Source organism: Magnolia sinica, chromosome 18, assembly GCF_029962835.1.
Source record: "Magnolia sinica isolate HGM2019 chromosome 18, MsV1, whole genome shotgun sequence".
Lineage (NCBI taxonomy): Eukaryota > Viridiplantae > Streptophyta > Magnoliopsida > Magnoliales > Magnoliaceae > Magnolia > Magnolia sinica.
The window spans coordinates 19,391,603-19,463,691 of record NC_080590.1 but is presented as its reverse complement, the minus strand read 5'-3'; the positions used below and the strand labels follow the sequence as shown (position 1 = coordinate 19,463,691).

At 40.3% G+C, this 72,089-nt stretch overlaps 2 protein-coding genes across 2 annotated transcripts; both read left to right on the top strand.

Moving 5' to 3' along the window:
- Positions 1-19,115: 19,115 nt before the first annotated feature.
- Positions 19,116-20,655, top strand: LOC131233231 (E3 ubiquitin-protein ligase PUB23-like). Its single transcript, XM_058229875.1, has one exon. It carries the CDS (start codon positions 19,382-19,384, stop codon positions 20,591-20,593), a length of 1,212 nt encoding a protein of 403 aa, XP_058085858.1. The 5' UTR covers positions 19,116-19,381; the 3' UTR covers positions 20,594-20,655.
- Positions 20,656-43,887: 23,232 nt separating this feature from the next.
- On the top strand, positions 43,888-45,553 carry LOC131232779 (myb-related protein 308-like). The gene is made up of 2 exons (XM_058229255.1): positions 43,888-44,034; positions 44,719-45,553. The coding sequence occupies exons 1-2, from the start codon at positions 43,902-43,904 to the stop codon at positions 45,408-45,410; spliced, it is 825 nt and encodes a 274-aa protein (XP_058085238.1). The 5' UTR covers positions 43,888-43,901; the 3' UTR covers positions 45,411-45,553.
- The last annotated feature ends 26,536 nt before the right edge of the window (positions 45,554-72,089 follow it).

Genomic DNA, 72,089 nt, shown 5'->3' with positions numbered 1-72,089 from the left:
TATTGCACAAATGATCCCCTACGATTTTTTTTTTATCCAATAGTCTGTGTTAGATAAGGATTAGTTAAGGTTTTATGTCATCTAACTCACTAAGGTCGTTTGAGATTTTGCAAGGGCCCACAGGCATGGACCTGGGTCCAAATCAAGGTGATTATGCCCATCTTCTTTGGTCCAACAAAGTGGCTTGGATTTGGGCCTGAAATTTGCCCCCACCTAAAGGCCAAACTAGGCCTTATCTTAGCCCAGATGTCAGGCCTAATACAAGTCCAAAGAAGGCTTGGATTGAGCTTGGCCATTTCTTGGCCCACAATGGATGGCCCAGCGTGCATACATGGACTGGGCAGCCCATTGCTGGCTCCACCTCAAGCCCATACACATGGCCCCATGCAAACCGTTGAGCTGGGCTCTATCCTGGCCCAACAACCAAACGCACCAGCCCATGAGTTGGGTTGGTTGTCTCGGCCCATCGCCGCCCTAAGGCAGCGCCTGTTGGCAGCCAAAGCGGGCCGGGCTGGGTCGTTCTGGTCCAGCTAAATGTCAGGAAAACAGGGCTGTTGTTGGCCCAGATTGATCTGTATGTGTGGCCCACTGATATCCAATCTCATGTGCGACCTGTCATATACATGGTGTGGCCCACTGAGATCCAAATCTCATGTGTGGCCAGCTAATGTTAACGTGTGGTCCACCTGCTTATATGGTGCAGTCCATTGAGAGTTTTCTCAGGTGTGGCCCACCATCTGGATATGTTGTAGCCCAGGTACACCGTGCAGGGCCCGAACTTGCACAAGCTCTCAGCTTTTTTGTTGTGGGTGGCCCACCTGCTCTATAGGGTGCTTTCAATCCACACTTCTGGGCTGATTTCAGTCCACAATGTGGGCTGATTTCGGCCCGCTGCTCGTGGTTGAGACCTTAGCAATGAGGTGGGTTCCACGGTCCAGCTAAATGTACCAGCAGGGGCTGGTTTCACGGCCTGCTGGGGGATTGATTTCAGCTCACATTTCATCTGTTACACAGCCTGATTCTGATGTAGTTCATGGCCCATTGAAGGTCCATTTTCTTAGCCTTTCTGAAGGTCGCTTTCAGCCCGACTGATGGACACGTTCAGCTCAGGTTTGGAGGCCAAGTTAAGGCTTGATTTGGGCTTGATTTAAGGCTTAACTGAGGCTCGTTGCAGTCCCCTGCTTATGGCTCATTAAAGACCGTTTCGATCTAGATTGAGGACTGGTTTCCAACCGTTTACAGGTCGTAAATCCCAGCCGTTTTCGAACTGACTTTTAGCTGTTTTTATGCAATAGCTGAATGCTGTTTTTCCCTAGCCCACTGAAGCTTGGTTTTGGTTTCAGGCGGGGCCCAAAAATGACATGATTTTAGGCCTGATCCTAGTCCGGTTTGGAGGCCTAAGTCATGGCTGAGCCTCCCATAGAAATATACTGTTTGGAGAAAAAAAGGAGGAAGGGAAGTTGTTACCTGTCGGCTCTGCAAGAGGCCCACGCCTCCACTCTCTCCCTCTCTTGTCTTTCTCTCTTTCCTCTCCCTCTCTCTTTTCCTTTCTCCTCTCCTTTCTTTCCTCTCTTTCTGGTGTGATCCCTCGGGCAATGGTGCCCCTATTTTTAGGCAGGGGAGAGGGGCTACCAACAGCTGAGATCGCTCCACGCGACCTCCGTAGGTGTCAGCTTCTCCATTCCCGAAAGGAAAAACTCCCCTTTTTGCTCTTTTCGTTTTGCCCGACCATTTTTTGTTGTGAGAGGACTCTCCCTTAGCTGGCGAGTGGACGACAATGACCCCTTGGACAAACCGACGCTGGTTCATACGGCAGTCCCCCCGATGGCTCCTTATCTGAAAATCCTAACCGTTTGTGAATATTGAACGACTCCAACCTAACTTTTTCGTTTCTTTGCAGGAGTCTGTATCCCTATATGGTTCTATTCGGATGGACCCCACGAACAGAATGGACGGTTTGGATCGTCCGAAAAGTGGCCAGGGTGGCCCACTTTGGATTTTGAAATCTCTTGGTTTCAAATTTTCAAAATGACGGGAGAAACTTCTCTGTTTTCGCAAATAGCTCAGTCAAAGGCCATTTGACCGTTTGGCTTGGTTCGATTTACATCACGTGTAGTGGACTATCGTGCACCTGCGTCATACATGGGGTCCACCGCGATAAATGTCTCAATCCCTTCTGTCCAAATGCCTTGGGGGACCCATTCGGACGTCCTGGCCCATTTCGGGCTGATGATGTAGTCCAGGTGGGCTGTCACACACCTTTTTGGGCCATATTTGGCCCATATGTCGCAATCCGATGGTCAGATGGATTTGACATTTGTTTTCAACGGTCAAGTATGGATTTAAAGCGTAGAGGTACTCCGTTGGCTACCCACTGACCCTCATAGATTGCTACTATAACTAGTTGACTTAGAAATTGTTCTAGCTTAAGATGTTCGATTGGGATTACCTTTTTAACGAGTGTGGAATGCAAATCGAGTTCCTATGGGTCATGGTGGATGGCCTCAACGTTGACAGAAGGTCCCATCCTGCACGTGATAAATTCAAGTTATCTAGCTAATCGATCCCGGTTTTCTTTAATGTCGTTTTAAGAGGTAACACTTATGTACCAGAGGTACAGGGTGTTGCAGTTTGTGACCAAAACTCAAATAGATTCTTGTGTAGGACTTATGATCTTGTGTATGGACGAATTCACCGTATATGAGTATGTACGTATTAGTCTCCGTGGGAGCATCTAGTGGGAGTGTACGTAGGGCTTTGGATTAAGACCACATTTACTGGACACGGGTGCATCCGTGTTAGTCTCCATATGGAACCCTTGACAGGAGTATACGTAGGGCCTTGGATTAAGACCTAGGCTCTTGTGTATGACCAAATTCACTGGACATGGGTATGTACGTGTTAGTCTCCATGGGAGCCTCTGGCGCGAGTGTACGTAGGGTCTTGGATTAGGACCGCATTCACTGGACACTGGTGCATCCGTGTTAGTCTTCATATGGAACCTTTGGCAGAAGTGTACGTAGGGCCTTAGATTAGGACTTAGTCTCTTGTTTATGGCCAAATTCACCAGACATGGGTATGTACGTGTTAGTCTCCATGGGAGCCTCTGGCGGGAGTATATATAGGGCCTTGGATTAGGACTACATTCACTGGACATGCGTGCATCCGTGTTAGTCTCCATATATAACCTCCGACAGGAGTATACGTAGGGCCTTGGATTAGGATTGCATTCATTGGACACAGGTGCGTTCGTGTTAGTCTCCATATGGAACCTCCGGATTAAGACCGCTAGTGGTTATTAGTTAGTTGATAGAAAACCAACTAAAGTTTCTTGTAAGAGCCACGGACACGGGTGGAAACGTGTTCCTTCAATACGAGAGTGTACGTGTAGGTTAGTGGTTAGCTTAGGAAAAACCATCGTAAATGTTAGATGTGAACCAGATTTAAAACATTCGATAGTGAAATCTCATTACATTTGAGAAGAGTACATCCGCCGGGAGTGGAGTAGGCAAGTAGCCGAACCACCATATATGCTTGTGTTTATGATTGTCATTTAAGCACATTTTTATTCATACTTATAAGTTTAATTGATTGAATTATATTAATGCTTGAATAGATTGATTATTAGGCATCTAATTGATCACATCTCACACGGAAGATCATTATCTCTTTTATAGACTAGTTGCTTACAATGTTACGTCTTTTTTATTTTTTGTGATTGGACCCACTTTGTCTTGGAAGCTTAAGTGTTAATTTCCTTATTAGTTTAAATGGATAAATTGATTTGATTAGACAATTAATTTTTAATTATTATTATTTTTTTAAAATGGTTCTATTCACCCCCCTCTAGAACTTAGCAGTAATTTTAAGTTCCACCAAGCTTCTACACGTGTCGTGGTAGACAATCCACACAATTTAAGTTACAAGGTGTTGAAGGCTTCTATAGGAATTAATATGGCAGGTATACTGAGATTTAAACATTTCATCTAGAAATATTTCTTGTTAATGTTGTATGTACCTAGATGAATGGTTTTAGTGGACGCAAATTCAGTGAATCAATGACTATGGGGATCACTATGATATATGTGTTTTATATCCACATCATCCATTTGTTTTTCCACCTAAATTTAGGGCATGAACCCAAAACTGAAGTTGGTCCAAACCTCAGGTGGACCATACCATAAGAAACAATGGTGATTGAATGCGCACCATTAAAAGCTTTGTTGGGCCATAAGTTTTGGATCAAGGTGGTGTTTGTATTTTCCTCTCATCTCATCCAAGTTGGTGTGAGCTTATCAATAGGTTGGATGCCAAATAAACATTATGGTAGGCTCTATGTGTTTTTAACGGTGGGCATTCAATCATCAATATTTTGTGTGACGCGGTTTTTCTAAGATTTAGATCGGTTGAGAATTCATTGTGGTAAAATTAGATAACATGTTTGAAAATCAAAAAAAATAATAATAATAAATTAAAATTTGAATTTCAAATGAAAATATCATTTTCCCCACACTTTTTGAAAGTTATGAAAATATAGATTTTTCTTTGTCTCCACATGGCTTAGAGATGGGAAATCTTTGGAGTTTATGAACTCCCTTGTGCATATCTCAGAAAAGAAAGAGATATTTTGGGATTGCGTTCCACATTGGAATGCAAGAACGTGCGCACACTCATACTGGCATTTGCAGGCAATGTGGCTATAGAGGTACTCGTGGCGTACTTTGCACGTGTGCATCGCAGATTTAGTGATCCAAATGGCCAAATCATTCATCCAACGCTCTAAAACATTTGGTTTAATGATCCAACGGTCTGAAACGTTTGGATTAATAAGCCAATGGTTAGAAATGTTTTTTGCAATACTCTGATCATTGATAGCCTAATATGCAATGATCTATTCACCCATCCATATAAACCAGACCTCTCAGGTCCAAATCATTAGCCGAGTGTTTACGGTAGTCACTTCGTAATTGTTGCATGTAAGATCAAATAAGGCTTGTCTTATCCTGTAAGCAATTCGCTAGCAACCCATCAGTCATTTCTAATTTGAGAGGAGAGGAGGCAAATTACACATATTGATACATGTTTCAACCTAATCTAAAACAAATTTTCAGCATTCAAATTCTTTATTTAGAAATATTTTACAAAACAAAACATGTTTCATTTTGTCACCATTAATGAGCTGGTAAAGGAGCCTGAGATGTGGGTGAGACCTTGACACTAGGGCCCACCTTGATGTATTCATTGTATATCCACAGCATCCATCTCTTTTTTTTTTTTTTTTTTTTTAAAGATTATTTTAGGACATGGTCCCAAAATTAAGGTAGATGTGAATTTCAAGTGGACCACACTACAGGAAACAATGTTCATTGAACACTCACCAATCACCATTAACAGCATCCTAGCATCCACCACAATGTTTATTGATCATCCAACTCGTTGATAAGGTCACACGGACCTGGATGAAATGGAATAAATAGAAGCTTTATCCAAAACTTTGTGGCCCACAAAGGTTTTTAATAGTTAATAACCATGGTTTAATGGAGTTTGTATCTACTTCAGTTTCAGGTAAGTTGGAAAAACAAATGAACAGTGTGATATAAAATGCATCCATCGAGGTGGGCCCCTCCGGTCATGGTCTCACCCACGTTGTTGGGCCGATGGGTTGGAGTCGAGTCACGCTCATAAAATGGATGGATCGGCCTCGGTATAAAACACATACATCTTGGTAGCCCCATAGTCACGGATCCACCTACCGGTGGTTTCCCAGATCCACCCAATCCACGGCCAGTTCAGATGGGTGCTATTAAATGTAAGTCCCATCTAGCTATAGTGACGTTTCTTGCCATTGAAGCAAAGTATTTTTGGACGATGGTCAGGAACTAACGCTGCCTATCCCAGCTGTTAAAGCAAACTGGTTCTACGGGCCCACCGTAATGTATGGATTTATCAACACTATCCATTCATTTTTTTCATATCGTTTTAGGCTATGAGCCCAAAAATGAGACATATTCAAAGTTCAAATAGCCTACACGGTGGGGATTAAACTCTCCTCATAAAAAACTTCTTATGAGTCACAAAAGTTTTGGATCAAGCTTATGCTTGTGTTTTGCCTTCATTTATGTCTATTTGATCTTACGAATGGGTTGGATGGCAAATAAACATCATGGTAGGCCATAGGAAGGTTTCAATGGTGGACATTGTTATCCCACTGTTTTTTGTGTTGTGATCCACTTTAGCTTTCAATATGCTTTAATTTTGGATTCACTCCCTGAAATGAGCTGAAAAAAATAGATAAACATTATGTAAACAAGACATACATCATAGTAAACCCCACAAGGCTTACTCGTTAGCTCAAATCACAATCCACTTCCATGTGCAGGAGCTAATAAATGGAAGCAGATTGGGTGCATGGTGACCCCAACCAGCTAGGTGTACCATGTCGTATAGGGTTTATTATTCATAATGTCCATCCATTTTGCCAACTCATTTTTGGGCATGAGTTTAAAAGTTCAAGTGAGCCACATCACATGAAACAACAGCGATTGAAAACATTTGGGGGGCCACTACACTGTTTATTTTCCATCCACCTCATTCGTAGAGTCACGGTAGGATAAATGAAAAACATAAATATTAGCTTGATCTAAGCCTTTATTGCCATAAGAAGTTTTCAACAATAGACGTTCAATCCCCAATTTCCTGTGGTGAGGTCTGCTTGACCTTTAAATTTATCTCATTTTTTGGCTCATGCCGTAAAATGGGATGACAAAATGGATGGATAATATATAGGGAAGAGCATATATTTCATGGTATGCACTACAAAGCTTTTCCACTGCCTAGCTAGGTGGTGTTGGGTGCTAAACTGAGACCCGGATGGAAGCCTGAACACAGCATGGCAGTAACTCAAATAAAATTGAGCAAGTTATGTGTCCCAATGTAGGAACATAAAGATCGGAAATTTTAAGGGGAAGGTCTCAAGTCCAATTGGTGGTCTATCCGTTAACTTCTTTTTGATAATGTATATGATGAAATCCAACCCTTCCAATAGGTTAAGCCAACCAGTAGGATCATTTTACGCAAAATAAAATAAAAAAATAAATAAAATCAGCCCTATCCACTCATCAGGTGGATCATACCATAGAAAACAATTATTTACTGTTGATAAATAACAAAATACAAGTGTGGTTCACGCAATAAGTGGACAAGGCTGATTTTCATGCAAGTTGATCCTCATGGTCAGCACAATCTATTGGAAAGGTTGGAAGTCCTGCCCACACGATAAAATAAAAGTTATTTATTGGATAGATTATAAATTGTAGTCCCACTGGTTGAATTTGAGACCTACCCTTATTTAAGATGCTGCTTCCTCAAGTACTTGTGCAAAATTGCAAGTGGGTCCCACCATGTTGTGTGCAACAAATCTAATCTGTCCATTATGTGCGCCCCATCATTTTCTCCGTAGAGCTTATGATCAAAGCAATTCAAAATTCATGTGAGTTACACCATTTAAAATCATGCCTAGAACTTTTACAACCATGCCTGATTTTTTTGGGTGCCCACTCATCCGGGTTGGAGAGCATCTATGTCACTCCACCTTTAAATAAATAAAAAAAAGAGTTGGCATGGTTTTAAGATACAGGGGAACATGTAGAGGTACTCATCCTTGGAGTAGATTTGAGGTCTACATCATAATTGGGCCCACACACATACTTGTAAGCTTGTTCTAGTATAGCTGCTGTCAATCTGGCCTCACGATTTAATGTCTAAACTGGCAGATGGACGGACATTATTTGGACAGTTGATATGAAAAGTAGTTGATTATCCCCAATTCAACAAGCAATCGGGTCCATCACCTTACTTTGTCGATGGTTCATGTTTGAAAAATTAATGCCTATCACCATCGGGCACTCTTATCCATGAATTTCTTTCAGTTCCCCAACTGAATATTTAATGCAAACTAATTTTCTTTTTCACCCATGCTTTGAGGTTTACCATCACTTTTCTTCACTCTCCACTTTGAGGATCCCCAATTAGATGTGTAGGATCCTCCTATCCATGTATAGTTTAAACTAAATTAATGGTGTCTAATGGTAAATCAAACTTACCAGGATAGTAAAAATATTGTCCATGTATCAATGGTGAATGATACAATACTTGATCAAGTTTGACGTGATGCGTTACCTAACTCATCGTCCACCGTCATATCTTCAAGGTATCACCAAAAACTCATGAGAACTTATTAAGAACTCATCTCCGGTGATATGAGCTCAAAATCTGAACTGTCCACGTGATGCAGCACCCCATGAAACCTCCATAACTTAACTCTTACCAACTTTAGTGGGCCATGAAAAAAGATAGAGGTAAATCAAGGGGGGAAACTGTTTCATTTTTCCATGGTCCACTGAAGCTTTGGATCAGGGTAAAAGTTAGGTCCGGGGGGCTTCATCACATGGACAATTCAGATTTTGAAGTCATATCTCAAGTGATGAGTTCTCAAAACTAGTGCCATTTACCGGGGATGTTAGTAACTGTTGTGCAATACATATATACCTAATTTTGGACGATACTTTAAGCCTTGTGCCTGATACATGCCAGTTTTGGACGATACCAACAATGGCCTCATCCTGAAGGAGCATGACTCAGCTAGCCTAACTAAGCTTCTTAAGTGGGTTTGAGCGATAATCAATGGGTCACGGGTAAGGAGGTGCATGGGATGCTCTCCTAGTGACTATGGTTGGTCGACTCGGTGGTCAGCTGGGTTTACTGGTCTGACCCACTTCTTAGATGGGTTTGAGCCAACTCAATGAGTCCTGGAACAGGTTCTGGCTAGACAATGCGGTTAACTCCAACCTCAGCCACTTCAACCACTCATAAGATGCTTATAGATAATTATAATAGAAAGCTTTAATCAACCAACTCTTAAATAGAAGTGGGCCTAAAAAGGGTGGCCCACACATAAGGCTTGGGCTCAATACTTTTGTATGAGCTGGACCCTGGGCTTTAATTCTAAACTTGATAAGTAGATGAATCAGGCTCAAGTTGCAGTTTGAATACTTGGCACATTAAATAAATGGGTTGGATTCAGGTTTGACTGGTTGGCCCATTAGTAAACCCTTTTACCATCTTAATCAGCTCTTTGCCTGTTGAACTTGGACCACTGACTATTTCTCTTTCGCCATTAATAGATTGGTAGTCCACTGACTATTTCTCTTTTCACCATGAATAAATCGGTGGCCCACCTATTGATGGCTTTGGAGAAATAATCAAAGCTCTGGTCAAAGATGAAGATAAAATAGAACAACATTGAAGGGTAATGTCCTCATTGTGGGAGATTTTTGAGGCATTCCTTATCAAAGTGGGGTTCATTGTATCAACCGTCCGATCAATTAAAGTTCCAACAACAGTAATGATCACAAATTCAAAGGCTGTGATGAATGAGTAGATGGTTGTCCAGTCATTCACGATCACAAATTCACGTACAGCCATTTGGAGGAAAGTTTTATGTGGTTAATGGTGCATCCAGATGATTTTGTGTCATGTACTCCTGCTAATATATATATATATATATTGTGTGCCATGATCATTGGAAGATTTTGACATCTCTAGCCTACACCTGGCATGTATCTCAAACCCAAACCTTCCAAATAGTGGGACCCACTGCCCATAACATTGATCATGCAGTCAAAATCAGATTCACCAGACAAATCATATGCCCCTGCTTGATGGAATCTTGTTTGTGAAATTTAAGACTACTACTTCACATATTTACAGTCGATGAAGTGTCTACCATTGAACCGGTTACATTCATACTTTAAAAATAAGTTTTCATTGGTAATCCATGTACATCAAGCCCCACCATTTGAATGGTTTGGATTTGAGATACATTACATGTGTCTACAGTAGAGGAGCCTCACTTGTATTATAGCTGCAATGCTTTGTGGTCCACTATATCAAAATATTTTTTCTCAACTTGCTATTAAAACATTTTGAGACTAGAAGCTGTTAATTTTCCCAACCTGGCAGCTTTTAGTAAATTGATTTGGGTAGAAGGTCCAATCGTTGGTCTTGGTCATGGATCTCTCACCCACATGTTAAGTCAATCAAAGTCAATTCAATGCTATTTTATAAAACCTGTGATCTGACTTTATTTCCCTTGTAAGTCTGTTGTGACTAACCAAATACTACTCTACAAATGATTCAGGAGCCTTCTACAAATTTATTAATTTAATAAAATACTTTATTAAAAACCAATCTCATGATGCTCATTCCATGCTTCAATATTAAGTTGCATTTCTATATAGTCGCATATTAAATTATTTCTGTCTTAATATTTGCCTCTTTTTTTTTCTTTTTTCTTTTTTTTCTTTTCTTGGTCAGTGATTCTCAAAAGCATGATTAGCATACCATATTGGTATGGATGGACGTGTCTAACTATCACCCATAAGAAAGAAACTGTTTTGATGGGACATGGCAGACCAGTATCACAAACGTAGGGGGTGGGTTTACGCCCTCCAGCTGTATATTAGATCATTAGGACCTTGCAGAAGCTATGGTCTTTTAATTGCTTCACTGATTAATGATCCTGGCCTTTTACTCTTAGATTTGGATGTGAGTGGTTAAATATTAAATTTTTTAATATTCTAAATTCTTTTTTGTGTGTAATAACGTCGAGTTGAGGTGGGCCAAGCTTGACTTGACTCATTGGAGCTCTACTCGAGTTCGAGCTCAACATTGGAGCTTGGCTTGTTTGCCAAGGCTTTCGAGTCATGATCGAGTCGAGCTAGTGGATCGACTCGAGTCAAGCTTACCTCGAGTTGAGTTGAGTTTATTCCCAACCCGACTCAACCCGATGCCCAACCCGACCCCACTTAACGCCCAATCTAACCCAGGACCCAACCCAATTCAAATAGAAAATTAAACGTTAATTGATATAAAAAAAATTAAATAAATCATTCATGATAGAGGAAGGTAACCTACCTTTATGATGAGAGAGAGAGAGAGAGAGAGAGAGAGAGAGAGAGAGAGAGATTACTCGGGCAGGCACGGGCAGCGGTGGGTTGGGTTAGGGAAAGGAAGGAAATGAGATAGAAAAGGAAAAAGGGAAAGGGGAGGCCAAATGAGTTGGATAGGGTTTTGTTTTAAAATATTAAAATTTTCAATATATATATATATATATATATATATATATATATATATATATATATATATATATATATATATATATATATATATATATATGAGTCGAGTCGAATTGAGTTGCACTATGTTCGAATTCGGTTTGTTTTCAAATTGAGCTAGGTTGTATGGAGTATGACTCACCCCGAGTTGTCTTTCAAGCTAAGTCAATCCGAGCTAACTCGAGTTGAGTCGAGTGAGCTTTTTGATCTAGCTTGACTCATGTACAACCCTAGTAATAATTCATTTAGAGCCTGTTTTGCTGATTGGATTAAACAATCCAGAATTGTATTAGATGGAATTAACACCGTTATTACATAATAATTGCCTGTCTGAAAATATCATGATACTTAGGCCATCCAATTCTAATATGTTTGGGATAATATTATTGCCATTGGGAAAAATGCTAGATTAAGCAAATTATGTTTGGTGGACCATAAAATGAAAATCAGCGAACTAAATTCACAATGGATGTTGGTCACCTGTATGTATATATAATTAGAATGCCTAAAGGGCCATATATAATAGATAGTAGGGATCAAATACATGTATCAATATGGGACCTACACGATCGGTAGATTTCAATATTCATACAAAATTCCACATATACCAAATACAATTTCATCTTACTTAATCCGATCTAAAGCTCATGTACTAAACGAGCCATTGGAAGACTTTTCTAATGATGACCCCTGTAGCATAGCATAGAATCTACTACCCGACCATGCCAGATGTTGAAGCCGCCCCGTGCGGTGGTTGTCACAGGAGGCGCCGTATGTAGTAAAAAAACCTTTTTGAAAAAATAGCCTATAACTACGGTCTATTGCAGTCAACTTAAACTGTTGAATGGAAGCCTGATCTCTGGCTAAGTCGTCTTCGGAACAGTTAAGGGCCCGTTTGGCCGGTCGGATTGGAAGGGATTGGATGGTATTGGAAGGGATTGGAAGTCAAATCCTGGGATTGGCCTGGCGTGCCAAACAGAGTCGGTGATCTGATCCCAATCCCAGGTATCTCAAGACAATCAGCTGACATCACCATCATTACATTTAAATCCCATCAAATCCACCCTAATCCTTCAACTGTGCCTGGGACGTGTTTGGTTCGAGGGATTAGAAGGGATGAGAAAGTTTAAAACCGGGATTGGCCGGGCGCGCCAAACAGACTGGATATAGCAATCCAGGGATATATCAATCCCATGGATCTCCAGACAATCCACTGACAACACCATTATTACCTAGAAATCCATGCCATCCACCCTAATACCATTCAAACCCTTCCAATCCACCCGGCCAAACGGGCCCTAAACGCATTAAGGGGAAAAGGCTGGGGTGTGTGCCTGTCACAAATCACTAAACGGTGTCAGCTCATCATCCTGCATTGGACTGCGATGTATGTATCTTATCCACTCGGTGCATCCTTTCGGCCAGGATATTTTTGGGCATGAGCTCAAAAATGAGGCAGATCTGAAGCTCAAGGGTGACCACACCATAGGAAGTGGTCAGAATTGAATGCCTAACATTGAAAACTTTTGGCGACAAGAAGTTTCAGATCAAGCTGATATTTATATATACCCTTCATACACGACCGTGTGATCGTTTGAACAGGTTGGATGATAGATACACATCCCTATGGGTCCTAAGAAAGCTTTCAATTTTGAACGGTGAAGTCATTACCTCCCTTTTTTCCTGTGGTGTGATCCATGCAACATTTTTTCGGCTCGTGTCTTCAATTGATATGATAAAACATATGAATGGTGTGGATCACATGCATACATCACTGTGAGACTTAGGAATTTTAACCGTGCCTAATTCCTTTTCATTTTTGTTTTTGTTTTTGTTTTTGGACGCTGTTTTTAGGTATAATTACTTCGTTATTTTCCTCTCAAGCAAACGCTCTTTTAAAAGTTATAATTAGCCATTTACATGCCCCTAAATGGCGTCATCTCATCATCCTACATTGGCTTAAAGGCAATCCACTTCGGACCGTACAAATCATGGACCATTTTTTATGTAATGTACACAGCAATAAAGTTTATGAATGATATTACGCATTGAACCATTAAATGGACAGAGATCAAGGGCTCTACTATGGAGTTCAGTCAGTCCAAATATAATGGGTGAAACAGTGTCGAGATCATCTGGCCAGTGCATCTTTTGGGCTATGTTCAATCTACAGTAGGACACCTGATTTGGATGGTCTGGATTGGCATGCACGATGCCACACGAAATGTTGCACGAGATGCCACAATTTAGCCAGTTAGGACAAACAAACACTGTTTCTTTTCATGGGATAATGGTAAACACCATCCTTTTCTCCTTTATGAAAATTGTAAACACCTCCCCTCTCCCTTGTACTGTTTCGGTGGAGATTCCACGCTGTACGTTGGCACCGTTATCTTTGACCGAATGACCTTTCTACCTCTGTCTCATATGCAACTACTTGTATAGTTGTAGATGCGTGTATCTCATGTTCAGTGGGTCAATCCACGAAAATAAGACTGCAAAAATCAAGCTGACCCAACCATGTGAAGTCAGTGTTTCATGGATGGTTCTCCATTGTTTTCTATGGGGTGGCCCACACTACGATTGAATGTGCCTAATTTTTGAGGATCCAATATTTGGACGCGGATTGGCTATACTGACAGGTTGAGTAGCAGACTCACTACTGAAGTGACGTAACCAAGTTCTGTGTGCCCCACCATGATATATGTTTTGTATCCACACCGTTCATCCATTTGGAGAGATCATATTAGGGCATGATCCAAAGAATGAGTCAGATCCAAAGCTCGAGTGGACCCCACCACAGAAAACAGTGGGGAGAGTGACGCCCACCATTAAAAAGTTTTAAGGGCCACAAAAGTTTTCGATCAACCTGATATTTGTGTTTTCCCTTCTTTCATGTCTGTATTAACATATGAACAATTTATATCTCAAATAAACATCATAGTGGACCTTAGGAAGGTTTCAACGGTGGGCGTCACTCTCCCCTCTATTTTCTGTGGTGGGGTCCACTCCAGCCTTGGATCTGCCTCATTCTTTGGATCATGCACTAAAATGATCTCTCCAAATGTATGAACGATGCGGATACAACACATACATTATACTGGGCTCCACAGAACTTGGCGACCTCACTTCAGTAGCGAGTCTCGCTGCTCAACCTGGGCACTTGCAATAATCTAAATAGAAGGGTCGGCTTTTAAAATTGTCAAAGTAGGGGGTGTTTACAATTATCCCCTTTACGACGAACACTAACTAGGAAACAGCTCTCGTTAGAATATGAGACTGCTGTCGTTTATATTGTTGGCTCGTAATTTTGACCATTCACCTGGTGTGCCATTGTTGAATGCCTAGAGCCCTGAAAAGTTACCGGTTCGCTGTAAGAGGCTTGAAATGGATGTTCAGAACAAGTTGAGTAAGGATACATACGGCAATAAGCAACTGTCCTTCTCCTTAGGGCATGTTTGGCTGGGCGCTGAATATGAGATAAAGATGTTTTACGCAGGTTATACTGTTTACATCCCATCCCCTTTTCTGTTTGGGACGGCGGAATAAAAACCATTCCACCACACCCTCGTAAACAGTGCTTGGATTCCACCAATCCCAAGATATAAGTTTTCACCACTGTAGGGTCTACCAAGATATCAATGAGATATCTACTTCCTCCATCATTTTCACCTACCTACATTTAGCCATGAAGTTATTTTGAAGTAGTTATAAAGCAGTGAGTGAGGCACACCATGAGAAGCAGTGGAGATGCAAACCCATCCATTTGTGATCATCCAAACAACCCTGCTGGATATCCCATGGGCTATCCCAAACCCATGGGATCAACAGACAAACATTGACACCACCATCATTACCTTAAAAACCATTCCATCCCATCTTAATGGTTAGGATGGGCCACTAAGAACCCACCATGAACTACTGGCTAACCTGACGTCATTTGATTAAAAAAAGATCTATTTAATAATAAACTAATAATTTTAAGTCATCGGTAATGATGAATTGTTTATGTATGAACTGATGTTTATACACACACACACACAATTCCATCCAACCAGTCCACTTCTCATTGATTTGAACCATACGGTACCTCTAAATGATTATGACCCTCCAATCAATGGTTTTTTTTTTTTTCTTACTGTTTGTACCAAGCATTTGCTAACTATCTGAATTACCTCGACTAATTGGATGGTTTGTAACATTATATTGGTGCAACTTGTCAGCTATGGCCCATCCAAGAGATGGTTTATAGATTGGATGGTCTGGATTAATGGATCTATGCATTAATTAGATGGCTGAAATCCAATGTCTGGTGTATGAAAGATGAGATCTTGGAATATCTCTGGTGTATGGCCCATCAGTTGTATCGGTCCCATTTCAGCCTGAAACTGTCCAATACAGGGTGACACGATCAAATACCAAACTAGCATCCATGGTGAACAATACATCACGTAGCACACCATTTCAAATCTTAGCACGCAAGGTGTGTGCTGATCCCAACTAATCATTTTGGGCCACCAACAAAAATTTCATTAATCAAAATATCCTAACCATCCAATAAATGGACTATTTCTCACCAAGTGCAACTCATTGGTGACTTTTATCCTCGAGCTGCAAAACTCAATAAAACTCAGAGCTGACTCAGTTCTACATGAGAAGCTGATACCAGTTTTCAAGAAAACTCGTCCAGAGTTTCTGAGTCAGCTCGACTCGACTGGGTTTTAAGTCGAGTCAAGCTTTAGTGTTTTTTAAACAATGAGTAGGATTATACAAAACATGAGATCTTGGAATATGGTATACGGCTAATATTTGACCAATCAAATGAACCCGTTTTTTGGGTAAGCTATCAAACGGACGCTTTTGATCTAGTCCAAGTATGCCTGTGGTAAGCAACGACATGGATGCATAGTATCTCTCATGCCTCCGGACGCACTGGATCCAGTCATGTTATGAGATATGTAATAGAAAGTTCGTCTCAAGAAAGAGAAGACTAGGGAATGGTCAACAAGTTCTCATGCATGTGTCACGTTCAGTTGTATTAAATCCAAACCGTCGCTTTTATGCCATGGTCACAGTGAACGTTTTGCCTAAGTCTCTGCTAAACCCGACCAGCATACATCACCCCGTTGGATCTACGTTCTTTGAAATTTGGATGATCAGAACCGTCCATTTTCTGTGTGATGTTGTAGTTGCTTTGTTATCCAACAATATTTCTGAATGGATAAACTTACCATTGATTTGTGAAGTTGAACATGAAATGTTAATAATTTTTTATTCGACCATTGGCTTCAGAATTATCAATTCAGCATGAATATTATGGGCCATCCAAAAGAGATCCAGAATTTGGACGGTTTTGATAATGTCCTTCTCTGCATGCATGAGGCATGAGGTGACACGCACTGGATCATGTGCCTGTGTCGTGACGTAGGCAAAACTAATTCAAATTCCATTCGCAGAAATAAGGTCAAAAGACACAACCTGGTAAGCGGTTAGACAAATCCAAAAGCGGGCCAGAGAATTTGAACAGTAGCCTCCGGTTGTAATACGTAGAAGTGGGGGTCATGCTTCCTGATCCAATCCGTTGATTTGATGGACCTCACTCTGGATGGGCTATGCACCAAAAGTTTCCAAGACTGGTAGATCCAAACAAGAGAAGATTCGAAGCGGATTGCGTGGTGTGGATCACCACCGATATCCTTGCTGACCGGACTTTCTAGGGCCCACCGAGATTATGTGTTTATCCACGCCATCCATCTGTTTAACCAGCTCATTTTAGGGCACGATCCTAAATTAAAGCTCATCTGAAGCTCGAGTGGACTATGTCACACCATTGAATCTTCCTAGGGCCCAATCGTGATGTTTATTTGCCATCCAACCTGTTCATAAGGTCAAATAGACCTGGATGAAAGGAAAACACAAATTTCAGCTAATCCAAAGCTTCTGTGGCCCCCCGAAGAAGATTTCAACCGTAGGCATTCATTCCCCACTATTTCCTATTTCCTACGGTGTGGTCCACTTAAAATCTGGATAAGTTTCGATTTTAGCTTTATAACCAAAAGTGATCTTGAAAAACAGATAGACGGCATGGATAGAAAACATACATCACGGTGGGCTCCACAGAGTCCGGTCATCAGGGATATGGGTGGTCTTGGTGTCAGCACCCAATACGCTTACCAGTATTTGTCCTTGTTTGGGTCAACGGTCAATCTTTACCCTAATTTTCTTTTATTATTTGTCTATTGGGCCGAACAATGAAAGTATAGAAACTTTCCACTAATTAGAGAATTTCATTATTTATTTATTTATTTTTTGAATGGGCCATCACATGGTGGCTAATAATTTCAACTGTTCTGATTACCGAACCATGGCCCCACTTGCACAGACTGAAATCACAACTGTCCAGCACAATCTTTTCCCCGAGAATTGTCTGCCATCACTTGTAAAAATAGGGCAAGAGAGGCCAGGGTCCAGTGATCAAACAGTTGATATCACGAGCTCTTTGGATGGCCTGCTCACCCAAAAAGTCCCTGGGCCTGTTTGGCCGGCTGGATTAGATGGGCTCAGGTGGGATGGAATTGCATCGGGTCCTGTGCCAATTCCACTCCATGTTTGGGAAGAGGAAAAGCTTGGAAGTGGGCTGGATGGAATCGTATCACGTCCGTGCTAATATCACTCAATGTTAGCAAGTTGTGTAGGTCCCACCATGATGTGTGGGCTATATCCACACCGTCCACCTATTTTTTGAAATCATTTTAGAGCATGGACCAAAAAAGCAAGTAGATAAAAAGCTCAAGTGGATCCCACCATAGAAAGCAATGGGGATTGAATACTTACCGTTGAAAACTTCTTTGGGGCCACATAAGTTTTGGATCTGCCTCATTTTTAAGCCCATGCCATAAAATGAGGTTACAAAACAAATGAACGGTTTAGATATAACATATATATGTTATTGTCAATAGTTTCAAATAATGGTGGGTATATCCTTTCAATGTACCACCGTATTACAAACAAAAAAGGGAATTAAGCTTATCCCATGGTATGAGGGAACGGTCCCTGCCATGGGTAATAAGGATGTTTTTTGAATCCCATCCCACCTAATACCGTGGGATCGGTCCGGCCAAACAGGCCCTAAGAATGGAAGAATCCTAACCGTTCAATAGTTGGCCAACAAACTAACAGTTAAGAAAGCAAGCACACAACCGGTTCACCCTCAACCAAAACAAGAGCATTAATATTTTTAGGGTAAGATTTTCAAAATTGGAGGGTTTTTTTTTTTTTTTTTTTGTACATGAGCCATTTTTCAATCAATGTCGTATCAACGGTTTAGATCAATGATCCTTGGGGCCCACTTGTACAAACTTAAATCCCAAAAATAATACTATTGTACAACATTTGGACCCAGCATTGTATAATACTTCAAACATAAAGCCAACGATTGCATGACAGTGTTGGGATTTAAAAGACGACGACAGCCAATCTTTTTAGATTTTGACCGGACCCGTCTTGAATCCATCCCCTACAACAGGTGATAGTTTGCAGATACAGCAACTGAGCTCTTTGGGGCCCATCATTTTGATTGTGTGGCATCCACTCCGTCCATCAGGTGTGCCCATTAATGTTAGACAATAAGGACGAAAAATGAACTCGATCCACTAAGGTGGGTTACAACAAAGTAGCAATGGGATGGGAACACAAACCATGCAAACTTTCCAGATGCTGCTTGGTTCCTGCCATAGAGTTAATGTCCCATCCAACCCATTCATCAGGTGCTTCTCACCAGGATGAAGGTCCAACCCAAATATGATCCTTGTACAGAAGTCAGGTGGGCCACGCGGAGAATATAGAGATTTTAGGCATGAATTTACATTTTTGCCCATGGTATGGCCCTGGTTTATTTTGAATCCTGTTGATTTCTACGATTTATCATGAAAATGAGGGTGCCCCACTTGATGGACGTTGTGAATTTACAAATCTAACACAGTGGTCCCCACATAGCGCAGTTCTTTTTGACCCGCCAAAACAAAAGCTCTCATCACAAATTTCATCTACTCTCTTCTTTTATATAAGGAGTTACTCGAGCTCTCCCATTATTTTGGCTTCACAATTTGAATATCTTTTCTCTATCAATCTTCTACCAACACCCTCTCTTTTATCATCAGAAGGGAAAGGCAGAGAGGAAGGAGAAAAAAAAAATTAAAAAAAAAAAAATGGATATTCCTGAAATCCCTCCCTTCTTCATCTGCCCCATCTCTCTTCAGATCATGAAAGATCCAGTCACCCTCTCGACGGGCGTGACATATGATCGTGAGAGCATCTATCGTTGGGTCTTCTCTTATAATCACAATACATGCCCCGTCACGAAACAGCCCCTTACTGATCACAATCTCACCCCGAACACTACTCTCCTTCGCCTGATCCAATCATGGAGCCGTGGGAATTCCTCAAACGTCGCCATACAGGTAGATTCATCAAAGCGAGTTCCTGACTTCTCGGCCTTTGGGAAGATCATTGCTGAGGTAAGAGTACCCCGATCACAGATCAAGTCTCTCAGAAAGATCAAATCTATAATCCAAGAGAGCGATTACAACAGAAGATGCATGGAAGAAGGTGGCGTTGCTTCGCTCATAGTATCTCTAATAACTGAGACAGACCCAAGAAGGTTTTCAGATCCTAATGACGACTCAGTGGCTACTGAAGAAGCCATTAAGGTGCTGTATGTTCTCAAGCCATCGCCAGAAACCCTAAAGAAACTTGCCGAAGATAAAAACGGCAAGCTTATAGCATCTTTATCGTTGATGATGCAAGATGGAAGCTACCAAAGTAGAATTCACGCAACCCTTTTGTTAAAATCGGTCTTTAAGCTGGTAGATGACATCTACAAGACAGAATTGCGAGCCGAGCTCTTCGACAGCATCGTCGAGATAATAAAAGATCAGAATTCAAATCAGGCAACTAAGGCCGCTCTATCAATTCTAACTGAAGTTACACCATTTGGGTGTAATAGCATCAAGGCGGTCGGGGTGGGACTTGTCACTGTTCTTGTGGAGTTGCTAGCAGAAAGCAATGAAAGGCGGAGCTGCGAGGTTATGTTGGGAGTGTTGGAGGTGTTGTGTGGGAAGGCTGAAGGGCGGGCGGCATTCATAGCCCACCCGGCGAGTATGGCAGCAGTGTCGTCAAAGATCTTGAAGGTTTCACAAGCTGCAAATGAGAGATCTTTGAAGGTGCTGTTGCTGGTGTGTAGGTTTTGCGAGCGTAGTGTTGTGCTGGAGATGATGGAGGTGGGTGTTGTGGGAAAGGTGTTCATGGTGGTGCAGGCAGAGTGCAGTAGAAAGGCAAAGGAGAGGGCTAAGGAGATTCTAGGGTTGCATATGCAGACGTGGAGCAAGTCACCTTGCTTCTCTTCAAACATGTGGCTTTGAAGGCAAGTTGGATTGGTTAGGTGTTTGATTCTCTTTCTTCTTATTTGGATTTTTAATTTGTGATCTTTGGCTTTGAATATGTCGATTGTTCTTTTACAATTCATCAATTGAAGGTTAAGATGATCTCTATAGTAAAGTTTTGGGTCATGGTTATGTTATTATTATTCTTAAGGTGGGCCACACGTATCATCCATCTCATGGAAGTGGGTTTGAACGGTTTGAATCATTGTGATCAGGAAAACCCAACAATATAATAAATCCCAGAGTACTATAATCATACCCAAATAAAAATTAAGTTGGACAAAAAAAATTTCCTCTTCCTTAAAGAGATGCGCAGACACGAGGATATACATATATATATATATATATATATATATATATATATATATATATATATATTTATATATATATATATATACATATATATATATATATATATATCTCTTTGTGACAACGCTCTCTATCCCAAAGTCACTATATACAGATCCTATTAAGGTGTGTCTGAGTAAAACACGAGGCCAGATATGGCTCATCACCAAAATTCCTCTTTATCAAAGCTTTCGGATCTGGTATGTATGCTCTGCCTTTTCTTTCAGATGATGGAGGTCTCATAGACCATGACAGGTGCATATTCTTGAGACTCATCGGATATATCAATACGATTTGGATCAACTTGTATAACTGGACTTGAGCATACTTGATTTAGGACCTGCCTTTTATGCATTCTTTGCTCGGCTAAATAAAAGAAGCCCAAATGAAAACAGAAGTAATCACTCAGATCCAAGCCCAATCCTACGTAGGGCATGGTGTAATTAAGCTCTAGGTACATCCAATTTGAAGAAATTCATTTTGAAAAGTGAAAATTCGAAGCGTGGATCATAAATCAGTTATAACTTTTGATTTGGTCAATACCATTGATTATGAGACACAACCCTTTGACCCTCTGATATTTATGTAACGATGGTTTTGGGGTCAACCAACTTGCATAGAAAGTCAGGCGCCTTCGTTTCATAAGAAAACATATGCTTTCAGTTTAAAATTGTGATTTTACAAAGAAAAAAAAAGGTACTATTTTTAGTAATTTTTATTTTTATGATATCTCCTTATTTTTAGATTTTTATGATTTCTATCTTTCTTAAAAATTACTCCTAATAATGCTAGGAATGCTTTAGTAAGGTTAATCTGAACATTTCTATTTTTGAAAAATTAAGCTTTAGAAGAATTTTTATTTTAAGTAACTTTTAGACGAATTAGAAAATTAGGCGTTAGAAGAGTTATGTTATTTTAGGTAATTTTGAATTAATGTATGGGTTTTCATGATTAGTGGTGTAATCGAGAAATCATACACATTATTTAATAAAATACTCTAATTTTTTCTCTTATTCTCTTGTGGACTCAAGAACATGAATTCTTGTGGATTCAATATTTTAATCGCTTGAGGAAGATGACGATCCTCTTCATTGTTATTCCATGCTCTTCCCAGCATTAGTTGGTATTAGATCAATGCTTTTTCTTGAATCAATGAAATCTAACAATGGTTCAAGCAACAATCTTATGGATGATCCTCCGAGGAACAATCATATGATATCGGCGACATTATTTGAAGTTTTCCAATAGGAGAATATAGGAGCCATATGCAAGGACTATAAGTAACAATTGACCGTTTAACGGGAGTTTTAAAACAAATTTGTGTTCGTAATAATGAGAAACATGAAAATTGATGATAATGCTCGCGGTCATCTTGTTCGTGGTGAGATACTGGTGATAAATTGTAGACCACCACCTAATAATGGTGAATCGCAGACTACCAACCAATAATGATGAATCGCAAGCCACCACTCTAATTGTGAGGAAGTTGTACAGGTCGAATGAGGAAATAAATGCGCAATGGAACAACATCATTCAAATGAAGTGCATTGAGAACCCAAAAATTTGTGATATGATCATAGGTGTCGAAAACTGTGAGAATATCATGCCGAATACTAGGTTGAAAAGTTGTACATAAAGATAGAAAATCACCTCTCTCCGGATACAATTGGATTGATCAAGAAAGTCAAAGAAATAAATGTAATTGAACGATATCATATTCCCTTCTCCATTAGTAAATATTATAAGGACATAGTAATGTGCGATGTGGTTGATATAGAGGCTTGTCACATGCTACTTGGTTGATTATGGTAGTACAATGTTAATGTCATGGATAAAGATTGTGATATATTTGTTTTTGTTAAAGATTATCCTCACCCCTATGAGAATGGAGAATCAACCAAATACCTTTAAAGTAGATGGACGATCTCTTGTAACCGTACATGATTTCGTTAAAGAATCTAAGGAGACAGGGGATTAATGCATTAGTTATAAAGGGAAAATAAGTAAAACCCACAAATATTATAGAGAAATTAAAATCAGTGTTATAGGAGTTCAAGGGGATTATGCCCAATGAACTTACTGATGAGTTATCCCTTATATGGAATATTTGCACCACAATAATGATAATATCTTAGTGGCAAGTCTACATAATCATCTACATTATCGAATGAGTTCGAAAGAGTGTGAGATCTTGCAGGGACAAGTGGAGGAACTGATTCTTAATAGTCTGGTGAGGGAGGGTATAAGTTCGTATGTTGTGCTATAGCCCTGTTGACACCTAAGAAGTGATATGAGTTTGATGCCATGTATAAGGAAGAAGCTTATAAACATTAGCGGCATAAAGCATTTAAAGTGGGGATAGCATGCTAATTCACTTGTGTAAGGAATGGTTTCCGAGTATGAAATATAACAAGCTGAGCCATAAGAAGATAGGATCATGTTTCGATACTTAGGAAAATCAATGATAATGCCTTTATTGTTGTTCTTCTCAAGGACATGAACATCTTATATATGGATTTTTAATGACACGGACCTGTATGAGTATCATGAGTTGAGTTCGTTGAATAATTCAAAGATGAATTTTTTCCAAGTTGAGGGAATTGGTGTAAGACTTGCCATAGATGCATTCTTTGCACCGTTTAGACTAAAAAAAAAAAAAAACCCAAACAAAAGTGGATCTGTCAAATCCGAGCCCAGTCCAAAGTAGGGCATGATGTAACTGGGTTCATGATTGTCCAATTCAAAAAATTTCATTTCGAATAGGGGAAAATTGTCATTCAATTTGTAGATCATAAATCAACTATAACTTTTGATATAAGCATCATCACGAAATGCACGACTTATCGATCTTTATGTAAGATGGCTTCGGGGTCAACCAACTTCCATAGCAGGCCGCATACCTCATTTCATAAAAAAAATGCATGCTTTCGATTCAAAATTGCTACTTTAGAAAATTTTACTATTTTTTTTTAGTAATTTTTACTTTTGTCATCTCCTTATTTTTAAAGTTTTAATATTTCCATCTTTTTAGAAATTGCTCCTATTAATGCTAGGAATGCTTTGATAAAATTTATTTGGCCTCAAAAGAGTTTCTATTCAAGTAGCTATTAAATGGATTAAGAAATTAGGTGTTAGAAGAGTTTTGATATTTTCAATAAATTTAAATTAGAGTTTGAGTTTTCTTTATTAGCAGTGTAATCTAAAAATCATACATATATTTTTCAATAAAATATCTGAATTTTCTCTTTTATTTTTTCGTGAACTCAAAAACTCTCCTTATAAATTTAAGGTTTTAATTACTTAAGGAAAACGTTATTTCATGCAATTCTATACATAAATGCAAATATAAATCCTCATATTTATGATCTTATTACTCGTCCTTATTGGTTATGATGGTTGGATTGGAGCTTGGAAGGATTTTCTCCAACTCCTTTGGAATCGCATGCTATATATACGTGCCTGTGTTTTCTGCTGTTCTGGTAAATATTGCTTCGTGGAGTATCATAAGATCTTGCCATTAGGGGTAGCCACAAGCTGGGCTAGCCCACCCACTCCACGGGCCAACCGGTTAACATTTTTGGACCTGCAGCTAGGCCCAAGGCGTGATCAATTTTCATGCTGGGATTGGACTCAGTTCATTTTAGCTTGACTGGAGTGGCTACGCTTCTTGCCTATGTGTTCCACTAAATAAATATCCCGTTCCAACCATTGTTTAAGCAACAAGTGCATTTTTCTGTTACGTTGGATTTGAATTTTCAAAATGCCTGGTACGTTGTGGCCCAGTCCTGTTGAAAACCAACGGATAGGATACGATCAATTTTCGGATCGTGGTGGGTTTGGCCTGGGCCCATTTAATTTTTCAGGATTAGGGTTGTGCCTGCTACACTTGCCGGGTGTCAGCATCTTAGGCTGAGGATATGCATAGTTTAGTGAGTTTTCCAGTTGGGACGAACTCCATGGCTCAGCGATCCAAACCTTTGGTGTGTTGTGTGTCATCATGGATGGACCATGCCCCTGATTAATTGGTGACCAGACCTTCTGGTCTGGGAAATTTTTGTTAATCATATATATATATATTCACCACAAAAGAGTATTGCTGGTCCAATGTACTCCACGATAAAAAAGTGGGTCTATCAGAGTTTGTAATGTATATATTATGCATCCATGATGTCGGTCCGTTTTTCTAGATCATTTTAAGACATTGTCATCATGAATAGATCTAATTATGAGGTGGATCATACCAAAAGAAACAGTTGTGATTGGCCATTAATGTGCCACAAATATTTGTATTCTTTCCTTTCATCCAGGCTCACGTGACCTTATCAATAGATTGGAGGAAATATAAACACTACTGCAAGAGATAATAAGGCGCACCCTAAGAAGTTTTTAATGATAACACTGTCAATCACCCATGTTTTCTTATGATAGGGTTCACTTGATAATTGAATCTGCTTCATTTTATTTTTTAAAAAAAGAAAATACCTTAAAATCATATGGAAAAACAGGCGGACGGCGTGGATACATAACACATGTAGGGGCCGCACTAGCTTGGGTGAGGCAAGGTCTCACCCAATCCACTCTCGTGTAGTGTGAGCTGATTTATTTTTGTTTTTGAGCTGACCACTGATTAGATGGATTGGACTTATCAATCGATTCACAGCCTTTGCCTTTGGAGTACAATCAACTTACATCTTCCACGTTCGAGCTTCTATAGTCCCTTGAGTTACAGTTGTACGTTTGCTCTGTCTTAATGACACCTGTACCATACGGCAATCCATGGTAAAGTTATGGGTTTGCATTAGGTCTTTTTGCCTTACTTGGAAAATTCTGCCGGCTTTCTTTTGATCTTGGCCGTCCATGAAGTTATCCGTCACTTCTGATCATTGTAATCCAAGAAATTAAATAGCACTGACTAACTTAACCCTTTGATCTTGATTTCTATATTTAGACCTTGGGCAAATTTACTTGTAGCTGTCTATTTGACGACCACCAGTTTATTTTTAACCCACACGCAACCTAACTTCTGTTTTGTAGGTGTGATTTCTGGGCTATGAGACATCCATCAAAGGTTTTGCTTGTTATGCATCTACACTACATTCTCTTGTCAGTAATTTGAAAATAATGGTGAAAGGAAATTGTAATAATCCAAAAGGTAGTTCATAAGCTCAAAATAGGATTGATGGGACCATCTGACCTCTTGCCGTCGTTTCATCTATTCAGACCATTGAATGGGATATTGTACGAAAATCCATCTATTCATGTAACTTTGGGTCTATGGGCCGTCCAAATGGGGCCCACCATTTGACCGGTGTATTTATGAGTCATGTGTTGGATGTGCACCGCACAGTTCCTAAGTGGGTGAGTGTTGGAGCTAGGGTGGTACCTCAGCCAAGCTACTTCGAAAAGCTCGCTCAGCTTGGCTCGATCTACCTTGGCTTAATTCGACTTGAATGATGATTGAAGGTGAGACAAGCTTCACATGACCTATCTTGCTTTAAAAACAAGCTAAGTTCCAACATAGTAGAGCTTGACTCGATTTGATTTGAACTTGGCTAAGCGCGAAATTTGAGCTCGGCTCAACTCGACTCGAATATATATTATATTATATTGGATACTATTATATTTAAAAATTAAAAAAATTAAAACTTAAACCATATCCCATCTGTGTGTCCTTATTTATCATTTTCCTTCCTTACCTAACTCGCTGCGCTCAAGCTCCTCTCTTTCTCTGCCACTCGTCCAAGCTTGACTTAGTGTCTGCCCGACTTGTCTCAGCCATACGCCCCGCACTTGCCCAAGCTCTCCTGTCTCTCTCTCAGCACTAACAACAATGTACCATCTATGGCCATATATATATATATATATATATATATATATATATATATATATATATATATATATATATATATATATATATATATATATATATATATATTTGAATATTTGATTTGGGTGTTGTGTCAGTTGGGTCGAGTTGCTGGGTTAAGTCAGGTACAAGTTGGGAGCAAACTTGACTCGATTCTAGGTAGGCTCACCTCGACTCGATCCACTAGCTCGCCTCGAGCTTGACTTAAAAGGTTTGGCAAACAAGCTAATCTCTAGTGGTACGCCTCAGATCGAGCTCGAACTCGAACTCAAGGAGAGCATGCACGAGCCGAGCCAAGCTTGAGCCACCTCAACTCGACTCGGCTCGATGTACAACCCTAATTGGAGTTGGCATCGAGTTAAGTCGGACTGAGTTAAGGCTGACTCGACTTAATCTGGTTTTGAAATAGACCTAACAAGAACTCGAACTCGACTCAACTCAGTACCAAGTTCGGCACACTTGAACCGATCCAAATTCGGATCTGGCTTAGACTAATCCGAATCGAATCCAACCTGACAAGAAGTACCGAGTCGGTTCGAGTTGGCACCGATTTAGATCAAGAAATGAGAGAGAGAGAGAGAGAGAGAGAGAGAGAGAGAGAGAGAGAGGAGGAGGAGGAGGAGGAGGAGGATGGTGGTAGTGAATCTGCTGATAGTGGTGGGTGGCTGTCGGGCTTGGAAGAGGAGGGTGGAACGGAGTGGAGAGGAGAGAAAAAGAGAAGGGTGGGTGATAGTGGTGGGTGATTGTCAAGCTTGGAAAAGGAAGATGATGACGGAGGAAGGGAAATTTTGGGATAGGATTGGGGTGGGGTCGGGTGCGACATATAGGATCGAAAATACTTAAAATTATAGTTTTTTATTATATATATACCTGAATTCGAGTCGAATCTGACTAGATCAAGTTTCGAGTCAAGCCAGATCTAGTTACTGGGTAACTCAAACTCGACTTGGATTGAGTTTGGATTGAGTGAATCCTAATCGGTTCTGACCGACTCACCCGTTTGATTCGGGTAAAGTGGAGTCGAGTGGGTTCTTGCCCGGCTATTGAGTATGAGTCATCGCACCAGGTCATAAAGTAACCTGCTAAACATTAAATGGCCCCTATCATATTTATGAAATTGCCGGATGAACACGGTGATAGTGATACGTTACTCCCGACGATATTTAAAAACCTTTCTGGTGAAATCTTCGCGCACGTCCAAGATGGTCCCGGAAGGGAGCGGATTAGATGCGGCCCTGAACGTGGGGCCCACCTTCATGTATTTATTGTATATTCACATCCCCCGTCCGTGCGGCCAAAAAATGAAGCGGATTCAAATCTCAGCTGGATCATATATACCATAGGAAACAGGGGTGATCCAACTGCGGGGACTTGCATCACATCTTCCACGTGGGGACGATGCCACACGTGTGATTAATTTGGGCCAATTATCAGTTAGTGTACACGGGGACATGCAATATTCGGAAATCAGGGGTGGTATACTCAGTAGGTGAGACACGTGCATATTGGCTCAACTACTCATCCATTCACATGTTGAATACAAAGATATTTTATACACACTTGGCCAAAATTAGAAAAAAGAAAAAGGAAAGAAAGAACGAAAATTAGAGCTGAAATTCCAGAATTTTGGGACGTGGACGTATCCGATGAAGGCCCACACATCATCTGGCGAGTATTACTTTCTGTCCAGGGTATGCTGACAATGTACACTACTTGATGAACGGCTCGGATCTCTAGTATGGGTTCCATCCAACGATCGAATGCAGGCCTCCCATGGTAGCTGTGATGCACGCCCGGCATTCCGTAGAGAATGCACATGGGGAGATTTAGGGGAGTTGGGACCAGGGGTTTATACGAACCAGGCTAACTCGGTTAGCTCGCTCGACTCGACTCGAAAAAGCTCGGTTCGACTCGCTTTGAAGCTGAGTTCGAGCCGAACTCGAGCAGGCCCCAGCTCAACTCGACTTGATTGAATCTAGCTCGAATCGAACTAGTTCGGTGACTTAGTTACTTTGCCATTGATGTTGCTCACCAACTGTTTGATAAAATGACTCAATGAAATGTGGCCAGTGGCAAGGAAAGTTTGTCTGGTGGCAAGGTGGCACGGACGGTTTGTACATGAAACAAATACATTTTTTCTCTTTGTATATGTGTGTGTGTGTGTGTGTGTGTGTGTGTGTGGGAAAAGGTACTATGCGCTCGACCTCACAAGTCCGTCCCATGAGGTAGAGCTGTGTGGGCCCCACCGTGATGCGTTTTGAACAACTACCCCATCAGTCAGGTGCACCATTCCATCGTGGGCCTAGGTCTCAAAAATCAAGTCAATCCGTGACTTGGGCCACCATCAAGTCCATAGAGCTCTATCACATAGGGTGACGTTGGGAGGGACGTGATCAAGTTGATCATTGTCTTTCTCTGGAAATAACTACTCCGAATTCATAGAGCTCTATGGACTCCTCACAGATAGGGCTGTACACGAATCGAGTTAGCTCGGTTAGCTCACTTGACTTGACTTGAAGAATTCGAGTAATCAAGCTGATTTTTTGACCTCGAAAAAATTTCAAACCGAGTTTGAGCTTGCCCGAGCACGACTCGACTCAGATCAAACCCCAACTCGAATTGAACTCGGATCGAACTAGTTTGGTGACTCGGTTACTTTGATATTGATGTTGCTCACCAAGTGTTTGATGAAATGACTCAACGAAGTGTTGGCTAGTGGCAAGGAAGGTATGCATTTGAAACAAATATCTATTTTTTCTTGATTTTGATGTTGCTTACTTGTAAAACCGTTGCTGCTATTTTACATATAGTAAGAATTTGAAGGTGCAGTTCATGTGTTTGTGAACATGCTGCACAGGCGAACTCAACTGGATCTCAGCTAGAACTGGCCCGAGCTCTGACCGAATTGAGCCGAGCTAGCTAGTTAGGCTCGAGGACTGGGCCAAGCTGAGTTTGAGCTGGGGTCAACTAGTGGCCAAGACGAGCCACGTTGTGCCAAGCTCGACTCGTGTACACCTCTACTCACAGAGCTTCCTCGAATCCACGAGGGATAAAAGTAAAAATAATTTCTAATAAATTTGAAAATAAATTAATTGATGATTTAAAGAATATATATATAATCCTTTAAATAATGAGCTCAAATCTAGTACAAAGCTTTAGACTCACACAACTTAAAAGCGTGACTTACTTTAAATAGTAAACTTACTATTTGTACACGATCATCATTCCTAATAGACTTCATAGTTTTCAGCCAAAAATAGTAAGTGTTCAATTTGGCCTAACTACGTTATTCTCCTAATTTTTCGAAGCCCTTTTCATGTTGGGCACGACTCCTAAAACTAAAAGGATCAAAAGTTATAATCAAACTAAAAGGATTAAAAGTTATAATCAAACTAAAACTTACTATTTATAATAAAAATGAAAATGAAAATGAAAGGGACTTTTGACCGTCGATTCGATGGAATCTTGCAAATCTGGCATGGGCAACCTAGTGTAGCAATTGGTTGGCTAAAGTAGCTTCTCCTACCCCAAAATCATATATGATAAAAACTCATCTCAGTTTGCGAGATATAATTGTTTTAAGGTTCCAATGGTCCGGATCATTTTTGCCTCCAATCGGGCCTTCTTTGGTCCATCTCTGCCATGAAACTATCTGCGACCCGCTTTATATCGTAGGGCTAACCTTTGATGTGGACCGTTCATTGGGTGGGCTTGACCTTTGATGTTTGTCGTCCATCATAGAGCCCACTTTGAATGTGGGCCATTTATTATTAGGGGCCAACCTAATGTGCCCCATCTATTATGTAGAGCCCACCTTTAGTTATGGTCATCAATCATGTGGGGCCTACAATCAATGTTATCGTCCATCATGTGGGGCTTACCTTCAATATCCACCACCCATCCTATGGAGACCACCTTCGATGTGAACCATCCATCATGCAGTGCCTGCCTTGGATGTAGCCACTCATCATTAGGATCAACCTTTGATGGGAACCATCCATCATGTGGGATCCACCTTGATGTGGGTCATCCATCATGTAGGGCCCGCCTTCATTATCAATTGCCCATCCTATGGAGCCCACCTTTAATATGAACCATCCACCATTTGGGCCCACCTTCAATGTGGGTCACCCATCATGCGGGGTCCACCTTGGATGTGAACCATTCATCATTAAGGGTTGACCTTTGATGTGGACCATCTATCAAGTGGGGCCCACCTTGATTTGGGCCATCCATCATGTCAGGCCCAACTTCAATGTCCAATGCCCATCATGTGGGCCCCACCTTTGATGTTGACCATCCATTATATGGGCCCCCACCTTTGAAATGGGTCATTCATCATATCGACGCACTTTGGATGTGGGTTATTTATCATTAGGGGTCTACCTTTGATATGAACCATCAATAATGTGGGCCCACGTTATGTGGACCATCCATCATATGAGGCCCACCTTTGATGTAGACCATCCATCATGTGAGTCCACCTTTGATGTGGAAAGCCCATCATGTGAGGCCTCCTTTGATATTATTAGGAGAGAGAGGTAGAAAAGTAATGTGTTAAAAAGCTAAAAAGGAGAATTTAGCGAGGTGAATGGTTTTTATCATGTAAGTTACTTTTATAGTGATGCTTACCGAACTATTTTAAGTAAAAAAAAATAACTTAAGGCAGTTTAAATACCACCAAATAAGTTACTTTTTTTTTTTTACTTACCACAATAGATAAGTGACTTATTTTATATAAGTTTGGTTAATTTATTATTAATTATAAGTAACTTTTTTACTTAAAAGTACTTCACTTAGTTAAAATTTTTAACTTTTTACTTTTCATAAGCTTCTAAAGAAAGGCTTAGGAGAGACACGACAGAGAGATTAAGTTGATAACTATGTTATTTACCAAACATACTTATCTTTTTAATAAGTAGAAACTAAAATAAGTTACTTTTTAAAAAGTAACTTATTTGATGGTGTCCAAAAAGGATTGGCTGGTACATTTACACGCAGTTAGTGTGCAATCCATTTGCGCATTAAATAAAGGGGCCAACATGGAAATCACCGCTGCCTGCTGGCAGAAGCCATGTGGGCCCACCCTATTATCCGTCGAAAATATACTCCGTCCATCAATTTTGTCAGCTCACTTCACGAGTTAAAAAAAGCAGTCAATCCCAAAACTCAAGTGGTGCATGCACCCCATAGGACATGAGTTCTAAAATCAGGCGGTCCCAAAACTCAAGCTGGGAACACCATAGGAAACAATAAGGACACCTTGATACCTTGGGGTCATGGAAGTTTTGGATTTCAATTCATTCCAATGGAAATAAGTTTATAAACAGTTTGGATGGCTTATAAATATTGATGAATCTTAGTTAAGAAGGTTTCAAAGGTGAGTATTTTCAATCACATTTTTTCTCATTGCATGGCATACTTTTGTTTTAGATTTGGCTCATATTTTTATTTTATTTTTTTAAATTCATATCTTAAAGGAAGCTGGCGGAATTGATGGAGGGAATGAATTTTTCAACGACATCACAATGAATGCATATAGATTCTACAAATAGGAATTTCTTGTTGGCAGCCGGGGCACATGCACTTGGTGACCTACCAAAAGACAACATCTCATGATTGCATCGATCTCCTAATGCACCATTAGAACCTAGGTGAGTCCGATCATTATGTTTGTCACAAAGTCATCCCATCCATTAGTTTTGCCAACTCATTTCAAGATAGTGAAAAAACAAATGAGATAGATCCAAAACTCAGGTGAGCTACTTGACAAGAAAAGGTGATTGAATATCCATTGTTGAAACATTCAACAGGCTACGTAAGTTCAGCATTAGGCTAATATTTTTGTGTTATAAGCTCATCCCAACGGGAAAAACCTTATGTACGATTTAAATGACATATAAAGGTTTCAACCATAGGCATTTCCCTCTATACTTTTCTCTTATTATGTGGCCCACTTGAGTTTCCGATTTGCCTCATTTTTGAGCTCATGTTATAATGTGAGCCGGCAAAACTAATGAAATAAGTGGATTTATCATAGACATGACAATGGGCCCCACCTAGCTTTCAATGGTAGGAACTTCTTATATATGGTTGATGTTGTAGGCAATCTGCATCTCTCTTAATAAACAATTTAGTGGTCCACACGCTGTTTACACCCGTCCTGGTGCGTCCATGCAGACCAATAAGATTCCTTCACGTGTCGACACTACTTACTAAATGATGGACAAAATCCTACTCATGTACTAAGGATATCTTTTGCCCCACATCCTCTGGTGCCACGTCACCGGCTAAAAATAGAATGACACAAAGCCATACACATGTTTGCAAATAAGACATTGCGACAAGTGACACATAACTCTAACATAGGTGGCATGTGTGATTGGGGTAGTGTACTCGACAAGTTTATAAAGACCCATCGAGATAAGGATTAGGGGTGTACATCGAGTCGAATCGAGTCGAGCTGGCCTCAGCTCGACTCGACTCGGCCACTACTTGACCTCAACTCGAACTTGGCTTGGCTGGGTCCTCGAGCTTGACTGGCCAGCTCGGCTCAATTAGATTAGCAGCTCAGGCCAATTCGAGCGAGTTCGACCCAAGATCAAGCCGAGTTTGCCTATGAAGAATTTTCACAAACACATGGACTGCACCTTCAAATTCTTACTGAATGTAAAACACCAGTAGCGATTTTACAGGTATTTCATCAAACACCTTGTAAGTAACATCAAAATCAAGAAAAAAGGAGATTTGTTTGATGAAACATACCTTCCTTGCTACTAGTCGACACTTCGTTGAGTCATTTAATCAAATACTTGGTGAGCAACATCAAAGAATACCCAAGTCGATCTGAGTCAAGCCATGTTCGAGCTATATATCGAACTAAGTTGAGTCAAGCTCGGGCCATCTTGAACTCGGCTCGAACTCATTTTCGAGCTTTAAAAACTAGCTCGACTCGGATCGAACTTAGCTTCAAATAGAGCTGATTCGAGCTTTTTTGAGCCATGTCGAGCGAGTTGACCGAGCTAGCTTGGTTCGTGTACACCCCTAATAATGATCCTATTGCAATTTAGATATGCTGGCAATGCCTTCTCACACAATCCTAGCAAAATGGGAGATCTTCTCAAAGACGATTGATGTTCTTATGATGACTATAAAGGTTCGGGAAGTAGATTCTTCTAAAAACACAAGGAAATTGAAGAGAGCCGTGGGGAATTCGAGTTTAGTGAGACTGATCCCATAATGTTTATGAATATCATGGTCATGATAATAAGGAGATCTAAAAACAGTTTGATACCATGACCTCTTAAGATCTCTTTGGCTAGCCTTGGAAGATCGAAAAACGGCTTCACATTACAATCATTAAGGATCCTAGATCAATAAGGAAACCCATCAAGGGTTTGCCAACACATGAGCTATATAAGGAGCACGCAATGAAGAGCTTGGGCTCTCATGACAAACACAATTAATATAAATATAGCACGACACTGCTTATTTTAGTTTCTAGTTTCTGCACTTCTGTCCAATCATACTGCAGAATATCGGGAGTTTAGGTCAGCTTAGATCGCTACTGTCCAATGCCATTGTTATAATACATATTGGATTAGTATATAAATATTTATGACGTACATTCATTGTATCCCTAATCAACCAATTTCTTATTTGAAAGGTCAAACTATTGATTATATCATGTTAGCCATCCGCCTTAATTGTTTGTCTACACAGACGATCACAGATATTTATCTTTTTATTTCTCTAGTTACTTGGTTTATCTACTAATTTTACCGAGCTTTAAATACAAATCAATAAAATCAACATTGTTAGCATTTTTTGTTTTAATTTTTTTCATCTGTCATTGCTCTATGGAGAAATACAAGGCTTGCAATCACTATTGAGAGAAATTTTGTTAACATAAGGTAAAAAGAATCCATTTGGAAGAATTGACCACTATCCTTCTAAATTTCCTAATTGTTGTAGCATTAGTAGTTGAGAAGGTAGCCAATCCCCTGAATCCAGTCTTAATTAGTCTATCTCAACACTAGGGTTACCAGCATTCAATCAAACTCGAGTCAAGTATGATTATGACACGTTCACACTTTCCTAATCGCACACATTTAACTAAATACGGGCCTTTGTTAACATGTGTGAACTTATATTTGATTGAATAATGAAACACATACAATGGATACACACAAATACACCTATGTTGTGTGCTTTTGGAGAGATGTGCAAGTAGGGAACTAAACCCTTCTCAATGTACCAACAATATTGGCTAATGACCATGCAGATTTGGACGGTTCCTGACCCATGCTGCCATGGCTGTAGGATTTTGCAAACTGATAGTCATGTAGGTGAAACTTCCATAAGTCCCACCCCATATATCAGGTATATTGTCTCATTTAACCATTGAAATCAAAACTTATTATACTCCAAAACTTATGTAAGCCACAACATAGGAAAGAGTGTGGGATCGATAGACCACCCACCGTTAGTTTTGTATAGGGCTCCACATGCTATTTATGTGTCATCTTATCCATTCATCTCATTTTCATCATGATCAAAGAATTATATATATATATATATATATATATATATATATATATATATATATATATATATATATATATAAGTATTCTCTGATTGGCCATTATATTATTTGGTGGCCAACATGTCAGATCATGGTTTCTATGAATAATATGAATTATGAATTGAATTATCTTCTCCCAATCGGGTGCTATATATAGATACAATTATATCTTATATAAAAGAAAAAAATCATATTCTAACGGAAACTAAACATTCTTATATTTATAAGGACTAATTATAGAATCAATCACACCTCATAGAATCAAACACACCTCAGACACAACTCATGCAGACACTCCCCCTCAAGCTAGAGCATACATATCTATCATGCCCAACTTGTCAATTATACCATGGAACACCTTTTTAAAAACTGCGTTCGTGAGTATATCTGCTAACTGGCTTTCAGACTGAATAAATGGAAATCGTATAATCTTTTGATCGAGTTTCTCTTTGATGAAATAACGATCAACTTCAACATGTTTGGTGCGGTCATGTTGTACAGGATTTTGTAAAATCTCAATGGCTGCCTTATTATTACAATGGAGATTCATATGTTTTACATATTTAATTCCCAAATCTTTTAGTACACTTTTAAGCCACAACAATTCGCATACATCATGAGCCATACCTCAGAATTCGGCTTCTGCACTTGATCTTGCCATAACCTTCTACTTCTTACTTCTCTAGGTGACAAGATTACCTTCCACGAAGGTAAAATAGCCAAACGTGGACCTTCTATTGGTTGGATCACCTGCCCAATTAGAATCCGTGTATCCTTTAATGTTAGAGACACTATTTTTGGAGAACAACAAACCTTTGCCTGGTGCACTCTTCAAATATCTTAAGATTCGATATATCGCATTCATATGCTCTTCACTTAGTGCATGCATGAACTGACTTATGACGCTCACTGCATAAGCTATATCCGGCCTCGTGTGAGACAAATAGATTAATCTCCCAACCAACTGTTGATAACGACCCTTGTCTGTTGGAGCTTGATCTGGTAAAACTCTGAACTTATGATTAATTTCTATGGGCGTTTCTGCCGATTTGCAAGCAAGTATTCCAGTTTCAGTTAAAAGATCTAGCACATATTTCCGTTGTGAAAGGAAAATCTCATGTTTCGATCTTGTAACCTCAATCCCCAAGAAATATTTAAATTGCCTGAGATCTTTCATCTCGAATTTAGTAGCTAAATAGTCCTGTAATGCTTTCATTTCACATGGGTCATTTCCTGTCAAGACCAAATCATCGACATACACGATTAAAACTGTTACCTTTCCTTCTTTGTGTTTTATAAATAAAGTATGGTTTGAATTACTTTGTTTATAACCAAATTCCTTCATTGTAGAAGAGAACCTCCCAAACCAAGCTCTAGATGACTGTTTTAGCCCGTACAATGACTACTTCAATTTACAAACTTCACTCCTACACGAATAACTACGTTTGACTCTGGGTGGCAACTCCATGTAGACCTCTTCCTTTAAATCTCCATTGAGGAAAGCATTTTTGACATCAAATTGTTGCAAGGGTCAATCCCGATTTGCCGCTATAGATATGAGAATGCAAATTGTATTGATCTTGGCTATCGGTACAAAAGTCTCTTGATAATCCACCCCATAACTTTGCGTATACCCCTTTGCAACTAACCTTACTTTATATCTATCGATACTGCCATCCACTTTGAGTTTCACCGTGAACACCCATCTACATCCAATTGTCTTCTTTCCTTTGGGTAACGGAACAAGTTCCCAAGTCGCATTCTTTTGTAGAGCCTTCATCTCTTCGTTCATCGCCTTTTTTCATTTCAGATCAATCAATGCATCTTGCACACTATTAGGAATAGATACAGTGGATAATTAATTAACAGTAAATATATATGATGTAGACAATTTATGGAAGGACACATGGTTACCAATTGGGTATTTGGTCTTAGCTTTAGGATCAGGTTCATATTGTTTCTTTGGAACTCTCTTTGTTGATCTTTGTGAATATTTAGGAGCTATATCTTTTGCAGGAACATGTGTTTCATTAGACTAATCAAATATGGGATTCGAGATTACTTGAGGAAGAACATTTTGGGTTGATTATTCAGTTAATGGTGTGGACATGGGCAACTCTGAAAGCATCGGTGATTCTGACATGTCGGGAGTACCTGAATTGTTTTAAGGAAGAACTATCAACTCTCTCAACTTCAGGAATACTATCACAGCTTTGATGAACACTTTTCTCAAAACTTTTATTCACTTTTTCTAACTTCTTAAACTCATCTCCTCATCTACCTTCCACATTCTCTTCATTAGAGATCTCCCCCTGAAGAGAAGGGCCAGAAACTTCCCCTGTGTAATAAGGTTTTACTTCATGAAAAGAAGCATACAATTAAAGTCACATGTAATTTTTGAGTTTGAGGGTCAAAACACCTATACCTTTTCTGAAACTCAAAATAACCAACAAAGACACACCGTTTTGCACATGGATCAAGTTTGTTTCGTAGACTTTTGGGGATATGAACATATATCGTACAACCAAAAAACTCATGGTTCAAGATTTGGGAGATGAGGAACTGAAAGTAAGGATTGCATCTTTTGTTGGGGAGTTAGAAAATCTATGACTCGAGAAGGTATACGAATGATGAGGTAAGTTGCGGATTTTACAGCCTCTCCCAAATAGAACTAAGGCATGTTCATGCTAAAGAGACGCACGAACCACCTCCAATAGTTGTCTATTCTTCCTCTCTGCCAATCCATTTTACTGCGGAGTATAGGTAGAGGTCTGTTGACGAATCTTGTGCTGGCTCAAAAACTTGCCAAATGATGTATCTGTATACTCAGTACCATTGTCAGATTGCAGAACACGAATTCGTTTTTGATATTGAGTGCCCAATATATTATGAAATTCCTGAAATGCTGTACATACATCACTCTTTTTGTTAAGCAGAGACACCCAAGTCATTCTAGTGCATTCATCAATAAATGTAACAAAGTAGCGAGCTTTTGAAATAGAAAGGATTTTTGCAAAACCCCAAACATTAGAGTGAATAACCATAAAAGGTTCTGAACTTTTATTCAAACTTAGTAAATAAGAAATACGATGACTCTTAGCCAATTCACAAATGTCATAATGAAAATTCAAATCATTTAGAGCTGAAAAAACATGTGGTTGTAAATTTTTAAGATAACCAACGGACAGATGTCCTAGTCTTCGGTGCCATAACCATATAGTTTCTCGAGATTTGTCTTCGCTACTAGTTTGATTTACCTAACTGAATTTCGGTCCCCCATTTTTTGTCAACTCCAAGTAGTAGAGTTTGCCCCGTTTAACACCATAACCAAGAATCTTCCGAGTTAGAATGTCCTGAAAAACACAAAATGAGAGCCAAAAAGTCATAGTGTAAGCAAGAGTGGAGGCGATTTGGCTAACAGACAAAAGATTATACTTAAAGGATGAAACAATAAGGACAGTATCTAATGTGAGAGTATTAGATAAGATGACAGATCTCTCTCCGGTAATAGGAGAGGTACTACCATTAGCTATGGAGATAACGGATTGAGAAGAATGGAGAATGGAATGCAACTAACCGGAGTCCTTTGTCATATGATTAGATGCACCTGTATCAATAATCCAAGTACTGTTCTTAGAAGTTGTAGAGAATACAGATGCCTTACCGACAATACCTGGATGGACAACATTTGTTGTCGGCTGCGATTGATTTTCTTCCGTAGATGTCACCATAGCTTTTCCTACAATCTTCTTTCGAGGTTTCTTTGTGAAGTCCCACCAGTCAAGTTAACTAATGACTTCATAATATCGCTGTTTCGAATGACCTGTTTCACCATAATGAGTACATACCAGGCCACCAAACTTTTTAGTTGATTGATTGTTTCAGTTTTTCGATGAGCCAGACAACGATCCTTGTCGAGTTTGGTTAGCCAGCATAGCCGAACTCTCAGATATTGAACGAGAGCCTCCCATTGTCTGTCTTTGTTGATATTCTCTTCTGACATATGCATACAAGCTCTCCAAATCGAGTTTTGGGTCTTTTATAAGATTTCTCCATGGACTTGATCAAATTCGGAGTCGAGTCCACTTAGAAAAATATGAACTCGAAGCCTAGCCATCGCAGAATGTAACTGGACCACCCCTTCAATTGTTCCTTCTTGAAAAATAGTTTTGTGATTGATTTCCTGGAAAATAGTAACAAGTTCATTATAGTACGTTGATAATGGCCAACCATGTTACGTGGTAGAAAAGGATCTCTGATTTAATTTAAATATATAGGTTTTGTCCGATCCATCATAGAAGGTTTTCGATACGGCCTCCCATATCTCCTTGGCTGTGGGGAGACGAATAAATCGCTACATCAATGACGGACTCATTGAGTCAATAAGCCAACTCTTCACTTTGTGATTTTCGGTAATCTATGTTCCAAGATTGGGATCTCCGGGTGCAGGTTTTTTCGCTTCTCCGGTGAGATATTCTGCTTTGTTACAAGCGCCAATACGCATTTCCATGAGTTGAGACCATAATGAGTAATTGGTCTCATCCAGTGTGATGCCGGTAGGAAACATAGAATTGTCTTGGTGGACATAATCTATGGTGCTGGTGTTGAAGCTGGTTAAGTTGTTGCGCCTGTGGTGATTGCCATCGCACTCACAACAGATTTACAGTGGTGACTCCAATGTCGTATGCTCTCGAGGTCATGGCCTTCTCAAGGACCGTCGGATAAAGAAGATGACCAGCGTAAAGAGTAAGGAGAGCTTGATCGTCTTGTCGATGGAGAAAGCAACGGATTCAACGTCCTTGGAGTGGCCGACGAAGCAATCGAAATACGAGCTCCTTAGAATCGAACCCTCTCTAATACCATGTCAGATCATGGTTTTTATGAATAATATGAATTATGAATTGAATTATCTTCAACCAATCGGGTACTATATATAGATACAATTACATCTTATATAAAAGAAAAAAAATCCTATTCTAAAAGAAATTAAATATTTTTATATTTATAAGGACTAACTATAGAATCAATCACACCTCATAGAATCAATTACACCTCATATACAACTCATGCAGACATAATAACTGGGGCAATCAACTAATTTTTTAGATCAAAGGCTAAATAAGTTATGATTTACCTGATTGATCACAATATATATTTTATGCACGCTAAGTTATTTAACCCATGTGAGTGAATGTAACCCCAGGTACTCGTGCGAGGTATCCTAGGGTTTGTCCATAATTGCAGCTTAGATGATGATGTGAGACCTCCTTTTTACTGCTCATCTTGTGATCATGCTTCATTGATTATCCTAATCTTTGATTCTTGGAGTTGAATATGAGTATTAAAAATTTACTTTTCAAATTCATCTTTATGTACTATCATCCATCCAACACATATTTCTTTGGATGGCCCTCTACCATAATTTTTTATTAAAAAAAAAATAATTTATGCCCTCTACAATAAATTAAATCTAGAATATAAGCAATTCGGATTATCATTTAAGACGCATTTTGGCAATAATCTACCCCCGAATCTAACTGTGTCCATAGAAGGTAGGACCTAGTAGATGAATCGCATATGTAAAGTCGACAACCGATATGAGAAGATGAGCATTGTGATAGGTTATTAAGGCATAATATCCATCCTAGCCATCAAGTTTTTGAGAGGAAATTAAGCCACAATTCACTTGATGAATGTTTCTTGTTTCAAATGGAAGGGAAAATGTAAATATTGCCTACTTACCATCATTTAGGGTGGAAAAGGAGAAAACAAATACCCTCTTGGCTGTAATGGATTATTTGTTTTGCATGGTACCCTATTAAAAATAAACATTTTATTGTGAAAATGTAATGAATATAATTTAATATGCATTTGACCCACTCTCTCTGTTTTTTTTTTGTTTTTTTTTATTTTTTTATATTAAATGCTGTAAGCCTCTTGTAACTAAACAACCTAAAAAGCTAAAAATATAACAAGGACTCATTCATTTACTTTAAATTACAGCTGGGAAATTAAAAAAACCAAACACTGCTTTCACAACCTAAACAGTTAGTGGGCCACCTCACTAAGAATCTCATCAGTGGCATTCATGTGACTCAAATTGATCCATCAAAATTCTTGGACCCCCTTAGTCCACCGTATCTTATGGACATCAGAGCATGATGGTGTGTATTAAAGTTGTAATCCTCCATTTTTGGCTTACTCAAGTTTCCGAGGAAGCGGATTGCCTGATAATCTGGTCACCAGACATATCCCTCCTAAGGCAACTACGTGGGACTCACCACGATGTATGTGTTTCATACACTTCGTCCATCCATCCGTGTTGCCAGCTCATTTTAGTAAAGGAGTCCTAAAATGAAACAGATCCAAACTCAAGTGGTCCACACCTAAGGAAACAATATGGGGATACGTCCACCGTTAAAAACTTCTTCAGGGCAACGGAAGTTTTGGATCAAGCTGACATTTGTGTTTTCCCTTCATCCAGGCCTGTTGGACCATTAACAGGTTAGATTGCAAATAAACATCGTGGTGGAGCTTACGGAGGTTTCAACGGTGGGCATCACTATCTCCACTGTTTCCTGTGGCGTGGTCCACTCAAGCTTTGGATCTTCTTCATCTTTGGGCTCGTATATTTAAATGAGCTAGCCAAACGAATGCATGGTGTTGATGAAATACATACATCATGGTGGGCCCCACAGAGTTTGAACACCAGGATATTACTGATGACCAGGTCACCAGCCAATCCGCTTCAAATTTCCGAAGTCCATGTGGGGAACACATGCAACGAAAAGCTCTGTTGGGTCCACCTTGATGTCTGTCTGAGATTGATCCAAAATCACGAGGATCCAAAACTCAAATGGTCCATGCAACATTTGGCTTTTCCCTTCATCTGATTCGACTCACATGATGAAGGGATTGAATGGCATTTAAACATGACGGTGCACCCCAAAAGGGTTTCAACGGTGGACACTGCCATCTCCACTTTTACCTGTGGTGTGGCCTACTTGAGTTTTAGATCAGCATGTTTTTTGGTCTCATGACCCAAAATAAGCTGGCTCAAGTGATGAACGGAGTTGATGACACATACAGGGCTTTTTGTTGCAGGGGCTTTATGTCAATTTTCTCGGCTGCATAACCTATAGAAATTGTACATCAGAGTATGTTGAAATAAAGAATATACGGACGCAATGGAGGGGTGAAGGGCAGATGGTGTTGGAGAAAGGTCGTTGAGCTTCCCTTCTTAAACGTGACTGATAACCCTTGCACGTGAATAAAACCTTTTGCCCGATTAGGTATTTTAGAATTTCCAAATGCAATTTTTTGAGGGTACAGTTGATGCAATTAATTCATCAAACACTCAAAATCCCATCTTTATAGACTACCACACACCAATTGCAACAATGGGAAATTGCTACTCGAAATGATAATTTCACATGGTGTGGCCCCCACCCAAGTTTTGTATCAAGCTGATTTTGTATCCTCTCTTCATCCTAGTGAGGTACGATTGACTAACGGTTTTGATGAAAGATATTTACTGTGGGTGGATCTACACGTACACAAATATATGGTCAGCAATAAGGGTGAAAGAATTTTGAATAGGCCCAGCCCGAAACAGTTTGAATTCGGGACCGAGAACTACCCCAGGCCCGGCCCGTTGACAGCCCTAGTCAGCTTCCCATCTACATTGTTCCATGTGGTGTGGCTCATTTTAGCTTTGGATATAGCTGATTTTTGGTGGTAGGTTCTAGCATAAACGATAGGACCTGATGGACGGACTGGATTTTACATTTACACTGTGGTGGCCTCCACAGACTTGGGTGTTTTACGGGCAACGGGAAGCACGTGTTTCAGAAGACTCTTGTCCTGTCCCTAAACATTGTACGCGTATTGGGCACTAGTACTACCCCCGTTCGTTCCGAACCGGCACGCGCAAGGCCTCTGAGTGGCCACCGTGATGTATTAGTTTTATCTACACCGTTTGTCCATTTTTACGTATCATTTTAGTGTACAAAACAAAATAAATAAATAAATAAAATAAAAATTGAGGGAGATCCAAGGCTCAAATGGACCACACCAGAGAAAGCAGCGGTGACAATGATACTCATGGTTGAAACTTCCTGTGGCCCACCATAATGTTTATTTCCATCCAACCTGTTCATAAGGTCACATCGACCTGGATGAATGGAAAATGGGAATATATTCTTGATGCAAAACTTCTGTGGTAAGCGTTTAATATCAATTTTGTGTTACATTTGAGCCTTGGATATGCCCAAATTTTGGGTCTGTATACTAAAATGAAATGGAAAATGGATGGACGGTGTGGATGAAACCCATACATTATGTTGGCCACTCAGATCCGCTGCCCTGCCGAACTCGTGCGGGGGTTGTAACCAATCCCGCTGCATGAAGCCCTAATAAAAAGGGGCGTGGCCCTTTGCTCGTCCGAGCATCTCTCTCTCTCTCTCTCTCTCTCTCACACACACAGTGAGATGGGAAGAGCTCCATGTTGCCCTAAGGTGGGATTGCATAAGGGTCCATGGACTGCAACAGAAGACGCACTGCTAACCAAATATATTAAGGAGAATGGAGAAGGGCATTGGAGATCTTTGCCCAAGAAAGCAGGTGAGATTTCCTTCACCCATATCCACATCTTCATCATATCTTCCTTCTTTACTTTCTCAAGGTGGCTCTGATAGTTTTAAAAAATAAAAAAAATAAAAAATAAAAAAATTGCAAAAGAATCTCTCTCTCTCTCTCTCTCTCTCTCTCTCTCAGGTGAGGTTTGCTAGAATACACCCCAAATTAACGTAATACTAGGGTATTTTAGCCTTTGAATCTAGGTCATCTTCCAATGATCCATACCGTTTATAAGATGGGTTTCACTTTTTATGGTGGATGAAAGACAAATAAAAGCTCTTTAATTGAATTATTTCAACCTTTGATAAGTTGACTCTTTTGCTTTGGATATGGACAATCACCATGACCTTTGTATAATCAAAGGGTTGAAATATTTAATTTGAGGGTTTTTCCCTGGCACCTCCCATCCTAAGGGAGCCCTATCAAATTTGTAGGTTGGGGCATTGAAAAGAATCAAAATCCTATGGCTAAGTCCCCGAGTCTCATTAAGTCTCATTAAACATGGTTTTTATTTAGTAGAAAGAATGATTTTTATATTGCTTTTTCTTTACTTTTCCTAACCAATTCAACATAGTAACTTATAATAAATAGTGGTTTTATTACATCTTATTTCGATTCAAAAGACCCAAGCTAACATTTCCCATCTCTCCCATATTGATTTGCATATAGGACTTCTTAGATGTGGTAAGAGTTGTAGGTTAAGATGGATGAACTATCTGAGGCCTGACATCAAGAGAGGAAACATCGAACCGGATGAAGTGGATCTCATCATCAGACTCCATGCATTGCTAGGCAACAGATGGTCTCTGATTGCCGGACGATTGCCGGGTCGGACAGATAATGAAATCAAGAACTACTGGAACACCCATCTAAGCAAGAGACTCAAAGGCCAAGGAACGGACAGTGGGGCACACAACGGCCCCTCAAGAGAAACCCCGGGATTGAAGAAGAGAAAGAGCAACAACAGCATGAATCTAAAGAAGAAGAAGAGCAAGAGCAAAGAGATTGAAGAGAGAAAGGAGACCAAGATCCACCTTCCAAAGGCAATAAGATTGACTTCATTGAGGAATGTAAGGAATTTCAGTGTAAATGGAGTCAGTAATGGTTCTGATGACAAGCTCGGAAGTGGATTATCTACTTATGTAGAGGTTGTTAAACAGGATTTGGGTCTCTCATGGCCTGATCATAAAGATGATGGATTTCTTGTTGAAGGTGGCCTTGATCTTGATTTTCCAATCCATGCGCAGATGCACAGAAAAGATGGCAGGTTTGAGAAGCTATATGAAGAGTACATGGAGCTCCTTAATGCAGAGGAAGAGCAAATGCAACTTAATTCCTTTGCTGAATCTCTATGGGCATGATGATGATAATAATGGGGCATGGAAATGATTTAGATTTTACATAGAAATATTGTTGTAGACCTAGATTTCACGTGCCTCCCTTCTCTTGCACAAACAGAGGATCCAGATTCAATAAATAAATATCCGTGGTCTGCTTGCTTTTATGAAGGTTTAATGAAATTAATAGTTAGATCGAATTCAGCTGTGAAAATGCTTTCCTAAACAATGTGTGGTGTTGGGGGTTATGATTATTCATTGACGTGGATGGATGACCTCATGTAGAGTAAATCCACTCCGTCCATCAGTTGCACCACCCGGTGTTTGGATTGGGACCAAAAAATCAGGCCGATTCAAACTGAGGGTGGGTTACACTAAGGGGAAAAGTTGAGATGGAAAGTCCCACCATCAAAATTGTTAAAATTGAGTAGGTGTATGTCGCGGTGTGTGTATGCCTTCCAATTCATTCATCCAACGCATCACTCCAGGATGAATGCATTCCTCGGAAATCAGGACATTTCAGGACTTATGTGGACAATAATTCATAAACTGATTAAGTCAATTAAACTTTTCATGAACCAAAAATTAAGCTTGATTATTTTAATATCATGTCGTTGGACGGTTCGGTTCGACTATTCTATTGAGTGACGCTTGGCGGTCAATCAGCAGATTGCAATTAAAATATTTAAAAAACTGTCCCATATAAGATATTTTAATATCCGTATTGAATTTTGAATATTCTAGCCAACATGATCCTAATCTAATGTTCACTCCTTTTTTTCACCATGCATACAAAATACCAGCCTGATAAATATCTTATATGGGCCCCACCAACTGGAGCAATATAAGATTTTCCCAACAACCTCTTTAAGTTCACGTGGTACGGCTTTGCTGTTTAAGAGCAGGCAGTTTTCTTTTATAATCTCCCATCTGTCCTTGTGAAGCAGACGTAATAAACTCGTTTGATGAAAAATACGACCATGGAGGTCCCACACACAAACTTATAGTTGGCATCTCATACCCATTGTCCGCTGCAGTGCAGCACACCTCAGTTCACATGGTGTGGCCTACAAGCTGTTTTCTTTTATAATCATCTGCTCATCCTTGTGACCCACCTAATGATCCGTTTTGATGAAAGATATACACTATGGTTATCTAAAACACAGAATTATAGTTGCCGTCCTAAGTTCGGAGTAAAACGAGTGTCATTGAGAATTTTTAGTCCTTTGAGAGTGGCCTTTTATTGTTCCATGGCTGTGTATAGATTTGTGGGCTGAGGCAAGAGCCCCGCCGTAGTTAGCTGTATACCTTTTTTTTTGTTATATAGATGATACAGTTGGCGTGCTGTGCTCCCTTTTGGGAAAAAGAGTGGGCCCACACAACTTGCTCCCCATTTAATAACAAAATATGGTCTTAACCCTTATTTATTAGACACCCAAAAGTCAATTGGTTTCATTTTAGTCAACAATAATTATATATCAAGATCTCTAATTGTAACATCTTGAATTTTCACGGACAGAATTTGTACTCGTGCCTAATGAAACCGGGTGTTAATGATGTATAATTTAGATACTTTGAAAAATCACACCTTTTTTTATTATTATTTAAATCATATCCAAATGCATTCATGAATGTAATCATTCATAAGAATAAAATCAACTATATTAATTATTTCATCAGAGTAGTAAAATTCAATAAATAATCAAATGCCTTATCAATGGAAGCTTATTATATTAATCGAGTTCACAGTGGAAATATAAAATTAAATCATAAATTGTCTTCTTATTCTTTCAACATAATATTCTTTAGGGAGATTGTTCACTACATTTTCGATCTGTACGTCACCTACATAATCTATACGGTTAAGAGAGGGTCAATGCCCTACTCATAGTGATGGTTATCCTTTAAGTTTAATAGTAATTCAAGAGATTCATAAGACAATTAATGTAAAGATTCTGATACGTCCTATACTCCACAACTACAAGAGGTATCAATATGCATAAACAATCTACATGAGATACATGCCTAGCAAAGTATATGCGATTCATCACACTTAGCGATCGTCACAATGTGGAATATGATTAGAGTATCCGACTCGACCCGCACTCCCACTATAGGATATTCGCCGGCGTGTCTCACGTTTAACATGGATATATGCGGTTACTCCAAGACAAATACAATACATGACTGAATGATTTATGTGACACAATTTGTTTATGGAGCGACTATTTGCGACATCCAATCCCGGAAGTGATGTGACACTACATTTGCGATTTACAGACATCGATTTATGCACCATTACCCATGAAACATGGAATTACGTGTCTCCCCAGGGGCCGCTACCCAAAATACATTACGTCCACGATATTTAATCGATTGCTAGAGGAGGGATTTCCAACATAGTACTTGCATCAATGGAGAATTCTTTAATCTACGGAAGGTTAAGAATATCAAAGCACCTGCCAAGCCCTTAAGGTAAAAAAGGCGAGTGACAATAACCAGCTTGAATAAGAGGCGAGTGACGAAGGTCAACTCGAATACGAGGAGAGTGGTTAAGGCCAACTCAATAAATAGAAGAGCGGCAATGGCCGATTCTTTAATAAGAAGGGTGGCAATGGCCAACTCTATAATTAGAAGAACGACAACCGTTGATTCTTGGATATGGAGAGTGGCAGTGCCAAATCAAGTAAAACTTCATGAGGACCAATAATTGAGGATAACAATTTAAAATGAAAATATAATAAGGCAAGAGCAAGGCTTGTATCTATAGCCTTCCATAAATTCAGGAAAGCTCCTTATAATGGATATCAAGTAAAACTTCAAAAGGGCCAATAATTGAGGATAAAATTTTAAAATGAAAACAGATGAAAAGTAAAGGTAATCTGAGAACAGATAAAAAGGAACGTAAAAGGCAAGATAAAATACATCAACTCAATTAAGACAAAAGATACGTAAAAGGCGGGATAAAATAACATGAAAACATAAAATATAAAATAAATATAACAACTTAAATTAACGTTAGCTTAAAGGATAAAACCCTCACCTTCGAGGTTAAAGTACCCTTTATCTTGTTAGGACCTAGTGCAATCATGTTAAATTCGACTTCACCCATAGATTATACCAACTATAGGATTAGAGCTTAATTCGGGGTTTAATCTTTAAACTAATTATTATCTACATCGAAACTTAATATAGACTTTCACGTAAATGGATAACTTACCTTGATCAACACCTGAGTCTTGGCCTAAAACGGATTTGACGATATCCTTTCACTAAGCCGACCCGTTCATGACTCAACTGTGACTCAATGAGTCACAACACAAAGCCTCCTCTCTCTCTCTCTCTCTCTCTCTCTCTCTCTCTCTCTCTCTCTTTTTCTGCTGACTCAGTCTCGGTCGAACTGAGTCGACTCAATTAGGAAGCTCGGCAACAACGGCCCAGACCTCCACCGTACTTCTTCTTCTTCTCCCTTTCTCTATTTATTTTTTTACTCTCTTTTCTTTTCCTTTCCTTTCCTTTCTTTCTCCCACGGTCGGACGGCTCCATTCTTTCTCACAGACGGACGAAGGAGGTCCTTTATAGGCACGAGAACTACTAGATTCCACCTGCGTATCCTTACGCAGGAATTCCTTACGCAAATATGAGGTTTCTTTACGCAGCCGGTTTCTTGAAATTTCTTGTGAAAGCTTGGCTGCGTAGGGCGTGATGGTGGGTTCATGGTTTTCGTCATCGGATCCGTTCAATCTTCTTGGATGTCTGTTTTCTACAGATTGAAAGTCTGTTTTGGGGTCAGCAGATCAACCGCTGGTTGATGAGACGTCTTTGAAACGGCGATCACCGTTCCCTGCTCTGTCACGGAGATTAAGCTTTGTTTTAATGGCAGATCTCACTGCAGCCATTCTCTGTTCGATCGAAACTTTGGACGGTCCGGATTTGTTGTCCGGTGATCTCTGGCCCCTGGAATCAGATGTATGATGGGTTTTATCGGGAGGCTTCGCGAATGATCTTTCCACAAGCGGAAGTGTTGGAGAGAAAGGCGGAACCGCCTGTTCTTGCGCAACAGGGAGAATGGAACATGTGTTTCCTTTCCTGCTTTCTTGGTGTTTTAGGTTGGAGACGGATTCCCTTGTGGTGTATATTTAATGGTGGAGATGGGCTTCATCCGGAGTGTGGATGGCCAGTGAGAACGATCGAGTCGTTCTTTGCTTTCTGGTAGATCTTCTATGCATAGTCCGACTGTGACTGAACTTGTGTCTTCGCGTGATCTCGTATCTATGTGGAAAAGCTATGGTTGGGACGGTGGTGGCCCCAAACGTGATGGACGGTCCGGATCATCCCTACGGACGATCATGGTGGCCCACAATATCACCCAAACGGACGTTGTCCGTTCGAGCGTCTTACGGCGGCAAAACAGGGAGAGCTGTCTCCCTCGTTGGAAAGCACGGGTCAAACTCGGTTTGACCGTGCTAGTGGTTCGGTGCACTGCAGTTGCCCGTGCAGTTTGTGCACATTCATTACATATGGGGTCCTCATAGATGCCTATGGAGGAATCTATTCCGTCCATCCATTTTTTTCATCTAATTTAAGGGGTTAAGCCCAAACTGGAAGCATATACAAAGATCAGGTGGCCCCAAATCAATGGTTACTAGCTGATCTATCCATTGGGTTCTTTTTTTTACAATGATGTAAGGGTCGAAATCCAATGTGTACAGCTAGTGTCCGATATAAGGACTTGGTGTAAAATTTTGTATCAAACGAATTGTGAGAACCATGTGATCTAGAATCACAAGGTCTGTGTTAATGGCAATATCGTAATTATCGCTAATTTAAGAGTTTTATATAATCTAATAATTCTACGTGGTTGTAGCCACATTTCTAAGTGATTCTTATTAAAGAACTTATGTCCAAATCCTTATGGATAAAAGATTATATATTGATTTAGTTCAAAGGAATGAACATGTAATAATCCATATGATTAATGGTAAGATGACTTGATCTATGAATGAAGATCATTTCCAATGGTTAAATTAGTATCAAGGCAAGGATGTACTAGTAGAATAATTGGATTGGTATCATACACATGTATATGTTACGTTAAATCTTATGGTAATGCTTAAAAATTCTCGATGCTCGACTATCAAAAAGTTCAGAGCGTTATACTAATACATAATTATCATTATTTAAAACTAGAACAACTATATGTACATTTCAGATTGTATTTATCATTTCTTATTATTGTATTTATTTCTCTATCATTTCCCGCATTATAGTGGAAGCATATTCCCGTTACAAAGCTGAATATCTCTGCTACCATTATATGGTTTATACAGGCCAGAAAATCTCAAAAGAAATTATGTTACTCTGAGATTCATTAGGGTTGTTCGGTGTTGACTTCTTCTAATCAGGTCTGGACAGCTGTAATGAACTATGTAATATATACCTAATAATCAAATCAACTTGCACATGCACATCAATGGACCTGATGTTACCACAACAACATGCCATGTTTGTACAACATCCAAGCTGTTGGGAAGGTTGGCACTGCCTTGAGGATATCATTGACCCACCAACATGGTGAGCCGAAATGTACATTGACCTAATTCGTTTTCTTTTAATTGTTTTATTCTGTGTGGATCATTTGATGAATTGATTGTCCCGATTTGGGTGTCTAATGATCTTCAAGGAGAGGCCAACCTTTTCAACGGCTCAGATGTCATATGCCATGTTGGGCATGGTGTATGGTAACTTAGCCATCCATTGAGTTGTATTTGATCATTCTTCGTCATTATCTGCCTTTAATTGACATCATCTGCTTTCGGGTATGTCATCGAGAGATGGATGAAAATGGTTCTCCTAATACAAGATTAAATCATTTCAGCATATAATTAAAATCCAAAAACTCAAAATAAAAAACCATTAACTAAGATCTTTAATGTATCATGACAGCCAAAATATCCTCAATGTTAATTGTAAAATGAAAATATACAGACGAAAAGCTTATAGATTTAAGAAATGGTGGTGACTCTTCAAATGTACACATGGCATAGTCGTAAGACAATCCAGACTGCACAAATCTCCAACCCAACTAACGATGGAGCAGAGCTTAAAAATTGAACTGAGATGATAAAATTAATTGATCTCTTCCAATTTGGACCACTCACTAGTTTGCTTTTAACCATCCATTGGCAATTAATTCAATGGCTAGGATTGCGGCATGTGAGGAGGCCGTTTGCTGCCATTTTTCAAGTGGTGAAAAATGAATATAGGAATCTAGCGTGTTGGCCTGGAATCCAAACAAGGCCCGTACAAAATAAAATCAAGAGTAGGAAGTAGTTGGTCACGAGTCACCATCTGCAGCCGTAAATGTGTTGCTTTTCATGAAATCCTTCCCATGAAATCCTTCCCATGGTTCTCGTAAATAGTAGGGAATGACGAAAATCCTGGGAGGGTGGAAATAGCAAAATCACTTTCACTGGAAATAGTTAAAACAAGATGTCTGGCACTAGAAGTAAACGTTGTTGGAACGGGAATGGGGTTAGATTGTGGAAACTCGTGACCAACTGCATTTCCTACTCTTGACTAGCTTTTGGTGCGTTTTATATTCAATGGATACTACCAATTTGGGCTTGGCTGAGCTTTGCATTCGCCTACATGTTTTAATAGCTGCAATTCATCTGGACCATCCAAATTGTTGGCCTCGCTGTGGATGGATTGTAGCCCAAAAACCCAACTTTTGGTTGATCTTAACAACGTGATTTTACCTGTTGAATTTGGGCCACTAACCACTTTATTTTAACCATTCTTATTATCCAACTGATTGAACACTAAGGACTGTTGTGATCAGTGTAAGATTACTAAGATATGCTCCATCCATAGTAGGTTCCATAACTTGGACGGTCTGGATTGAAGCATATTACCAGTCTCCAACATTTAAAAGAGGGTCGTGAAATATATACGGTAGTCTTGTACTGTACTCGATTAAATGACAAATGGACGGTGCTTCGAGAACTTTAAGAGGATATGGGCCCACCTATATATATCTTTCCTTGTTTTTAATTTTTCTTGATGGAACCCACCTTTCTTCTCCCACCAACGAGCTAGATCGGAGACAGATCAACCGACGCATGCATTGTTGACGCATCGCCCAAACACCACCATGCAAAATAAACTACCACGATGCTAAATCGAACTAAGTCGAAATCGTACAATCATTGACTATCTTCTCTTGTTTCTGGAATGAGTGTCAGCCATACTGTAGGTGACACGTGATAAGCACCAGTGGCAATCGCAAAACCATTTTTTCGTAGAATAGTCACCTCGAGTTTATAGGACAGCAGACTGTGTTAAAGAGAAACCCACGCTGGGTTGGTTTGAAAGTTGTTTGGTGGGGTACGGTCGTTCATCCTGTAAAAACTAAGGTCGGTAACTCCATAATGTGGTGGGTGTTGATTGACCACATGTAAATAGAGTGGTTCATCTTTGGAAGCACATGTCCCAATCGAATCCTATCATGTTCATATCCACTGAATTCGTACACCTTTGTGAGCCGGCGTGCGTCATTTCTAACAATGGCTCACAGTTTAATCAAATTCAGGCACATCAGTAGAGGCAGGGCAGTAGCCAATTCACTTTTTTTTTGGTTCATATCTAACAATGGTCCCAGGAAGTTCCACTAAACCAAAGCTTGGTGGGGCTCACTGCAATGTTTGTGTGAAATCCATTCTGCCCATCAGTTTCAATAACTCATGTCATGTTTATAACCCGAAAATGAGGTAGATCAAAGATTCAAGTAGGCCACACCAAGGGCATAGGAAATCTTGCGGTTGAGTGCTACCATTGTATTCTTCCTGGCACTAAAAGCTTTGGTTTAGGTTGATACTTGTGTCTCCCACAGTGTGGTCCACTCAAGCTTTGGATATGTGCTTTAATTTTGAGATCATACCTTAAAATAAGTTGGCGAAATGGATGAACAGCGGAAAAAATATATACAACAAGTAGCCCCATAGACACCCTGATCGATAGCCCAAGTGGTAGACTAAGTGAAAGATACCTCGTTTTAACACTACGGTCTTGGTATGGATTCCCTAGTGGGGATGGCTAACACTGAAAGTGTGAACACACAATGTGTGTACTAACAATCTAACCAAAAGAAAAAAGTGACTAAACTTCAAGAGGATATGGCCCACCTATCTGTCTTTATTTTTAATGATAAAATGGGCCCACCTTGCCTCTCTCCTTGAGGGGGTCGTCTTCCATGGATCGCATATCTGATGAGGTGTGGTGGATCCCTGATTGTGGAGCCCACCCTGATGTATGTGCCCTAGATCTTGGGGGTCAAACCGTGGGTATCATATGTCAAGACATGAACCAAAAAATAAAGCAAATCCAAACCTCAAGTGGACTACACCATAGGAAATACTAGTGATGGACCATTAAAAGCTTTTCGTGGACCACAAAAGTTTTGGATCAAGCGGATGTCCGTAAGGTCCCTTCATCCTTGTCTTTGGGACTTAATAAACACGTTGCATGGCAAATAAACATTCTGGTAGCTCCCAAGGAGTTTTAAACAGTGGGAATTCGATCACCACTGTTTCTGTGATGTGGTCCACTTGAGACTTGGATCTAATTCATTTTTGGGATTGTATCCTGAAATGACCTGTTAGAATGGATGGAGGGCGTGGATGTAAGGCACATAGAGCACCATGGCCCTACAGTCAGGGATCGACCCACCTTGACGGATCCGCCGCACCCCTCCTTGAGAAAAGGAACCGATCTATCTTTCTATAATGGAAGCCAAAGATGAATGAAACATGCAAGGTTGACGCACCGCCCAAGCACCACCGTGCGTACGCGGATTTATGCGAAAGCCTCTCGTCTGAAGTTATTGATGAGGGGTGGGGCCCACCGTGATGTTTACGAGAAATTTACTCCGTTCATCCGTTTTTCAAGATTATTTTAGGACACGCTGCAAAAAATGAATTGAATCCAAAACTCAAGTGGGTCACAGGAGAGAAAATTAGGGAAAGAAATTCCTACCGTTGAAACTTTCCTGGCCCCACCTTGATGTGTATATGCCATCCAAACCGTTTATAAGGTCAATCCCACTGGGATGAAGTGAAAAATAAAAATAAAAATAAAAAACTAATACAAATTTTTTTGGCAATAAGATTATTTCAAATGTGCTCACTGAATCCCAGATATTTCCTTTCGAATGGCCCACTTAAGCTTTGTCCTAAAATGAGTTTGAAAAACAGATTGATGGATGTATTTCACACAAACATCCACCCGGCACCCTTGCGCAGGAATTTACTGCTAAAGTCTTTAAGCATGAAATCCGCGTAACCACCGTGCAAAGTCAAGGGAAGCGGATTAGGTGGTGTACCGCAAATCAGCTATATGGTTGGTGTGGTTACGTGACGTGCTAAGGCCACGTCAGCTCCTAATTGTACGGACGGTTCAAAGGAGATCAATGTCACATGGACTCCAAAATTATGTATTTTTATATCCACACCGTTCATCTATTTTTTGAAATCATTTTAGAACATGGTATAAAAAATTTATTCATATCCAAATCTTAAGTAGACCACACCAGTAATAGCAGTAGGACAATAATTCTCACCATTAAAACATTCATAGGACTCCCTACAGTGTTTATTTTCCTTCCGATCTGTTCATAAATTAACACATACTTGGATGAAGAGGAAAAATGAATATCACTGTTCCAAAACGTCTGTAACCCGGGAAGGGTTTCAATGGTAAACGCGCAATTGCCCACCAGCTCATGTTTGTCTTATTTTCGGTAAAAGCCTTACTACTAGCTCGCTAAATGAAAGGACGGTTGGAATATAACACATATCTTACGATGGACCCACAAAACTTGGTGGCGTCAACACACCAAACTCGTACGGTCGCTGATGATCGGCTTTTTTTTCTCCAATAAGTATCATCCGTACGTACGCTAAGGTCCCGTTTTGGTAGCACCAATTATATTACCTTTTTACTTATATTAAGTAATTAAGTTATGTTTTTCGTTTAAACTAGTTTGTTAAGCATAGTTGTAAAAGTAATTTATATACCAGAAAGTACTTATCTTAATAAGTAATGTTTTCTTTTAATTTTTAATTTATGACTTTTCTACTTCTTTTTCATTGTTTTGACACTTTCTTACTGTATATATAAAACGAGGCGTCACATGGTGGGCAATTCACATTGAAGGCCGGGCTCACACAATAAACTGTGCATATAAAAAATGTGGCTCACATGATAGATGACTCTGAATTGATGTGGATGTGTCTGCATATAAATGGTTCTACATCAATTGTTAAATCATAAGAATAAAAAACCCACATACAAAGCGAGCTAGTGTGATGGACGACCCACTTAAAATGCGGAGCCTACATGAAGAATGGTTTACATCAGAGGTGGGCTCTACATGATGAGTAGTGGACATTGAAGTTAGCCCCATATGATGGATGACCTATAATGAGGTGGTCTCATATGATGGATGGTTCACGTTAAAGGTTAGCAAATAATGAGGAATGACCCACGTCAAAGGTGAGCCCTACATGATGGACAACTCACATTGAAGGTGGGGCCTACATGATGGACAATTCACATCAACAGTGGGCTCCATGTGATGGGCAATTAATAATGGTGGGCCCCACATGATGGATGATCCATGTCAAGGTAGGCCTCACATGAAGGACAATCTACATCAAAAGCCAGCTTCAATGATGAGTGGCCCATATCTAAGGCGAGCCCTGCATGATGCATGGAAAGCCTACATTAGAGGTGCCACCCAAATGATGAATGGTCCATATTAAATGTGGGCTCTACATGATGGGCTATGGATATTGAAGGTGGGCCCCACATGATGGACAATAGCATTAATGGTGGGCCCACTTGATGGGTGACCAATATCAAAAGTAGGTCGTATATAATAAATAGTGCACATTAGATGTCAGGCCATAATGATGAATGACCCACATCTAAGGTGGGTCTCATATGATGGACAGCACACATCAAAGATAAGACCCACAAAATGAATAGTCCACATCAAAAGTTGACACCATGTGATAGAAAATGAACGTGAGGTGATCAAATAAACTTGAAAAACAATTATTTATGATGTTGGAAATCAAACCGATTTCATTAGGACCGGTTTGGATGGCATATAAACGCCATGGTCACTTGGTCAGCTCGAGTTAGATTTCAACTGTGTGCGTTTCGGTTTCCAGTGTTTCGTTGGTGTGGCCCACCTGAGTATTGGGTCTGGTTGATTTTTAGTTTCATGCCCCATGGTGAGTTTTCAAAACAGATGGATGGAGTGGATTTGTCACATAAATCTCTGTGGATCCCATACATTCCCCAGCACAGGTTTTCCCCTTTTTGTACCGGGGCTGACGATGAGGGCGAGTGTGACCGGAAGCGTTTGCGTCATGCCTGGCCTCGACGACTCCGTCCAAGCAGGGGCTCTGTGCGGCCCACCGTGATGTATGGGTTTTATCCATGCCGTTCATCCATTTTTCTATATCATATTATATCAGGGTATGAGCTCCAAAATGAGGAAGATCCAAGGCTCAAGTGGACCACACATTGAGCAGTAGTGATGATATGTCCACCGTTGAAACCTTCCTACGGCTCCACCATGATGTTTATTTGTCATCCAACCTATTCGGTTGCGTAGAGACTTGGGTGACAGGAAAACACATATCTCAGCTTGATCAAAGCTTTTGCAGCATGTAAGAAGTTTTTAATGGTTAGCGTTGAATACCCCCTGTATAGTCTACTTTGAACCTTGGATCTGTCTTGTTTTCTGGGTTCAATGGGTAAAATGACCTGACAAAATGAATGGATGGCATGGATAAAACCATGCATCATGTTGGCCCCACAGTGCCTCACTTTAGTGGGAGTTCCTCTAACCAAAGCTGTGTGTGGCCACTATGATGTCCTCTTGAAATGTAACAACCGGTTTATTGTTTTTAACTATGGGAACAAAATCCCACTCTTTCCTTTGGTGTGGCCCACTTAAGCCTTAAATCTACTTCATTTCTTGGCCCGTGTCCCAACATCATCCACTAAGATAGATGGACGGGGTGGATTTTTCTTGAACATATCGGTGGGGCCCATTACTTTATTAATAATAAAATTTTAAAAAGAAAAAGAAAAAGAAAAGTTTCTTTTGCACACACCACATCTCTCACTCCCTATTGGACTCTCTCTCTCTCTCTCCCTTCTCCCTTCAGCAGACATGGTGGGTCCTGCACCCACCTCAATCCAAACTGTCCACTTCTTTCTCCATCATTCTCACGTTACAATAAGTTGACGATCCTTCCATCCAGGCCATATCTGTCACGCCCCAAACTTGGAAACCGAGCTCACAAAATTTTCGATCGCCGAATCTGGTGCCGACAGCCTCCGTAGTACCCCATTCTCGGCTCCCAGCATCCATACGCTAGATTCCGATCCTGGGATCCTACAAGGAGGACTTTCTAATGTACATTTACTCGTAATAAGTATAACCACAAGTTTACTCAAATCACAAAGACAACATCATCATCACGTATCCATTAATTTAAACATTTGAATACAATGCTGAAAGGGAAATACATATATCAAAATTAAAGCTCCAGAAGTCAGCTACATGCTCCGAGCTCCATGCTACTGCAACCTAATATCACCTGCATGCATCTATCGTGCATAAGCTTATAGAAAGCTTAGAGGGTGGTGTAAGTGTGTGTGCAAGGTAAGTGTCAAGTATTTAATATAATGTCATAATCATACAATATCGAAAATACTAGTAAGATCATAAATTATACGATATCAGAGTAAGCGGAAATACTGACAAGTCCATGATTTAAACAATATCAGAGTACGCAATACAGATCAACTATGCAAATGAGGAGTCATAAAGAGCGAAATATCATATGCCGAGGATGCAATGCAATATATAATTCCTGATGAGTTCACGAATACCGTCAGCCATATCTAGACCATATAAATGTAGAAACACAGTAACCCAAAATGTCATATACCGCAGATGTAATACAATATGCGGTGCGAATAGAATGACTATGCTAGAGTATGAAGTCGGGATGATAGTACGTAGTATCACAGGCTATGGGGTCTATCACAAGGGACTTTTATCCAAACTAGTCCCATACCTAATTTGGATAGTCAGACTCAATGTGGTAAACTCCTGATCTCAGGTTACTCGCACGCCCCAACCGAAATCCTGGCCATTATGAAGGTACACGTAATAAATAGTTGCTCACCACCAGCCCGAGTGGATAATGAATGAATAAATGAATGAGTGAATATGCAACTCCTGCTCAATAAGTCCACATATCAGTATTGTACATCTCTGGGACTATCACCGGGGTCTAGTACACTCTACATGCAATTGCCACATATTGACACGTGACCATGCAAGTGGAAGAAACCTCACTATCCGCATAGCCAGTAGTTAGCCAATATCTACCTGGCACGTCGATAGCGGACCCATTCACGAGCTGGTCAAACTCAGCCTAGCTATGCCCCCTACCCTCGGGCGGGTAAGGCCACACCCCCTCCCAATCGACTATAATACAGTGGGAGACATGACCTCTTGGTATTCGGCACTCGGACACTCATGTATCCACTCGGTCTCGATGTTGGGGCGTTCTCTGGTACCAAGAGAGTTTAGAAATTTTCACCCAGGGCCATCTATGGCGGCCCGATACTAGAACAAAATTTCTATGTCCCATCTGAACATCCACGATATGCCTGTGGAGGATACAACCCTGATGTCGTTAGGGCATACAGTAATCATAACATACAATGCAAGATGCATGAGTCATACAATCTAGTCATGCATCAACCATGCGCATACAGTGCGCTCATGTGAGACAATCTCCGCCTATCAGGGAGTCTCATAACCACCTGCTCAATGACATATACAATGGTCAATCACATCTCATAACGAACATGTAAATGATGCGTATGGGCATGTATCACGTTGCTATGCTATCACATATTCATAATCGGTATCAATAACCGGCACCAACAATCGGCCTCAATAATCGGCACTGATAATCGACCTCGACAATGTGGACATTTAACCAACATTGTCCCCAAGGAGTGGCCCACATAGAGTCTAACATATAGTGGACCCATGGCCTCACACAAGGGCCTAATATACAAGACCATAGGTCTCACTCAAGAGCTTAATACACATCACGATGGGCATCTCACATGGGTCTAATATACATCACAATAGGCTCCATCGTCTCGCCCTCAAATGCATCACAATAGGCCTCATCACATAGACTTTATATTCATTACATTAGGCATTAAACACGGGCTGAATACACATCACAATGGGCCTCAATTACGGGCCGCATATATATTATATTGGGCCTCAAACACGGGCCGCATAAACATCACATTGGGCCTCAAACACAGGCCAAATACACATCACAATGGGCCTTAACTACGGGCTACATATACATCATATGGGTCTCGACAATCGGCCTTGACAATCGTAATTGGCCTTGGCAGTCGGAATCGACCTCAACAATCGGAATCGGCCTCAACAATCAGAATCGGCCTCGACAATTGGCCTTGACAATCGGAATCGGCCTCGACAATCGGAATCAGCCTCAATAATCGGAATCGGCCTCGATAATCAACCTCGACGATTAGAATCGGCCTCGACAATCAGAATCAGCCTCGACAATCGAAATCGGCCTCAACAATCGGCTTTGACAATCAAAATCGATATCGACAATCGGAATCGGCCTCGACAACTGAAATCGGTCTCGATAATTGAAATCGGCTTCAACGATCAGAATCGGCCTTGACAATCGAAATCGGTGTCAAAAATTGGCCTCGATAATCAGAATCGGCCTTAATAATCAGCCTTTCGGCCTCGACAATCAAAATCAGAATCAGCCTCAACAATCAACCTCGACAATCGAAATCGGTATCGACAATCGGAATCAGAATCGACCTCAACAATTGGCTTCGACAATCGGAATAGGAATCGGCCTCGACAATCAGAATTGGAATCGACCTTAACAATGGCCTTCGACAATCGAAATCGAAATCGGCCTCAACAATCGGCCTCGACAATCGATAATTGAAATCAGCCTCGACAATCAGAATCGGCCTAGATAATCGGAATCGGCCTCAACAATCGGAATCGCCCTCGGCAATTGGCCTAACAAAGGGCCCACGGGAAGGTCACAATGTGGACATTTAACCATCATCACCCATCAATGTGGACAATTAACCAACATTGCCCCCAAGGAGTGACCTACATAGAGCCAAAGCCAAACATATAGTGAGCTCGTGGCCTCACATAAGGGCCATATTTACATCAAGTGGGCTACATCACATGGGCCTCTCATACATCACATCGAGCCTCACCATCTGGGCCTCACATACATCACACTAGGCCTCACTCCTGAGCCACATATACATCACATTGGGCCCACTCATGGGCCTCATATACATCAAATTGGGCCGCTCACATGGGCTTAATATACAACACAATGGGCCACATGACATGGGCCTAATACGCATCATGATGGGCCGCATCACATGGACCTCGAACACATCGCAATGGGCCTCACTCATGGGCCTCATATACACAACAGGTGGGCCCTATACATGGGTCTCGTATGCATCAAATGGGCTACGTATTGCTCTTAAGGAGTGGCATACATATAGAGCCAAAACATATAATGAGCTCATGGCCTCACATAAGGGCCATATACACATCAAGTCGGGCATCGTCATATGGGCTTCAAATACAAAACAGGTGGGCCCCATCTCATAGGCCAAAAATACCAACAGGTGAGCCCTGTACATGGTCCAAAAATACATCATGATGGACCTCATGGATGGGCCGCACCAATGGGCCTCAAATGGGCTTGGACCACACCAAAAATTATTTCAATAGTTACGGGTGTAATATGTGTATCGCTGTACACTATCATTCTATGGGGCACATGGCCACTAATGATGATCAGCATTGTCCAAACATTGTCCAGGTAAATCAGCACCATCCAAACATTTTCCATGTAAATGAGCACCATCCAAACATTGTCTATGTAAATCTACACCATCCAAACATTGTCTATGTAAAATCTGCACCATCCAAACATTGTCTATGTAAAATTTGCACCGTCCAAACATTGGACAGCACCGTCCAATCTGGTCCAGCGCTGTCCAGATGTTTTGGACGGTGTGGATGAAACAAATATATCATGGTCGACCCTACCAGCACTGTCCAGGAATGGTCGGTGTGGATTTACAATGCATACATCAAGGAGGGACCCACAGAACTTGCTAACGTCAGTCCAGCGACTATCTGCTGCTAGATGGACGGTCTTGATAAAACACATATGTCATGTGGGTCCCACATGCACGTGTGATGCTGGACGACCTGGATCACCACCGTCCCACCCACTGGACGGTGGGATAAAACACATACACCATATCTAGCCCCACGTGTGGGCGCCACACGTACCAGGCAGGTACATCCAGCCAATCCACTTCTCATCAGGTGGGTCTCACATGGGGCCCACCGTAATATAATATTAAATTATATATATATAGAAAAATAATCGTCTAGGCTCTGGACGTCCGTCAATGGACGGACAGGATGTACATGAATACCATGTGGGACCCACCGTCCTGCTACTGGATGGTGGAGTCACACGTGGGAAAATCAAGGTGGGTCCACACGTCCCATGTACGGCCAGCATGGATCAAAACATATATCAAGGTGGTCCCACTGTCCAAACCTGCTAGACGTTGTAGATGAACACATACTTCATGGTCAGGCCCATCGTCTAGACCTGCTGGATGGTGGGGCTAAAACACATATGTCAAGTGGGTCCCACATGCACGTGGCCCACCTGATTTGGATCAATCTGATATTTGTGTTTCCTCAATGGTCCGGGCCAGCCCAAAACGGACATCAATGGTGGGCCTTGGACATGGCAGTGAGGTGGGCCCCGCTTGGACAGTGGTGCGTCCCATGTGGTGGATGACATGGATAAAAATACATCATAGTGGGCCACAAGATGGGAAAGAGAGATAGAGAGAGAGAGAAAGAGAGAACGGTGGAGATGGGAGGGACCCCACCACTATGGGTCCCTCTTTGATACAAGGCATACATCAAGATAGGTCCCACCATATGTGGGCCCTCAAATCATCAAGATCACACAAATCAAATCATAAAATACACCCACCATTGGATCTCCTCTCTCTTCTTCCTCCAATGCATGTTAAAGCTCCAATGGATAGACTTCAATGGTTGAGATCGATCATGGAGGGTGGGATTAGATGGTAGGAAGGTGGGCCACACCTAGCTCTTTCACATGGAGAGCTTGGACGTCCACCTCCCATGGTTGCTTACGAGAATGAGTTTGAAATGAGAGAAAGAGGATGGGATGTAAGAGAGAGAGGGATGGGTGGGTGAGTGATGGGTGATGGGGAGAGTTAACTTTAGGGTATTTGTATAAGAGAGAGGTAATGGTTGCTTGTACTTGAGGATGAGATGTAGTACTTGACATTGATTGATGGATTGATGTGATGGGTTGTAGAGATTCCCTCGGTATTCGTAACGCGCGGCGTTTTCCTCGAACTAAACGCGGGGCCACATCTCCTGGCCCGAGTATCGCCTTAGCCCGTAATATGCGACGTCGGAACCGCAGCGACGGTGTGATCGCAAAGGTATAAGTCTCAGGTTATGCCGATTCTGGAATATGGGATACGACTTAGGATCGCGTGCAAATGCTGATTACAGATCGCGGGTTGCCGGAATTCGACTGGGAGGACCACGGAAGCCTATGGAATGGTATGAACTAGGATTTGGGCCTTACATTATCCTCAATACCATAAAATACTCCAAGAAGATCACGTCAACAGCTTGTGACGTGTGGAACTTTTAAACCAAGAACCCACTGGACCTCCATTGTCATGTACTTACAAACTTTCATACACCAATCTACATCGTCCATCAACCTTGGAATGAAGGAAAATAGTTGCAAATCCGTCATTAATGACTATTTCTTCTTTATCATATAATCTCAACCATTGTTTCTTATGATCGCCGATTTAAGATCTAATATGATAGTTGTGAGGTCCACCTGATGCCGTGAAATCACCTTTCATTAATACGAACCTACCCCAGACACGTTGCAACAATGCGTAAGCACGTCACCAACCACTCGAAGACTCTTTGTGCATTCCAACTCAAGGGCTCTACATTCACCATAAGAGCCTTTACAGTGCCAAAAATCAATTATTCCATCAATAAGAGAAAGAAGATCGAGAGAGTACATTAAGAGAAATCAGAGAAGAGAAGAGAAGAGTTATAAAAGGAAGAAAAGAGAAAGATAGAAGGAAGAAAGATAAGAAGAAGGCGGTTTCATTGAGTTGACTCAGCGAGTCAACCTGATGACCCCTTAGTCCGATCATCCGAGCTGATTCCATATTCCGACTTAGAGCCATTTATGAGCTAAGTTTCTCTCCTCCATCCTTTGACCTCATGCATTAGAGTAGCCTTGATTCGAGTCAACTCACTGAGTCAACTCAGTGATTTAACGTGTTATTTTCTTATATTTTAATAAATCAGCATGTATGATTTGTGTAGTGATGTCATCATTTACATTGAAAATATTTACCGAGTGTTACTAGTCTAAGTACGTCAAATTGAGCTTACGCGAAATCGGATTCAGACCATGTACACGTAGAATTCATCATCACATTAAATCTATCACTCTAATAGCAGGTAGTTGATTTTCTCGATTGAAAAGACTACATTAGTATATACTTTGATTTCATTGATTATTTATTTCATATTGCTAATTTAAGTTATTTGATTTTGGTTTTACGTGATATAGAATGCATTTATTTTATTTTTAATATGTGGAATAAATTCATGTGATTATTGTTAAATACTTTTAATTATATTACGGGTGTTTTGCCCTGAAAGGACCATTATGTTATTTTGATACGGGTGCTCTGCTCGGAGTCATTCCTGAAAGGATCGGCACGAGTGCTCTGCCTTGAGTGATTCCCTAAAAGATATGCACACATGGGTGCTCTGTCGAGGGTCATTCCCTAAAAAGATCAACACCGGTGCTCTGTCGAGGGTCATTTCCTAAAATGATCAACACACACGGGTGCTCTGCCTTGGATTGAACAAAAAAGAATTTTAGATGATTGTATTATCTTATTTTGATATTATGAAAAACAAATTGTTATTGTTATCATGTAAAATATTGATTCAATACTCATAATTAATCTTTTTTATTTTATTGAGTTGTATTGGTGTTAAAGTAGAATTTTCAATTTTGGGAATGATGTAACCCTACGAGCTGTCACGCTCATATCCTTATAAATTATTTTGTAGTGTCTGTATATGAAGAGCCAATTGGACAAGATTGAAGATTTTTCCTTTTATCTATTTGAAGATTTCTTAAAATTCAATGCATTTTGTTATTATTATTAGTTTTTATCAATGTAATTAAAGATTCAAAGATTGATTAGCGGACTTTATTTAATGACAATGATTATTATCATTTTAATTGCTCTGATTGCCTTGGAAATGCATGAAAATAATGTGGGTTGCGATGTATATTTTGTTTAAGTACAACTCACAGTCCTGGAATTTGGGTTCGAGCCTGGCCAACTCGGATACTGAATTTCGGAGCGTGACATGAAATCCACTCCATCCATGATTTTCCTAACTCATGTTAGGATGATCGGCGAAAAATAAGGTAGATCAAATACTAAAGTGGGTCTCACTGGAGCATAGGAAATAGTGGGGATTGAATGCCACTGTTAAATCCATCCTTACCCCCGGAAACTTTGGATAAGTCTGGCAGGGAATTACCTCATGAAGGGGACAGATAGATCTCAATGGTCGGCATTTCAATCCATGCTGTTTTCTTGTGGTGTAGCCCACTTGAGTCTTGGACCTAACTCATTTTTAAGTTGCCATCCCAACATGAACAAGCTAAACTGATGGATGGCATGGATTTCACAGGGACACCACAGTGGTCCCAAGAGAGTTGGGTTACAATGAAAAAAAAAAAAAAACATAAAAGAAGGAAAGAAAGCAACTCTGTTGGGGCACCATGATATGTCTAATCTATCCATCAATTATCCCAGCTCATGTTTAGGAGGTGATCCCAAAATAAGGCTGATCCAATATTCAAGTAAGCTATAGCATGAAAAATAGCAGGGATGAAGACACCCCTAGGGCTCACCGTTTCTGTTTACAGGCCATAAACAAGCCCCATCAGGACCAAGAGCAAACAAAATTATCTTTCTGATCCACCGATAATCTGGTTGACCCCAATACGGGTTTAACTGTGGATTCTTTGTCAGTTTTGGATCTGCCCTTTTTCTATCATTCAAGTTCAAAGCATGATACTGAAAAAGGGATGGATGGAGTAGATGTTATACAAACGTCATGGTGGCCCCACAGCCTTTTAGGGGTGTCAAGTGGGTCACACCATGGATGGAGTGGATGTCTTACTTGGTTCCCCTCACATCCACTGTCCATCATGTGGGGCCAACCTATTATATGGATCGTTCATTGCGTGGGTCCTACCTTTGATGTGGGTCGTTTGTTGTGTAGGGCCCCACCTTAAATGTGGGCCATTCATGGTTAGGGGTCAACCTTGTTCATTATAAAGGGCCCACCTTTGATGTTAGTCGTCCATCATGTGAGGCCCACCATCAATGTTATTGTCCATCATGTGGGGCCCACCTTCAATATGGCCCATCATGTGGAGCTCACATTTAATGTGGACCGTCCATCATGTGGGCCCCACCTCTGATGTGGGTCATCCATCATGCGGGACATGCCTTGGATAAGGAACACTCATCATTAGGGCTGACCTTTGCCGTGGATAGTCCATCATATGGGGCCCACCATTTTGTTTATTGCCCATCATGTGGAGCCCACCTTTGATGTGGATTATCCATCATGTAGGCACGACCTTCAATGTGGGTTACCCATCATGCGGGGCTCGCCTTGGATGTGGGCCATTCATCATTAGGGGTTGACCTTTGATGTAGATTGTCCATCATGTGAGGCCACCTCAATATGGGCCATCCATCTTGTGGGACCCAACTTCAATGTCCATTGCCCATCATGTGGAACCAACCTTTGATGTGGACCGTCCATCATGTAGGCACCACCTTTGAAGTGGGTCGTCCATCATACCAGCCTACTTTGGACTGGGCTATATATATTTCATTATGGGCCGACCTTTGATGTGGACTATCCATCATGTGGGCCCACATTGATATAGGGTAATCCATCATATGGGGCCCACCTTTGATGTGGACCATCCATCATGTAAGCCCCACCTTCGGTGTGGACAGTCCATCATGTTGGGCCTCCTTTGATACGCACCTTGCAAGAGAGCCTCCTTTGACATTTGGCTGTTAGATTAACCTTCCTTGATATGGAGAGAGATGTAGAAAAGTAATAAAGTTGGAGGGATTTTTCTGTATGGCCGCTTACCTTTTTTACTACGGACCGAAAACCACTCTTTTAAACTATTTCGTACAACCCACCTACCTATTTCACATACATCACGCGATCGCTTCCACTAACATATAACTAAAGGATGGAACCTTTAGATGCAGAAAAGTACATCTTATTACCCCTGACTGTAGAAATTATTTTTCAACCCATTCTCAATATGGTTTTACCTTTGCCAACTGACAGCACTGCCCTCCCTTTCTTCCTCATTTTAGCCGGTTCATTTGTTACATGAAGGTCACTGCATACAGATGCAAGAGGACATATGTGGTCCACCGTGATGTTGTGGCTTATTTATGCCGTCCATCCATTTTATCTAGTTATTTCAGGGCATGAGCTCAAAATTGAGGCATGTCCAGAGCTCAAGGCTCTCTCTCTCTCTCTCTCTCTCTCTCTCTCTCTCCCCCTAACCTCTCCTCTATGTACAATCAATTTATTTTATTCAAGTCTTTCTCAAAGGCAATTTATTGTGGACAGTTTTATCAGAGCCACATGGGTGCTATGTTTGCCTTCCATGCAACTACAATGGCAAACACTCTTAGTACATCCATTCTTGTCTTCATGAGAACGGGATCAATGGCTACACTGTTAAGCCAATATTGGCCTTCCTCTACCATCTTTACCTTCATGGATAAGTTCTCTGCACTAATCATTACGAGATTTAACTGTTTGATTTATACAGGTTCCTTTGTATTTTTAACTGTTAGATTATAATATTTCTGGATAGGTTTCTGTAAAACTGCCATTAGAAATAGTACAGCTTTGAAAATATACCAGCTTCATATTTGCTTTCCCAGAAAGTTTCAGGATGGCAAATAGCCAACATTTGGCATTAAGGACTTTTCCTCAATTATTGGCTTGTTGATGTGCAGGTTATAGATTGAGGCCTTCTGTTGTTGTAGTGTGTATATATATATATATATATATATGCAGTTCTCCAATGATGCGGAAGAGACGTTCTCTCGAGCTCTGAATCTCTTGCTGGCATGGAATGCTTGCACTCATGGATCTTGATTGTTTTTATTTCCCCTTATTTTCTCATTTAGTAGTTAATTCCATAAAATTATTATGCACCAGAGTCGAGTTTTGTTGGAGGGAGAGCATGTTACTCTTCTCCAGAGTGGAACGCAACTGATCTGGCGCCAAGTGTCTATGCATCACATCCAAGTTCGTAAGGGCCAACGGTGACATATGTACTCTGAAATAGGCAATTTTCTTTTTACTAAGATTAGTAATCGATTATTTGTTTTTCGAAGGAAGTTATAGATATATCTGCAACACATCTGATAGTGAAGATTGAATGTACCAGGAAAATGTCACGTGAATTGCAGTTCACCTGAAGAATGGTAACAATAAAAAAGAAGCTTTACACAAATAGAAACCGTTTAGAGTCATCAAAAGTGTCTTGAGTGAATTTGTAGTTTTACTTGACTGTTTCCAGTGATGAGTTTTTAATAGCGTTAGATGTCCCAAGGACAGCCTTGTAACAAGGCAGCATGGCTCATGTATTATAGTCACTTCACCAACCACATGAAATGCTTTTGGGAGTTAATCATGTTGATGACTGATAAAGATCACCAGTCCTTTTCCATGGAGAACTTCTATGTTTGATTAGTCTTTACATTGTTCATCCAATCTGTTTGTGGAATCCCTTAGCTCATAATAGCATGAGAAATATTTTAATTGGATTAATGATTTGTTCTTGCTTTTAACATATACATGGATAGCAATGGGCTAAGTGATGAGATTCCTTCAATGTTTGCTAGCTTGAAAAACATGAAGATCAACAAGCAATATAACTTAGTAGTGCTCTAAAAGCACAGGATCTTTTCTTGGATAGTCCAGATTAATCTATTGATATGTCCGGATCTGGATGCTACTAGGAGTAATATCACTTGTAATGCTCTAATCATATTCAGATCTTCGGAGTAGAGTAACATGGGGCCTTGGTTTTTCCATATGTTCTTGGAGGAGATGAAAACTTTGGTGGCTTGTCTTAAATGTATTGTTGCAACTAGCAGAATTATATTGTTTAATTGTATTAAAGTTAGTATCATGTTGCTTGTACAAAATTTGTTGCTGTTAAGAATGAGATGATCTAAATGAATCTCATTAGTTTATGGGAATGTCGTCAATAGACAATTAATGTATATATATATATATATATATATATATATATATATATATATATATATATATATTTTTTTTTTTATTGCCATAAAATATATTATCATGAGAAATGTTTGTGTTTGTAATTTTTATTAGGTGCAAGAAACCAGTGAGAAAGTTCTTTTATCTAAATGAATCTCATGAGTTTATGGGAATGTCGTCAATATACAATTAATGTTTTTTTTTTAATTGCCATAAAATATATTATCATGAGAAATGTTTGTGTTTGTAATTTTTAGGTGCAAGAAACCAGCGGGAAAGTTCTCTGAAATATGTTTTTTAATGAAAGAAATTTACGGCTTTAGGCCATCGCTACCTTTTTAAGTAATTGAAAATTATATTGTTGAAATTATGGACTGTGCCAAACCGTCACAAATTTCCAAGCAAAACTAACAAGATGGATATCGTGGTCTTTAATTGCGACGGCTTATAACCGTCTTTTTATTACGACGGATTCCACCTGCCATTAAAAAGATGGCCCTTGCCACGGTCCAAAACCGTCGGGCATTGCTGTTTGAGATTGTTTTAAGCCGTCGTTTTTTTTTTTTTTTTGCTTCTTTAAAATTTAAATATAAAATGAAAAAAAATAAAAAAACAAAAAAAAACGTACTAGTAGCACCTGCTGTATATTTTGATTCGGATGTCACAGATTCCCTCTAAGTTATAGTTGTTGTCTTTGTTGTCCTTGATGAGGAGCGATTAGTGCCTCCTACGCCAAAGCGACAAGATTGTAGTTTCCATTTAGCGAGGAGCGGTCATATATTTGATTATGGCTTCATACCCTACTTGCAATTTGTTCGATCTTTACTTTCGGTGTAGGAACAAGTTGGTGAGGTCAAGGTGCGATTGTGGCTTTTCTTATTTCGGCTTCCACTTGTTGCCTTGCACAGATTAGCTAGGCGAAGTTGGCGTACATGTATGAAATCAAGTATCCCGATATGTTTGGATTGGCCAAGTGGACGATCATGAAAATTTGCTCCTCGTCATAGATGAACATTTTCATTCTTATGGTCATGGCTCTCCATCACTGAACATATGCAAATAATGACTCGTCGTTTCTTTACCCAAGGGTGGTCAAATCTACCATTCAAGTTGCCACATTCAAATTATATGTAAAATGGTCTATGAATGCTTGGGATAGATATTCCCAAGTCCTGATCGTGTGATAATCGAGTGATATGTACCTTTCAAGTGCATCACCTCTCAATGACTTTTCAAATGGTCGGATCAAGGCTGTCATCCCTAGCCACGACATTGAGCTCGCCCATAAAAGGCTTTTAAGTTGGCAGTGGGGCATCCCATGCCGTCATACGTTCGAAACTTGGGTACTTCGAAATCTGTTGGTACCCACGCGTCTAGGAAGAGAAATGTCCCTGAACTTGATGGAAGGGAATTCCACCTCATGTTGCCTCTGGAGCTCATTTCTTATGGCCTTTAGTCGGTCCTCGAAATGCTCTCAGAGTCTATCGATTTTAGACTGTTGCTGAGGAAATGGTTGTGCCCCTTGCATAACTCGGCTGCCTTCTTCATCATAGTGATCAATCTCTTCAGCATTCTTATGATCCTTGGTGGGGGTATTCTGTTGAAAGGGGATTGTAGGATGAGGGTGTTGGAGAGAAATCCCCACTGTAGGGCATGATTGACTATCAGGATATACATGTGTATCGGGAAAGGGATGAACTTGACCAGGAAGTCAAGGTTGACTGAAAGCTGATTGTTATTGTTCTGATTGGAATTAAAAAAGCACTCTCGTTAGGGGGAGGCTAATGGAATTGGCTAAACTGAGATTGGCTAGAGTGTGCCTATTGAGGCACTAACTGGCTCCCATTAGGGGGAGAAAAATGGACAAGTAACTACTTTCCGTGACAGGACCTGTATTATTGGCTCCCGTTAGGGGGAGGATGTGTCGGAATTTGATATGCTATGACTGGAGCGTATTAAAAGTGAACATGATTCCTGTCAGGGGGAACAAATTGAGATTGGTTAATGGTTGGGTCGAAAAGACCTGTATGAGTGCTTAGTTGTTGCATGCTGTGAATGGAATTGGTGGCCCTTTCCTGGAAAAGGCAGGCTACCAAATCTTCTAGCCTTCGCATGCCAAGGGCTAAATTGGCTACTGATGGGACGACCGTGAGTTGAGGATCTCGCTGCCTGGGCGAGTCAAGGATGGGCTTCTGGATGTCCCCTTAGACTAACATGGCCTTCTATACACAGGTTCGAATGATGCTTTCGTATGTGTTTATGGACTTTGCGGGGTGATGGACCCACAACTGATTTTCGGGTGCAATGGTTGCAGGCTTGCTCACTCTTTACATATTTTAGTTCACTTTGATCCTTTTTTTATATATATTTTTTTGTTTTTCATTTTTCTAATTTTTTCTTTTTTTACTTACAAGAAGTAGATATACGGAACGTAAATGGCAAAAATGTACGAGAGGACCAGTATACACTTGAATGCAGGATGCTTGCAGGAATTTAAAAGGACTTGTATAAATGGAATAGTTAGCTAGTCAATGTGTTGGTAAGTTAGCATAGGACCAATAAAGACTAGATTGGTAGAAGTCAAGGAATCCCCAGAAAAATCATAAAGTCCCATTTTTCAAGTCAGGCTAGTGGCTAGTAAATACCAAGCAGAGTTGCCATTCATAGAACTCCCTCCCGCGTGCAAGGTCACACGACGGAAATGATGCCCACACTTTCTTAGCCTTTCTGTCTATCGGTTCTAGCTTTGATTTGATTGAAACGTGGGTTTGACATGGAGGTAAGAGTACGTTTGACTTGGAATTACCACTAGCTAAAAGAAGCTTGGAATATGTGACCGGGTAGAAATCGTAAAATTGCTTAAGAGTTGGGGAATTAAAGGATTCCTCAACTCAAGTTACTTCTGCGGTTGGTTTATGATCATAGATTATGGGTAAGAGCCTCGGTTACCGAAAAAGAAGGGTTATATACTCTTTTCCGCCCGTGCAATGCACGAT

Bases quoted from the DNA above. Each gene is read 5' to 3' on its own strand.
- LOC131233231 (XM_058229875.1), top strand. From the start codon at position 19,382: ATGGATATTCCTGAAATCCCTCCCTTCTTCATCTGCCCCATCTCTCTT.
- LOC131232779 (XM_058229255.1), top strand. From the start codon at position 43,902: ATGGGAAGAGCTCCATGTTGCCCTAAGGTGGGATTGCATAAGGGTCCA. The intron at 44,035-44,718 runs GTGAGATTTCCT...ATTTGCATATAG, and splicing joins ATCTTTGCCCAAGAAAGCAG to GACTTCTTAGATGTGGTAAG.